The sequence below is a fragment of the Hypanus sabinus genome, chromosome 7 (assembly GCF_030144855.1).
Source record: "Hypanus sabinus isolate sHypSab1 chromosome 7, sHypSab1.hap1, whole genome shotgun sequence".
Classification (NCBI taxonomy): Eukaryota; Metazoa; Chordata; class Chondrichthyes; order Myliobatiformes; family Dasyatidae; genus Hypanus; species Hypanus sabinus.
Window position 1 is genome coordinate 71270198 of NC_082712.1, and position 72089 is coordinate 71342286.

A 72089-nucleotide genomic window follows, 5' to 3' on the forward strand; every position below is an offset into this window, starting at 1 on the left:
ATCCCCTATGCATTTTTTCACAACACCTATCACTTATTACTATTAAACCTTGTTGTATTAAAGTTTAATACCACTCACACACCTTTTTTTCAGAACACTTGCTCTGGTTGAAGACTTCTTTTGCTGAGATCACAAAATCACCCAACAACTCACGTTGGAATTACAAGGTTCCATCAGAAATGTTGGGTTCTGAAACATATATCAAATTTCAACCACAGAAAATAAGGAATATTTTAAAATGTGTTATAGAAGAAGAAAAATATTTATCAAGAAGTTAACTGTCTAAATTTCAAACAAGAGGAAATCTGCAGATGCTGGAAATTCAAACAACAACACACACAAAATGCTGATGGAACACAGCAGGCCAGGCAGCATCTATAAGGAGCATCTCTTTACAGATGCTGCCTGGCCTGCTGTGTTCCACCAGAATTTTGTGTGTTTAACTGTCTAAATTTACTCATTTCAATGGCTTGGTGAAGTTTTCAAAGTCCATTTCCATTATATTAATTCCATTTGCCAATCAATTTAATAAGATTGCCCTTTACTTGTTATTTTTGTTGATAAACTGATTTTCAACAGTTTCAATTATTCTGTATCTAGTTAGCATACCAACACACATAAAAGAAATGTATAAATAAACAAATATTATTTTGCAGTGCTTAATTGCCCTGGTTAACAAAAGATTTCATGTTATGCAAGAAAATTCACTTTCAAATTTTAAACTTAGTGTATTTTTAGGTATTGTAAATGCATTGTCATGATAGCTTCCTCATCAGAGAATGATATATTTTATTGGGTTATTGTAAGGAGGCAGATGAACAGTGAAACGGCTAACTGCATATTCAGACAGTCTTATAGGAATTGGAATGAGCTGATTTTTCCCCAAACTCTTCGTTGATTCTCTTTCCCTCCAATCTTTGTCATCTTCTCATCTGTTTATTCTTTGTGTGGGTTGGGGATGGGGTGGGGGGGAGATGTATGAGTGACAATACACATGAAAGTGCGCATGCAAGATGTAAAATCACTGGACAGGTACAGAAACTGTGGGATAACTGGCATGGAGCTCTCATCTACAATTACCAAACAATAATTTCTCAATATCATCAATTAAAATTGACCCTGCACACAGTTACCTTTTGAAGGTGGTGATTAAGGCTGTAGTATAGACTCATCATCTGCAAAAACATGCCTTCTGTCTTTCTGCTGAGTACCCATTGTCACCGATAGAAGTACGCAGTGTGAGTCAGTGGACTGTTAAGGGTTTGTTATAGCTCAAACTGATAAAATAAATGCTGAACCATATTATGATAATTTTACTGGGATTTCAATGGGTCAAGAGATTATGCAGATGGTAGAGATCCAGAGAACACACACATAATGCTGGAGGAACTCAGTGTCTGTAGAGGAACCTAGTATTCCACCGCCAGGCAGGTATTCTGGTGATCCCAATGGCTGCAGGAAATTTATTACCCGATGCGAGCCGGCATTCCAAGCCCAGACTGGCTGTTTTGGTGATGATGTGCGAAACCTGGTGTACACGGTCAATTTAGATGGACCTCCACTCAGGCTGTTCAATTCTTTATGAGAGCAAGGATACGTGACAGCCAACCATACCAGCATTTAGTGGTGGAGTTCAGGAGGGTTTTGATCTTCCAGCACGGGGTCACGATGTTGCTCACCAACTCTTGGACCAGTACCAAGGCAGAGGAATGGTGAGAGCCTATGCAGTTAAATTCCGTACATTTGCAGTAGAGACGGGCTGGAATGAGAGACCTCTCATCACTGACTTCCAGCATGGACTGAACACAGGGGTCCAGCCTAAAATCACTGCCTGGATTGAGCAGGATAGTCTGGATGACCTGATTAATCTGGCTATTCGAGTTGATGACGAGGTAACTGAGTGGTGCAGGGAACGAATGTTTCAAGCTTCCTATATGCCATCTGGTCACCATCTTTCCTCACCCTCTCTTTCTCTCTCCTTCACCACCCAGTCCTCAGAGGAACCTATGCAAGTGGGACTCATGCTCCTGTCTCGGGAGGAACGTGAAAGGTGCAGGAGAACAGATTCCTGCCTTTATTGTGGTGATCCAGGGCACTTCTGGGTGGCATGTTCTAAGCGTCCAGTAAAAGAGAATACCCATCAGCAGGGAGGTGAACCTTGACGGGTTGGTTCTCTCTTCAGTCAGCTCCCTTGTCGTGGAAATCTCAGATCCATGAACTTAAGTCATTTATCAACTCTGGTGCAGCTGGAATCTCATGGACATCTCTGTAGCTCAAAGATGGGGAGTTCCAACTCAGGAATTAAGAGAAAAGATCAACTTTAAGACACTGGATGTCGACATCTGGGCAAGATCCTTTCCACCCAACCCCTCCAACTGGTGCTCGAAGTCAACCATCAAGAAGAAATATCTTTCTATCTGGTTGAGTTGCCCCAACTGCCACTGATCTCCCCTGGTTATTCCGACATAACCCACGGATTGATTGGTCTCTGAAAATATTCCAGGGGTGGGGCCTTGTCTACCTGTCTGGGTCCAGCTCAAGTTCCATCCCATGAATCCCCTTCTATGTCAGCTAAGGATGTGGACCTGTCTGGGATTCCAGCTGAATAGGCAGATCTCCTTGAGGTTTTCAGGAAAAGAAAGTCCACCATCCTGCCCCCACACCAGCCATACGACTGTACTATAGACCTCCTACCTGGCACTAGTCCTCCCCCGGGGCCCGTTTTTTCCCCCTCTTGTCCTGAAACGGTGGCCATAGATGAATGTATTAAGGAGACATTGAGCATGGGGTTTATCTGTCCGTCAACCTCACCAGCAGGAGCAGACTTCTCTTTTATGAGCAAGAAAGATGGCAGGCTCCATCCCTGCATCGATTATCTGCCCCTGAACAACATCACTGTAAAGAACCGCTACCCTTTTCCCCTGCTGACGTCTGGATTTGAACATCTCCAGAGAGCAAACGTATTTTCCAAAATTAATCTGCGCAATGCTTATGAACTAGTTTGCATAAGAAAAGGGGATGAGTAGAAAACAGCTTTCAACACCTCCAACAGCCACTGTGAGTACCTGATGATGCCTTTTGGTTTGGCCAACGCCCCTACTGTATTCCAGACCTTGGTTAGCGATGTCCTCAGGGACATGTTGAACCAGTTTGTGTTTGTGTATTTAGATGACATGTTTATCTATTCCCACTCTATCTGGAGCACGTCCAGTATGTCTGGAGAGTTCTCAGACAGCTTCTTGAAAAAAACCTTTATGCCAAGCCCGAAAAATGTCAATTCCATAAAGACCAGCTTTCGTTTTTGGGCTATATACTTACACCATCCAGTGTTCAAATGGACCCTAGTAAGGTTCAGGCAGTTGCAGAGTGGCCCAAGCCATCTACAGTCCAACAGGTACAGCACTTCATGGGTTTTGTAAACTTATATCATCCGGAATTTCGGCTCTATCGCGGCTCCTATTAATGTACTCACCAGGAAGACCTTGGCAGGATTCCATTGGACGTACGGTGCTGACCAACCATTTTCAGAACTAAAGTGACGTTTCACGTCTACCCCGCTGCTGCAACACCCAGACCCATCTCAGCCATTCATTGTCAAGGTGGGTACATTGGAGCTGTCCTCTCTCAGCACTTGGCTGCAGATAGTCAGTTGTTACACTTGTACCTTTCTTTCCCGTCGCTTGACTCTGGCTGAGAGGAATCACAATGTGGGAACCAGGAACTTCTGGCTGTCAAGGAGGCCCTGGAGGAATGGTGACACTGGCTGGAGGGGGTAGAACATTCATTCTTGGTCTGAATGGATCACAAGAACCTTTCCTACATTCAGGGCTGCAAAGAAACTCAATTCTTGTCAAGCCTGGCGGACTTTCTTCTTCACACAGTTCAATTTCATCCTCACTTATCATCCCAATGCACTCTCCCAGCAGTTTGACGGATCTGAGGCCAAAGCCATTCCAAAGCCCATTCTTCCTCACTCATGTGTTGTTGCTCCAGTGATCTGGGGAATGAAGCAGAGGTAAGGGCCGCCCAGCAGTTAGCCTCAGGCCCGGAGGGGCGATTGCTCAACTGGCTGTTTGTTCCTGCTTTGGTACATTTCAAGGCGCTGGAATGGGGTCACTTCTCCCGTCTGGCTGGACATCCAGGAATTCAACAGGCCCAGGAGTCTATGTCCCAGGATAGCCACATCTTTGTATCTACCTGACGTACCTGACCTTGGAACGAGACATCATGCCAGTGTCCTGCGGGTCTGTTGTGTCCAGTACTTGTGCGCCATCACCCCTGGTCCCACATTTCAGTAGATTTCATCACTGGCTGCCCCCATCTAATGGAAACACAACCAGTTAGGTCATTGTGGATTGATTTTCCAAGGCTGCCCACTTCATTGACCACCCCAAGCTCCCATAGGCTCATGAATCTGCCACACTCATGGTTCAACATGTGTTCAGGCTCCATGGCTTTCCTCAAGACATAGTGTCTACTTGTGGACCACAGTTCACTTCCCACTTTTGTAAGACTTTCTGCTCTCTTGTAGGAGCCATGGCCTTCCTCCCATCTTGTTTTGACCCCAATTCAATGGCCAGACTGAGAGAGTGAACCAGGAGTTGGAGACAATCCTGCATTGTCTTGCCTCTTCCAACCCCACGTCCTGGAGCTCCCAATTGGTTTGGGTAGAGATCGCCCACAATAACCTCCAGTTACCTTCCACAAGTATGTCTCCCTTTGAATGCCAGAAGGGATTCCAGCCCCCGCTCTTCCCTGATCGGGAGATCTACGTAGGAGTTTCTGCTGCTGAGCAGCTGATCCAGCACAACAAACACACCTGGAGGCAAACCAGGGCTTCTCTGCTGCACGCCCAGAAACAGCATTCCTGGCAGGCTGATCAGCCCTGTCGACAAGTAAGGCCATTCAAGCCAGGCGATGAGGTCTGCGTTGGCATCAAAGGATCTTCCCCTGAAAGTCAAGAGCCAGAAATTGGCACCACCCTACATGGGACCGTTTGTAGTGGAAAAGGCTGTCAACAAAGTGTTGTATAGATTGCGCTTACCAGCATCACTGAAGATCCACCCAGTATTCCATGTTTCCCGGGTCAAACCATTTACTATCTCTCCCCAGGCCCCAGTCACTCTACCTCCCCCTACTCCCCGCCTGGTAACCATATAACCATATAACAATTACAGCACAGAAACAGGCCATCTCGGCCCTTCTAGTCCATGCCGAACGCTTGGTAGATGGTTTCCTTGTCCATACAGTGCGGTGCCTCCTGACATCTCGCCAGTTACGTGATAAGGTCTAGTACCTGGTGGTCTGGGAAGAGTATAGTCCAGAAGAACGTACTTGGATCCCAGCAAAGGCCATCTTGGACAAGTTGCTCATCCTGGACCTCCAGCAGACACAGATCTGTGGCGCCTTAGCAACTAGTGAGGGAGGCCCTGTCATAACCACAGATTCGTCAGCCCAGCAAATATGGCAAATGCACTCATGAATATGCAACGGTCAGCTAACTATTATTTCATTTTGATAGTATTTAACTCCATTCTTTCTGTCATGGTGCTTATCGAGACTTGAACTCGGCACAGCGACGCTTCGTTGCCTGCTTGCATTCTGCCTTGCCTGAGAAATTGGACTGTCCAGTCAACTGACTCTGAAGACTAGCAGTATTCATTTTATATTTGTTTATTCCTTTCAGCCGCACTGTAGGCTTTGTTTTCCATTTGAGAGTTTTAGTTAACAGCCCTGTTTGGCCTAGCATTTATTGTTTTATAAATCTAGCTCTCTTCATATCAAAGTTTGTGAACTATCAACCCACTTCAGTGTCTCTCTCTCTCTGCACTTGGGCCATATCTGAACCCTGGTGACAGAATGGCCATTGTAAATTGTCCTATTATTAGGCTAGGGTTAAACAGGTATGTTGCTGGGCAGTGCAGACCATTGGGCTTGAAAGTGCCTGTGCTGCTCTGTATCTCTAAATAAATAAATAACAATAAAGAAGGTGAACCTGAGTCTGTATTTTAATTTGGGGTTGGACAGTAGCATAGTGATTAGCACAAGGCTTTGCCGTTCCAAAAACCTGTGTTCAATCCTTGCTGTGGCCTGTAAGGAGTTTTTATGTTCTCTCTGCAACCAAGTGGGTTTCCTCCCATTGTCCAAAGAAGTACCTGTTGGCAGTTAATTGGTCAATGTAATTTGTCCTGTTATTAGACAAGAGTTAAATTGCTGGTGGTTGGATGGTGAAACTCTGCTTTGGTGCACTGCACCTTAATAAATAAATTAGCTCCCCCCTTCTGGCCTGTTACATCTTCTCTTCTCCTGATTATCACCTCCACTTTTGCTCATTCTCTTGTGGTCCACTGTTCTCTCCTATCAAAGAAACTTAGATATCTAGGTAATTAATATTTTAATCAGGTTGGATTGGAAAGCCTTCAAATGAATTATCAGTTTTGCTTCAACTCTATAAAACTCCTTACAAAGCTATATATACTTTTGCTAAAGCTTGTACCTTTTGGATATTTGGGGGGCATAGTGGAAGCAAAGAAGGCTATCAAAGCTTGCAGCAGGATCTTGAGCAACTGGAAAAATGGGCAGAAAAATGGCAAGTGGAATTTAATGTAAACAAGTGAGGTGTTGCACTTTGGGAGGGCAAACCAGGTTAGGATTTATATGGTGAGTGGTAGGGCACTGAGGAGTGCAGTAGAACTGTGTGATTTTGGAATACCGGTCAATAATTCCTTGAAAGTGGCATTACAGATAGATAGGGTCATAAGGAGAGCTTTTTGGCACATTGGCTTTCATAAATTATGTACTGAGTACAGAAGTCAGGCAGTATATTGAAGTTGTATAAGTCACTGATGGGATCAAATTCAGAGTATTTGGTGCTGTTTCTGTTATCCATCGAGAGATTGATACAGATACAATTTACAAGGATGTTGCAGGGTCTTGGGGACTGATTTATAGGGAAAGCTGAATAAGTTAAGATTTTATTCCCTGGAGTGTAGGAGAATGAGGGGAGTTTGAGTAAGATTATAGCTTGAGGTCTTGGGCTAATGGTGAAAGGTGAAATGTTTAAAGTGAGTATGAGGAGAAACACTTCCATTCAGAGGGTGGTGAGAGTGTGGAATAACCTGCCTGTGGATGTGGGTTTGATTTCAACATTGAAGGGTAATCTGGATGGGTTACATGGATGGGAGGTATATGAAGAGCTATAGTCTGGGTGCAGGCCAACAGGACTAGGCAGACTAATTGCTTAGCATGGACTAGATAGGGTGAAGGCTGGTTTCTGTGCTGTAGTGTTCTATGACTCTATGACATTAAAAGAAAAGCATCATCCACTGGAGAAAACATTTTCTGTGCTCTTCAAAAATCTCATATATGTAGATTTTGTTGCCATGAGCAGCTGTGGAGGCTAAGTCATTAGGTGCATTTGAGGCAGAGATAGACAGGTTCTTGATTAGCCAGGGCATCAAAGGGTATGGGGGAAAAGGCAGGGGAGTGAAGATGACTGGAAGAATTGGATCAGCCCATGATTGAATGGTGGAGCAGACTCGATGGTCCAAATGGCCTACTTCTGCTCCTATATCTTATTGTCTTATATACCTGACTATGCTCATGATACTCACATATCACTGGACATCACACCATTGGGTATTGTAGTGCTTAGTGCAATTGCTTTACAATGCCAGTGATTACCGATTGGGATATGATTCCTCCCGCTGTCTGTAAGGAGTTTGTACATTCTCCCTGTGACCTCGTAGGTTTCCTCAGGGTGCTCCAATTTCCTTCCACATTCCAAAGACATAGGTGAAAGCTAATGAATTGTGAGTATGCTATATTGGCACTGGAAACATGACAATACCTGTGGGTTGCTCAGCACAATCCTGGTTGATTTGATTTGATGCTAATAACACATTTTATGGTATGTTTCCATGTACATGTGAGAATCTTTGTAATAATTACATTGGTCCATTAATCTCCCTTGCCTTTCAACCTTTTATAGGCATTCCATTTTGTTCCTTCCTTGTCTGTTGCCAATGTTTTCTGTTACCATAGATACGACCTTACCCATTTTGCAATATTTTCTTTTTCTGTTTATTTTTCTTCTATTATTAATAGTTTTATTGTTATAATCCATCACATCATAACATTTTGCTCTATTTGTATGATGAGTTGGCTTTAAACTCCATATGTGAGTAAGCTGGGGTGATCCAAATAGACCTTCAAATGCCGCTTCTCATATTGTTCAACCAGTTTGAGTAATCACTCACTGTCTCATTTCTGCTTCCTTGCGATGTGCATTGTGTCACAATCTTTTCTGCACAAGTGCTCTCACAGGAGATGTGACTCATTGTACGTATTTTTAATCATTTCTTTTGTTTGCTGGAAACAACAGCTTTACCTTGACAAGCAAACAGAAGTCTCTTAGCTATGCTGTGTACTGCATCACTTAGAATTGTATTTTATTATCTAATTTGGGGCAGTAAGACCATAAGACATAGGAGCAGAGCTGTGCCATTCAACTCAACGAGTCTTCTCTGCCATTCCATCATGGCTGATCCCAAATCCCACCCAACCCCATACACCTTCCTTCTTGCCATAAACTTTGATGCCCTGATATTTTGTTTTTGTGCATGATATACAGTATGTTTTGTGGGTTTACTGTGGTCCAGATGAATGTTGTCTGATTGTTGGTTGTTCATACAGGCATGTACAGTCAGATGACAATAAACTCGAACTTAATATACTGTATAAAGCTACAATTGACCTGGTGTCCCTTATCAATGTGCTATTAAAGCATATATAAATTGTAGACTAAATACAAAGTTATTCACCAGATCATTGCACTGGATAGATGGCTAAGAATATGAAGAAGAGTTAATATTGACGCAGCAAGGCATTTAATGAAGGCTTTTAAAAATACAAGAAGTTACCTTTAAAGGGAGCTTCTTCCCGTTTAGCGAGTTAATGCTGAGAAGTTTTCAATTATGAATGGAGACAAAGAGTAGAGTTGTGTGTGTTGTGTGATAGCCAAATAGGAGGGAAGTGGATGATGTTTAGTACAGATCTCACCCTTGTAATCATTAAGCATGATGAAGACAGATGTCTATGTGCATTTGCATACACAGTACTATGCAGAAGTCTTAGGCACCTTAGATTTTTTATATAAATTTTATTTTATATGTTTATTTTTTGTCGTCTGCATTAGTGTCAGTAGAAAAGAGCAATTTTTTTATTTCCAAACATTCATTTTCCAAAAGTAATAAAATGTTGCAGAGAAATTTTTGCATTTCATTCAAAAAGGTAACATATTAAGTAATAGATCACTTTTCTAATAAAAACTTGATATCATTGTAGGTATATAGCCCAGTGTATTATTAAACAAAGATAACAAACAGGATGCTAATAATCAATGTTGTAATAAGCTGAATGAACTAAACTGATTATAACTGAAACAACAAGAGGTGTAGAAAGAATCAAACTAAATGTCAGGGGCAACCAAACTAAAGGGCAGATGTGACAGTTTAGTCAATTCTTAACCCGTGGGAAGAGTGAGCAGAGCATCAAGACACAAGGTAGTCATCCTGCATCAGCAAAGTCTCTCCCAAGCAGAAATATTGTGGCAAACAGGAGTTTCAAGCTGCACTGTCCAAGCTCTTCTGAAGAAGCACAAAGCAATGGGCAAGGCTGAGGAACACCTCAATGGTCAGCATGAAAAGCTCTGCAGCAGATGAGAGATACATCAAATTGATGTCCCTTCTGAATTGGAAGAAGTCCAGTATTGCTAACAGCTGTTCAGAAGTGGTCTTCATGTTGTTGCCAAAAAACCATTCATTCGAAGTGAAAACAGAGTCAAGGGATTTCCTTGCACAGTAAAACACAAGGACTGGGGTGCTGAACAATGGCAGCAAGAGCTCTGGACTGATGAGTTGAAATTTGAACTTTTTGACTCAAACAAGAGGCAGTTTGTCTGTAGAAGAGCTGGAGAGTGCTCTATGGATGAGTGTCTGCAGTCAACAGTGTAGTAGAGAGGAGGTTCCCTGCAGGTTTGTGGCTGCATTTCTGCAAATGGAGTTGGTGATCTGGTCAGAATTAATGAAATTCTCATTGCCGAAAAGTACAAGTAGATACTCATAAAATCATACAATACCATCAGGAAAGTATCTGATTGGTTTCAACTTCATTCTGCAACAGGACAATGACTGCAAACACATGGTCAAGGTCATAAAGAACTAACATCAGTGAAAAGAAGAAGAAGGAGTTCTGCAACAGATGACATGGCTTCCTCAGAGCCCTGAACTCAACATTTTTGAGGCTGTCAGGGATTACCTAGAGAGACAGAAGCAAGCAAGAGCCAAAGTTTGCAGAACTGTGGCAAGTTCTCCAGGGTGCTGGGAACAACCTACCAGCCAATTTTCTTATAATCCTGCAAGACAGTGTACCTAGGAGAATTGATAATGGTATAAGACAATGGGTGGTCACACCAGATATTGATTTGATTTAATTTTTACGGCTTACTGCTCTTTATAGTAGTTTCTTTAATATTTTGAAATTTTTCATTATTTACAAAAATTACTGTAAATTTTTGCAAATTATTGCAAAATGTACATGCTTAGAATATTCTGCCAGAAATGGCAACGTTCCTGTTCACATCTCTGACAAAAACTTGAAGAAAAGCCCTTTTTTGTAAACTATTAAGATTTTTTTTTAACCACAGGAGGTTGCTGAATTTAGGAAACATTTTCTCTTTTAAAATAACAGTAGACAAATACACATGAAGAATCTAACATAAATAAGGAATAACAATGGAGTTGAGGTTTAGATTGCATGTCAGCACAGAGATGAATTGGCATATAAGGATTTCCTGTGTGGTAAACCTCTAAGGCTTCTATGAATGACTCAAACTTTTAGATGGTAATATTACTGAGAAGCACCTTGGGATTGGTGATGGTGAGAGGTTGTGGGGTTGGATGGTAAACCAGAGGGGAAAACTGATGGTTGTCACTAATTTGGTTCAGGCTTAGAAACAAAGTGGTGGCAGATAGTTTCTGGAGGACTGAGGTATGCAACAAAGAACAAAAACACAATACTTCAACTATCACAATAATTAACTGGTGGAAATTTCCACTCATGTAATTCTAGATGTGGAATAAATTGAACCCCAAAAGGACAGCATCTAGAGCAGAGCCTTTATTATGAAATATCCCAATCAGGACAGGCAGAGGTCTTGAGAAAGTAGTAAATAACTTATCATAGTGAGCCCAGAGTAGTTCCCCAGCTGTTTTATATATTGCATTATTTTCTTACCTCAAATTCACTATTTGAAAAACTGTTTTCAGAATGTTCACCTTGCCCATGGTTTCTCTGAATGTTGGCACAACCACTCTCAGTGACATGCCATTTATTAGACAAAGTTCTCCCCAGCAAAATGTTTCAGGTAGATATTTTACCAGCCGCCTTCAACTGAAGACTGACCCTTCTCTCTGAGGATGTCTTGCCACAAAGTCTGCCTACACATTGATCTTTCGATAACCTTTGCTATTTCTGTTCTCATCACTGAGGAAAGCTGAAACATTCTATTAGTTAGAGTCATTCCAGCCCAATGCATTGTTGCAGGAGTGTCTTGAGGAAGTGCTATGTGCCTAAACATATTCAGCTGCTTTACAATAATATCACCTCCATCACTAGGTCAGAAGTGGAAGTTTGCTGAAAGTTGCTCAAAATTCCTTTTTATTTGCAATTCCTCAGCAAGTGAACTATATCAAAACTGTGGGCAGCAAGACTGAGAAAGCATTCAGGCCATTGAGCTATGGAGCACTACAACAGATAAACAGGGCCTTCAGATAATGTCATCCATGCTGAACTGTTATTCTGCCTCATCCTACCACCCGTATATGGACCATAACCCTCTCATTCATGTTCCTCAAAATTCTCTTAAATATTGAAATCAAACCCTCACCCATCACTTCCACTGGCAACTTCTTCCACACTCACACCATACTCTGAGTGAAGAAGCACTTCCTCGGGTTCCTCTTGAATATTTCCACTTTCACTCTTAACCTGTGACCTCTAGTTCTACTCTCATTCAACCCCAGTGTAAAAAGCTTGCTTGCATTAACCCTATGTGTACACCACATAATTTTATGTATACTACCAAACCTTCATTTATTCCCCAAAGCTCCGCGGAATAAAACCAGACCTATTCACTCTTTCCCCATAACACATATCCTCAAATCCATAAGACCATAAAACATATGAGCAACCCATCGAGTCTGCTCCGCCATTCTCTCATGGCTGATCCCAGATCCCACTCTATCACAATACCATCAGGGAGATATTACTCCTCCTTAACAATTGACTTCAACATCTTCCCAACCACCGAGGCCAGATTAGCTGGCCTTTAATTTCCTTTCTTCTGCCTTTCTCCCTTCTCGAAGAGTAGAGTGACATTTGCAATTTTCCAGTCTTTTGGAACCATTCCAGGATCTAGTGATTTTTTAAAGATCATTACTAATGTCTCCACAATCTCTTCAGCCACCCCTTTCAGAAACCTGGGTGTACACCATCTGGTTCAGGTGATCTTTTTACTTTCAATAGTTGGAGCTGATCTTAAAGAGGACCAATTTTGTCTCTTGCTGTCATTTTGCTCTTTATATATCTGTAGAAGCCATGAGATTCTCCTTCATCTTGCCTCTCAGAGCAACCTCGTGCCTTCTTTTAGCCCTCCCAATATCCTTAAGTATTCCTTTACATTTCTTATTCTCCTGCATCTTATTGTTTCCTTGATGTCAGTACCTGCTATTATGGTTTGGCAAATAGAAGACTGAAAATCTTGTTGAATGGTGCCACAACAATAACCTCTCACTCAGTTTTAGCAAAAACAAACAGCTGATTACCAACCACAAGAATTAGAAGCTGGAGGTCCATGAGTCAGTTAGGGGACTGGAGATGAAGTGGGTCTGTAATTTAAGTTATATCACAGGATCTGCCCTGCATCTTCACAAGGAAGACTCAACAGTGTCTCTCCTTTCTTAAAAATTTGCATAGATTTTGCATGTCATCTAAAATTTTGGAAATATCTATAAATGCACAGTGAGGACTGTGACTGATTGTGTCATTACCTGGTATAGAAACACCAATGTCCAGGAATGGAAAATTCTGCAGAACGTGGTAGATACAGCACAGTGCAACACAAGCAAAGCCCTCCCCAGAATTGAGTACATTTACAAAAAGCACTGCCATAAGAAAACAGCATCCTTCATCAAGGATCCCCACCATCTAGGTCATGCTCTCTTCTCACTGCTACCATTGGGTAAGAGGTACAGGAACCTTAGGTCCCACCCCTCTCAAGTTCAGGAAGAGTTACTATGTTACAGCCGTTAGGAACCTGCAACAGCATGGATAATCTCACTTACTTCAACTTTGAATTGATTCCACATCCTTCCGATTCACTTTCAATAAATCTATAACTCATGTTCTCAGCAATATTTATTTATTGATTTATTTTGCACAATCTTTACTCTTTTTCCATACTGGTTATTTGTTAGAATCCACTTGTGTATAGTTTTCATAAATTCTATTGAATTTCTTCACTGTCCTGTAAGAAAATGAATCTCAATGTAGGATGTGATGACATACTGGATATGCAATTTGATAATAAATTTATTTTGAGTTTGATTTTGACCTTTTTCTTCTTTACCAGGAATATCACTTGAAAACCAAGGTTCCCTAAACCTGTTATCCTTGCCTTATAATCTACTAGAAACATACAGTACAAACTTGGTACTCTCAAAATTTCACTTTTGAAGGACTTCTACCTTATCAAGCATTTCTATGCAATTAAACAAACTATTCTAATCTACACTTGCCAGATCCTCCTTGATGCCAACAAAATTGTTTTTTCTTCAATTTAGAATCTCAACTTGAAGACCAGCCCTTTCAAATACTGAGTGGGAGAACACAGTGACTAATGGATTACAGGAAAGTGAAATCTTTTGAGTTATTAACTGATTGTTTTTTTTGACCCAGTATGTTAATGCACCAACAAGAGGGAAGGCCTGTCTAAATTTGATATTCTATAACAATCAGGATAGAATTTTGAGTGTCGAAGTTATTGAGCCTTTAGGAACAAGTGATCATAATATTGTTAGTCTCGAAGTTTTTGGGAGAGTATAGGTATTTCAGTGAAGACCAAAGCCATTGAATTAAATTTCAGGAAGACAACGTTTCTGCAGATGCAGCAATGACTTCAGAAGGTTAACTAGAATGAACTGCTTGACATTGAGTCAATTGAGGAACAATGGTTTTGATTTAATACACACATGGTCAGGAGAAGAAATAAAAATAATAGATCAACTACATAGATGAATAAGGTTGTACATAAAAAGTCATTGAAATATAAGGATTACAGAAAAATAGTAATGATGTTAATAGTAGGGCATATGAAGTTATGCAAGATATAGTCAAGAGGGAAATTCAGATTTCCAAAAAGCAGGTTGAGAAGGATATCGGTGATAGTGTTAAGATTGACTCCAAGGGATTTTTTTCAATACTTTAGTAGTAAAAGAAAAGTCAAGGAGAAAATTATTGTATTATGAATAATAGTGGGGTGATAAATTACTCAGAGAAGGAAATAGCAGACACTCTTAACTCATATTTTGTTAAAGTATTCACCTGTGAATATGTTAACAATATACCAGTAAGTATAGAGAAAAATAAAGTTGTTTTAGCTGAAAAGGCTGAAGGTTATTAAATCTCCAGGGCCACACGACATATCTCCAAGGATACTTAAACAGATCTGTGATCATATATACAGACCCCTAACAGGCATTTTTAAAAAGTCAGTGAAGACTTGTGAAATCCCTGAGGACTGGAAATGGGCTAATATTGTCCCTATATACAAGAATGACTGCACCAAGCCAGGTAACTATAGACCAGTAAGCTTAATGTGTATCATAACTAAGATAATGGAAAGATTAATAAAGAGTAAGATGGAAAAGCAGATGATAAGAACAGGCATGTTAGCAGAAGTATAGCATGGATTGAGAAAAGGGAAATTATGTTTTACTAATATGCTGGTGTTTTATGAAGAGACAACTAAATTTATAATAACAATAGAACAGTTAATATCATTTTCTTGGACTATCAATAGGTTTTTGATAAGGTCCACATAAGAGGTTAATAATCAAATTACAGGAGGTAGAGATTCAGCCTAAGGTGTGCAGATGGGTGAAGAATTGGTTCAGAAACAGAGATCAATGAGTCATGGTGAGAGCAACTTTTTCACATCTAGAAGATGTTAACAGTGGGGTTCTGAGGGATCAGTTTTGGGGCTGCCGATGCTTTGAATTTAAGGTAATGATTTGGATAAGCACGTAACAAATAAAGAAGTAAATTTTGCCAATGACACAAAATTGGGGGGACAGACTGATAACAATCAGGCAGCAGAACCAATGCAGTTAGATCTAAACAAAATCCAGATATGGGAAGATAAATGCAGATGAAATTTAATGTAAGTAAGTGTAAAGTGTTACATATAGGAAGTAGAAATATTAGGTATAAGTATACAATGGATGGGAGGTTCTTGAGTTAGAAACGGCACTGTTTGGGAAGGATTTGAGTGTCCTGGTAGACTCATCACTATCAACATCCAGACAATGCACAGAAGTGATTAGGAAGGCTAATGGAATGTTTGGCTATATAATGCACTCAGTGGAGTTCAAGTCCAGAGTTGTTCTTCTTAAGCTATATAATATGCTTGTGATGCCATTTCTTGAGTACTGTGTACATTTTGGGCTCCATATTTTGTGACAGATACGAAAGCAATGGAGAGAGTTCCAAAAGGTTGACTAGATTCATTCCAGGTATGCGGGGGAAGAGATCTGAAGAAATATTGAAAGTATTAAATCTTTTTAGCCAAGGTATACATCAAATGAGAGCAGTCCTGATAAAAGTATTCAAAATGATTAATGGTGTAAGTAAGGTACTTAAAAATTAATCCATCATTAAGGAAATGGGGCCATAGGTGGAGATTGGTCAATGGAGATTTCAGAAACCATTTCTTTACACAGCAAGTGTGGACACATGGAACAAACTACCATGTTGTGTAGTTGAGAATAGTACCTTAGAGACTTCCAAATCTAAACTCAAAAGTTATTTTAACACACCATGTGAATAGGAATTTGGGAAGCTATTTTGGACCGAATAGCCTGTTCTTATTAAAAACTTTCTAATGCTCTAATGTTCTCCATGACTCTCTTGAAACAAATGGCATTTTGATCATTAGATCCAAAGTGTTGCCCAACACACAGTTTTGTTATCATCCTGACTTGATCTTAACAGGAGATCAGTATCACACTATCTCCAATTGGTACTTCTATACATTGACTTTAGTAACCATATTTGACAACCAAGTCTATTAACGTCTGCAGTGTCATAATTCCACATGCTGATTCATGCTCTAAACTCATACACCTTGCCTAAAATACTCATTGCATTGAAATAGACAGAGTTTGGAACTTTATTCTCACCATGCCTAACCTTTCAATTTCTGTCTTTGTATGTAGACTTAACATTATCTTTTCATTCCCCTTCCAGCTTTTGTCATTGGTACTAATGTGAACCACAACCTCTGACTGCTCATCCTTCTTCTTAAAAACACTATGGACTCGATCTGAGCTGCCTGTGACCCCAGGATCTGGGAAGCAACATGCCATCCAGAAATCTCATTCTTTTTTTCAATATCTGGGAATTTCATATTTCATTTAATTATTTTTACATATGTTGTATGGCTATAGGTCCGTACTTTGTACATACATTTGTTTTTTTTGAATTATCTTAAATTTCTTCTGGCTTCCATAATCACTTTAGTGACCTGGTACGTGTTTATCAGAGTCCGGGCTTGTACCATTAACCACATTGTCCCTGTAACACTGTCCTGTTTCAAAAGTGTCCGTGTGCATTGGAAAATTCTTATCAGTTTTTGTTGTGTTCAGGGTGAGTAGGATGCTGCCAGGGCCAGTGCCGCTGAAAAGCTGTCTCAGCTCTGATCCTACACTGACACCAAGCGATCTGCAAATGATGACTCTGCTTCACGCTGTCCCACTTTATGCTGACGAGATTTCTGTTTCCAATTTTTTCAATTTATTCTTTCTTTCTCCTTCAACAGTCAACAAGTGTCCTTCTTCGAGTGAGGAGTGCAGAGTGAAGTGCACTAGCAGGCAGCCACAACACAATGGACTTTGCCTTGAAAATGTATTTCACTGAAACATCCAAGAATGTTGCTTCTGCTACAACATATTGAGCATGCAGAATTGTGATGTATTTCTTGGCATCCATCCAGACTAATATACTTTGTAGTAAAAAACAATCAAATCATAAACTTGACAAAAGGTATTTAATACCAGGAACATGAATCATTTCCTGAACTGTGAAAAGTAATATGACATCCAGCTGAAACCTTTTCAAATAAAGACAATAAACTAGATCCTTTTTCAAAAACAAACAAGAGAAAATCTGCAGATGCTGGAAATCCAAGCAACACACACAAAATGCTGGAGGAATTCAAAAGACCAGACAGCATCTATGGAAAAAAAAAGTCAACGTTTTAGGCCGAGACCCTTCGACAGGTCTAAAGAAAAAAGATGAATAGTAGATTTAAAAGGTGGGAGGAGGGGAGAGAAAAACAAAGTGATAGGTGAAACCTGGAAGGGAAGGGATGAAGTAAAGAGCTGGGAAGTTGATTGGTGAAAAAGGTACAAGGCTGGAGAAGCAGGAGTCTGAAAGGAGAAGACAGAAGGTCATGGAAGAAAGAAAAGGGGGAGGAGCACCAGACGGAGGTGCTGGGCAGGTAAGGAGATAAGGTGAGAGAGGAAAAAAGGGATGGGTAGTGGTGAAGGAATGTGGGGAGGCATTGCCGGAAGTTTGAGAAATCGATGTTCATGCCATCATCTGCCAGAAGAAGTGGGATCTCCTGGTGATCACCATTTTAATTCTACTTCCCATTCCCATTCCAATATGTAAATCCATGGCCTCCTCTACTACCTCAATGAAGCCACACTCAGGTTGGAGGAACAACACCTTATATTCCATTTGGGTAGCCTCAAACCTGATGGCATGAACACCGATTTCTCGAAATTCTCGCAATGCCTCCCCAATCCCACCTTCACCATTACACAGAAAATTAAGGTATTCCCCAATGTGGTTAAGAGCCCAAAACAAAGGGCTGTGTAATGATAAGTTCAAGGATGCTTACATCAGAAAACAACATTCTTTTTCAACTGTTGTTTCCTCAGAATTTTTTTTTGTTTATGATAGACCGCTTGAAGCTGAACACAAATATAATCTCAGACTACTTGTTTCACATAGGAATATGGAGAAATAAGACACTAACTTTTATTGAATATAATGTGTTTAAGTGCATTATAGTACTGAGTTGTTGCAATAGATCAACTAACCTAAAATTATCTTGTTGGTGATTTTCATTTGTACTCAGTGTCTGAGGCTTCTCTCCGAAGGTCCAATAATAATCAGCCAGCATCGATGGCTTCCAGTTGCCCTGATATCATTTTCTTCATGACTGTAATATCCTGGTGAAATCTTTCACCTTGCTTGTCACTGACAGTGCCAAGGTTTGCAGAGAAGTCTAAATGGGAATGCATGCAGAAAATAAATCTTTAGCGACATGCTGCACTTCATGGTTTTGCATGTTTGAAGCATGTTGTCAACAAGTTTGGTACTCTGTGGTTGCCAAGAAAATTTTCATCAACATCCTTGAATGCCTTCCATGCAACTTCCCCCGGTCCCACAAGTTTTCAAAGTGTCGGTCATTGATGATCCATTTGATTTATGGACCAACAAATGGCTTCTTTAATCTTGGCATGAAATATTTTGGGAAACATCAAATTTTGAAATCCTTCATGGATTTTTTGTGCCCAGTGACAACAGATTCCATCCTTCCGGTCTTGAACCCAGTAATTCTGCTTTGGCCTTTGACAAAACCCATGACTCTGAACAGTTTATTTAACTCAGATTGCATTATATCAGATGAGGTACACTGGACATAAAGCATTCAAAATCTGGATCAGTATCAGTGTTATTTTCCAATCCTAGCTCATGCATCATGGCCGTTTGGTCTGCCTCTCTAGACTCCATGTCCTGTTTTTCCACAACCTGTCTTGGTATGCAGCATCCACCCTGCCTGGAAAGATGGAAAACTTTTCAGCTTACTTTGTGGGCAACATTTTAATTGACTTGATGATTCTTTTATTATTAAAGAATACATAAATTGAATTGAATTGACTTTATTTCTTACAACCTTCACCTACAAGAGGAGTAAAAATTTTTACATTACATCTCTATGTGAATGCACAACGTGCAAATTATAATAATTTGTAATAAATAGTATGTACAGTAATATATATAACAAAACAGTCAATATAACTTAGAAATACAAATGTGTCAGCATGAATTAATCAGTCTGATGGCCTGGTGGAAGAAACTGTTCCAGAGCCTGTTGGCCCCTGGTTTTAATGCTACCATTTTCTGGAAGGAAGCAGCTAGAACAGTTTGTGGTTAAGGTGACTTGGGCCCCAATGATCTTTCCGGCCCTTTTTATGCACCTATTGCTGTAAATAGTGTGAAGTTCACATCCACAGATGTGCTGGGCTGTCCACACCACTCTCTGCAGTGTCCTGTGATTGAGGGAAGTATAGTTCGCACAGCAGGCAGTGATACAGCCAGACAGAATGCTGTTACAACCTTGAGATTTGCTTGCTCACAAGTAGCCACAAAGCAAGAAACCCAAAAGAACCCAATTAAAGAAAAAAAAGAATAAAAATAAAAATAAAAAAGGAACACTAGATGCCAAAGAGAAAGAAAAAAATATAAATCATGCAGGCAATTGAAACGAGCAATAGCATTCTGAAACAAAATTGAGTCCTCAGATCCAAATCCCAGAGCATCCCAGAGAAGGCCCAAAGCCTCGCTTATCAGTTCATCAGATTAACGGCATAGAACCCAACATCTGTGGCAGTCTTTGTAGCCTCAGTTCCATGGATATGACCATCATGAAGAACAAGTGAAATCGGCTCTTGTCCTGACCGACAGTCTGTCTCTTCAGTCTGTCTGGGCCGGTATTTAATTGACCCAACAATGGAACAACGAAAGGCATCCTGAAGAGAGGAGTGAAGATTGTGGAGACATGGTGAAATCGGCTTTCACCTCCAATCTGAGCCGGACGTGAAAGTGTCTAAACTGCGCATTGTACCTCACAGTAGAACCTAGGGACTGCTGCTGTGAAAGGCCCTGGGCCTAGATCATGCCACCCAGCAACTCATTCAGGACCCAGTTTCCCTCAGCCAACATGAAGTCACTCTCAAGCTCTTCAGATCAGCTTGGCTCTCAGTGCAAACCAACCTCTCACCCAGGCCAGGTGAACAAGCATTGGAACTTCTCTGCCCGGACCCCAACTCCTTTCAGCACTCAGAGCAACCCAAACTCACACCCAGGCCAACTGCACATGCATTGGAACTCCATCTGCAACGATTCTGCAACACATCATCTTGACTCATCCCCTAAACTCACCTTACCATTCCTCACCTATCACTGTTTACAGTGATAATTTAACACAATTTGCCACAGAAAAAGTATTTTTAGTGATGTTTTTAGTTGTATTTTATCTATTGAATGAAACGGTCACACACGATTAGTAGCACCATCTTAACCAGAAGCACTCTCTATCTGTCTCCATCTCTGGAGACAAACTGTCAACTACCATCTTTTATAAACCTACTTATTCCTATGGTTATCTTGATTATACTTCTTCCCACGCTATCTCCTGTAAAAATGCTATTCCACTTTCTCCATTTCTTCCCTCTGCCGCATCTGTTCCCAAGATACGGTTTTCCATTCCTGGACATAAGAGATGTCCTTCTTCTTTAAGGAATGGGGTTTCCTTCCTTCCACTATTGAAGCTACCCTCACTCATGTCTCCTCCATGTCCCATACATCTGCACTCACCCCATCTTCCAGCCACCGTAATAGTGATAGAATCTATCTTGTCCTTATCTACCTTCCCATCAGCCTCTGCATCCAAAACATTATCCTCTGAAAGTTCCGCCATCTCCAGAGGGGTCGTACCACTATACTTACTTTTACCTCCCCCTCCCACTTTCCGCAGGGACCGCTTGCTCCACCATCCCCTTGTCCATTTGTCCCTCCCCACTAATCTCCCTCCAGGCACTTATCCCTGCAAACTGCCCAGACACCTCCCTTCATGGCCCCAAACAGTCCTTCCAGGTGAGGCAACTCTTCACCTGTGAATTTGTGCCTGATGCTCCTGATGTGGTCTCTTTTACACTGGTGAGACCCATTGTAAATTGGGGAACTGCTTTGTCGAACACCTCCATACCATCCACTACAAGGAGACTTCCCAGTGGCCAAATATTTTAACTCTCACTCCCATTCCAATGTGTTGATCCATGGTCTCTTCTTATGCCAAGATGAGGCCACCCTCAGGGTGGAAGAGCAACACCATATATTCCATCTGGGTACCCTCCAACCTGATGGCATGGATATCAGTTTATCCTTCTGATGAACAAATTTCCTCCCTTCTATTCCCTACTCTTACCTTTCACTTCTTCGCACCTGCCTATATTTCCCCTTGGGTCCTTCTCCTTCTGTCTCTCCAATTGTCCACTCTCCAGATTCTTTCTTCTTATCAGATTCATTCTTCTCCAGCCCTTTACCATTCCTACCCACCTGGCTTCACCTATCACCTTCCAGCTATCCTTTCCCTCACCTTTTTGTTCCAGCATCTTCTCCCTTGCTCCTCTGTCCTGAAGAGGGGTCTTGGTCCAAAATACTGACTGTTTACTCTTTTCCAAAGATGCTGCCTGGGCTGTGAAGTTCCTCCAACACTTTTGATGTGTTGCTTTGGACTTCCAGCATCTGCAGACTTCTTCCTGTTTAAATAAAATTTGACAAAACTTCTACTCAGCTTACTAAAGTCTTCACAAAAAAAACTTCAAAAATGAATCTGCAGGTTGAAGAGGCTGTCTGTAGATTCAGTTCCCAAATAACACTTGCCCAAGGACACTATTCACATCATCTATTCTCTCTACTAAGGTAATGCAGTTTCAGTGTCTATCATAGGTCTGTACCGTAGGAACAACTTTAGGTACTGAGAAGGTCAGAGCTCCTCACCACCACAACTCTTCAGTAGAAACCGATGACATGGGAGAAATTGAGCTAACTAGGATTGTATGTATGGTCTTTCAGGAAGTAACTTAGGCAGGGAAGTGTATTGCAACCAGCTGCATTCATTTGTACTATTTTAAAAAAGATGGTGCAAGGGAAGGATAGGCCTTGTTTATGAAGTAACTATAGACAAGGCTAATCAACCTGTGAGAATGAGTCTGAAACCATGGTGAGCTGCATTTGGAATGAGAGCTTGAGCTAATTGTGGTCTTTTATATTACAGAAGTATTAGAGTTACTTAATGAAATAAAAGTTCAAATGCATCCTGAGTTGTATTGTTTCACAAATCTTGGCTGGTTTTACACAAGAGCTGCTACAGATTCTGGAAATCTAGAGCATTACACACAGAGGAGCTCAGTGGGTCAGGCAGCATGTAAGGATGGGAAGAAACAGTCAACATTTTGGGCTGAGACCCTTCTTCAGGATTCATCAGAAGGTGAAGAACTTTTTTAGACACTAAGGCATACCATCTTTAATTACCAACAAAGTTAACTTTAGACTACACATGAATTAGAATATGATACACCCCATAATATAGTTACAATCATATTGCAAAATCAACAGAAGTATCTATCTCAAATGCAGAATACATACAGTATATACACCCGATTGCTAAAGAAATGGAATATTCTGCTGTGTATGGTGGGGAGGCAGCTTAAAGGCAACTGGATCTCAGTTAAGGACCCATTATGAGAATATACCATTGAAGTGTGCACATTCAGCGTAGCAGCAAAATGACAAGGCAATGTTTGTGTGTCTGTAAGTGTGTGTGTTTGTGTGTAAGGTATGTGTTTACCAAGTGCTCTCCGTAACAATCACTTTATTCCAAATTTTCCATAAAACAACTTATTCCAGTGTCAGAGAAGAGGTATACTAAATAATTTATCTTCAGGTAAAGTCCAAGGAAAGAGAAACATAATTTGAATGAATCAAGCTGAAATATTAACTATCTCTCCTTCCCCAGATGCTTCTGAGCTGCTGAGCGTTACTACTGTTTTCTGGCTTTGCTTTAGATTTCTAGCATCTGCCGATGTTCTTTGAGTTTCAGTACCATGTGTTATCCAATTTCCAATGAACTCTCATTGGATATAGGAAACACAAGAGAACTGTAGATGCTGGAACCCAGAGCAACGAACAAAGCAGCATTTGTGAGGGAGAAAGCAATCGTTAATGTTTCAGGTCAAACACTGCATCAGGATTGGAGAGGGGCCTAAGCCAGTATAAAGAGAAGAAGGGAAGTAGTGAGCAGTGCCCAGAGTGATTATACAGCAGGAACCTAATAAAATGGCTAATGAGTACATGTTTGTTGTCTTCTGCTGCCGTAGTACATCCAGTTCAAGTTTCAACATGTTGTGTTCTCAGAGATGCCCTTCTGCACACCACTGTTGTAACATGTGTTAATTGCGTTACTGTCACTTTCCTGTAAACATGAACCAGTCCACCATTCTCCGCTGTCATTAACAAGGCAGTTTGTCCACAGAGCTGCCTCTCACTGGATGTTTTTTTCTTTGCACTATTCTATGTAAACTCTTGAGACTGTTGTGCATTAAAATTCTGGGAAATCAGCAGTTTCTAAGATACTCAAACTACTCCATCTATGGAGTTACTGTAGTATTATGACAAGGACCATTAGGATGGGAAACAACTTTTTCCCATAGGCAGTGGGACAACTGAACTCCATGTCACCCCCAAGGCCTTATCACATATGAAGCATGGGTGGAGTTGTACTGATAACTTTTTAACTTGTGTTGTAAATACACCTTGTGCTAATTATCACTCTTCTGGAATATATTTTATTATATGTTAATTTTTGAGGTAATATTACTTTATGTGTTGTATGTGAATTATATGTACTGTGCTATGCACATTGGTCCAGAGGAATGTTATTTTGTTTGTCGGTATACGTGGATACAGTTGAATAACAATAAACTTGAACTTGAAATCTGGTTGCTGCCACATGGTTGGCTGATTAGATATTTGCGTTCATGTGCAGGTGTACAGGTATACCTAATAAAGTGGCCACTGAGTGTATAGTGTGTATAATACTGGGCAATAAAATTCATAAATAATTATTTTAATTATTAACAGATTTTTACTGACCAAGTATGTCCAAAGTCATTGGAGACAGATTAAATTACAGAGTAGCCATAACTTTAGGAAATGACAGATTAGGCCCAAAGTGCTGAGTAGCCTACACCAGTTACTTAGTTCCTCCTTCCTATTCACTAAAGATAGCATGTTATGTGGGTTTGAAGCTGGATGTTATGCACAGGAGTATCAGATATTCTGTGTCCCAAAGTTTAGAACAATGACTCAGTCTCCTGGAATATATTGGCATGGGTGGGTGTTAGATAATAGGGGAGGAGTGGGTGGGCGTAGTTGTGTGAGGATAACTGTGATGGGATGACAGTAAAACGTTCACCAAGGCCAAATGATGATTAATCATTTCTATCAGAACTCTGTGGCAGCACTGGTGCTGTGAATTTAAACATTTTCCAACTGCAAACTTGACAACACAAGTGTTTGGTTGCTCTTGGTTCTATGCTGTTTTGCAAAAGCACTACTCATGACAGTGTTCCAGAAATAACTGACAGTGCTTTTGCTTTAAGCATGATATAACAGGCAGCCATTGTTGAACCCACTTTACAATTTAGTAATGTATACAATGGAAGTACATTTCCAAGGACTGAGGCTCTGCAAACCACCAGGAATGAAGAAAATTAAGCTGGCTTCTTGCAGTTAAATGGGATTGCCATCTAAATTAGATGCTGGAGCAATACATAGGCTAAAGATATGGGCCAACAAGGCTTTCAGGATTGATGTGTATTTAATATTTCAGTAATATTTGGGTAAATTTATAAATATATTATTAAATTAAACATTGATGTTTACATAATTAATTTTGGATTATATGTAGCAGTACATGAATGGCATATGTCATCATATGGATCAATAAAGTATGTCTGTCTGTCTGTCTGTCACACCACCAGGTTATATGTGTGTACCTCATTTTAACCAATAACAAAACTTATATGTTCTCTTGAGCTCATGAGTTTTTCTTTCAATTACTTTTAAGTATTGGAGTTACAAAGCATAATAGTGTTGATGAGTAAGTTTTAAATAAACCTGATACAACTACCTACCTGTTGAAGTCTAGTGAGATGTTTGAATTTTTATATAGTGTGAAGCAAGGTGTTCAATTTTTTTAAAATGGCAGAAGGCAGACAAATTCAAGGGTTCATAAGCAGTAAGTAATGTGTGATAATAATCATAAATGAAAAAAAATGAACAGAAATGGCTGGCTATATTATAAAGATAGATGCATTTAATTGCAAAAGGGATAACTGGCTGTTGCATAGTGAGTGAATTGGACAGTATTTTGAAACAAATGAAATAGCCAATGAGAAACAAGTACCAGTTTTGCTGAGTACATTGGGTAGAGGAGCATGCAGTTTGGTTAGGAGTTTGACTTCTCCAACCAAACCAACTGAAATGAACTTGGCTGATATTGTGAAAGTAATGCAAGGACATTTAGAATCAAAACCATTGTAGTGTTCACGCACAGGTGTAAAACAGGTGTAAGAACTAAACACCAAGTATAAACCAGTCAAAGAGGCGCAGTCCCAGTAAGATTAACCATTTACTGTTCACTCTTCCACATTAACGTATGGTGAAAACTGTTGATAAAACAATACAAAATATATACAGTATTTGTTTCCTTCTTGGCATCACATTTACATCATAAATACTTGCAAAAGTAAAACTACAACAACTATATTACATTAAAGTGCAACATACAGTCAGAATCTACCTACGCCATCAATTGGCTTTAAATACACTTCAACACAAACTATCCGCAATTCTTTAAATAACAAAGAATATAAACTTTATCAACCGTTATTACTTTTAACAGAATCAGCGTTAATATTTTTACTTCAACATATTGATTATCTTATGAACTTACGGCGTTGCTTCTATGATTTTTCTAGTGTGTAGAAAGAAAACTTTTCTCGCACTGATCCTGCACACACATAAGCCCCCTCCTTCCCGTTTCTCCAAACCGGTATTTTCCCACAAGACGCAGCGAAACATCATCACATGCCACGATATATCACAGACAACGAATTTACTTTTAACAACCTTAACTTTAACTAGAGAATGATTACAAATGAATTACTAAAGTGAAAATATAATAAACTAAATGAATGATTTAAGGCAACACAACCATTGTTGATTGAAGAATGATTTAGGTTCCACAAACAGAATCAAAAAGAAGGGGAGTCCAAATCAGCTTACATGGCAGAACTGAAGAGATTATCTGAGCATTCTTCTTCATTAATGGACTTATGTTGTACTGAGAAATAATTTAGTTTATGAAATCTTACAGCAAAGCATTCAAAACCTCTCCTAACTGAAGCACAACTTGCATTTTAAAAAGCAGTTGAAATTGCTGTATCAATGAAAATGACAGACAAAAATCCAGTTGAGCTGCTGTCTGGAATGAAAGTAAGCATGAACATAATTGCAACAACTGAACAGAAACTGGCCTGGCTGAACAGATTTTGTTACCATTGTGGTACGGGCTCACATACACCAGACCAGTGCAGGTTTGAAGATGAAACTTGCAGAAAATGTAACAAAATAGGACACATACAAAGAGCATATTGGGCATACAAAAATACATGGATTGTACAGGGAAGAGAAAACAATTAAAAATTAAGAAGCAGTTTCAGAAAGAGCACTAATTTGCATAATGTTACTTGAAAAATATGTTCATGATGAGAGGACTGTCAGGGTGTGTGCTGTGAATTACTGAACCTAGGTGTGGAAGAACAGCAGACTTTATCACAGTGAGTGCTAGCAACAACTGAATCCAGGTGAAAAGCAGTGGCAGACTATCATGCTTGGCGCTGGCAATAGTTGATTTATAATATAAAACTAACAATACACAAGCAATATAGCTTTACCAGAAGTGAGCAGCAAATTAATTAAAATGCATCTCAAAGATACTGAGACGTGCAGATATCCAACTAAAAACTTACGCTGGAGAAAAGGAAACTCCTATGTGAATGGCTTTCCCTGAATGATGCCTGGGAGCACAGGAGGTGTATCTGTTTGGATTAGCTGGAGGAATCAGTGGTAGCAGAATTTTGCATTCACAACGGCCATAGGATTGACTTCAATGGCACAAAACTACTGTTCCGTATCAATAGCTTTTGAGACCGCTCGGTAAAGGAAGCCATTGAAATAAAAATGGAGAAAGAAAATTTGAACAAAGCCAAAGTTCTCACTCTAAGTAAAAACTGGAATTCAATAGTGAACGAAGTAGGACAGCGGAAACCTGATTGGATGAGGATTAACCAGTCAGGAGGGACAGAGGAAGTGGGTATAAGTGTCATCCTTGATGAAGATGGCAGAGTTTGTCATCAAAACATTAAGATCAATAGCTGTACCCAGCTAGAAGCCCAAGAAGAATTTATTCACTCAGCAAGGGCTTTATCACTAAAATAGGCTTACCTTTGGATTAGCATATGTACCTGCACTTTGGCAGAAAGCTTTGGACCAGGTGCTGCAAGGCTGTCGAGGAATTCAGTGTTACCTGGCTGACATCATTGCTCCTGGTGGGATGAAAAGGAACATTTTCAAAATCTCAAGACAATGCTAAAAATATTAGAGGATTATATGCTCAGAGCACATTACAATGAGTGTAAGCTCCCAAGCATCATTCACTGTGGTTACACCATTGATGCCCAAGGAATACACAAGTGTGATGAGAAAATTTAAGCAGTGGCCCCAAGTGGCCCAAGGCCAATAGACATGTCACAATTGTGGTCCTGCTTAGGATTTGTCAATTACTATAATAATTTCCTGCCAAGCCTGGCAACTGTGCTCCAGCCCTTGAATTCATTACTTTTGTTCAGGAAGAAATGGCAATGGACAAAGCAGTGTGAGGTGGCTTTCCAAAAGGTAAGGGAAATGGTGACATCAGACACTGTACTCACACATTCTGATCGACCTCACCAATGAAATGTCTCACCCTTTGGTACTGATGCTGTCATGTCACAAATTGTTATGAATGATGGAAATGAAAACCCCATAGCCCTTGCATCATGCTCCATTACTGCTGCACAGAAAAAATATGCACAGATTAACAGAGAGGCCTTGAGTCTGGTTTGGAGTGTAAAATGTTTCAGTTTGTATGGGAGAGAGTTTACCCTCATTACTGTTCATCAACCATAAGTGTCCATTTTCAGACCACAGAAATGTATTTCACTAACAGCAGCAGCACAAATACAGAGATGGGCTCTGTTTTTTGGAGGATACAATTATAAGATCAAATTCAAGAGGACAACTAATCTTGGAAATACTGTTGGATTGAGCTGTTTACCCTTGGAAAAGGAAATATCTGAAATATTTAAAAAAAGGGGACCCTCCTGTTGATGCCTTCATCCCTATACAAATCAAAAGTCTTCCTATTACTGTAGAAATGATCCAACAAGTAATCAGGAAAGACTTCACACCATCTCAAGTCTATATATCAACTCAAGATAGCTGGAAAGGGCAGCAGAAATTCTATTTCCCTTATTTTTACCAGCACCAGGATGAACTTGCCCTGAATGGGATCTGCTTATGTAGGGATTGAGAGTTGTCGTACCAAGTGTTAGAGGAGCTACAAACTGGACATCTAGGTGTGGTCCAAATGAAAGCGTTGGCTCGAAACTTTGCCTGTAGCCTGGGATGGATCAGCTGATCAAGCAGCTTGCCATGTTCAGGATTCCAACAAGTCATGAACAAATGTGTCTAAGGGCTGCCAGTACCACTTCCTACTGTCCCAGAATCAACTCCTACAACCACCAGAGAGATGGCCATAGAATCCGGAATTGTTTTACAGCCACATCTCTCACCTTTCCTTTGTCAGGAAAGGTGTCATCTCACAAGAATAAGAAATCCTCCACAGCAATTATATCTTTAAGCCTGAATGGGACAACTTAAAATACCTGGCTTGTGGATGTCTGTATAGTAATTGCAATATTAAATGTGTATATATAAATTAAGATGCATTCTATATTGAGTTGGAATTTCTAGCTAATCAGGTAGGGGTATTGTGTATTTAATACTTCAGTAATATTTGAGTAAACATTCTTTGTTGTTTACCTAATATATCTAAAAATATGTGAATGGCATACATTATCATGCCACTACGTTATATATGTGCACCTCACTTAAAGGAAAAACAAAATGTACACATTCTCCCAGGCTCCCAATTACCTTGATGTTTTAGAGTTTCAAAACATAGCAAGGACCCTGCTGGGAGATTGGGAAGCTGAACAAGTAGGTGTAATAAATGAATTAAATCAATGATTTTGATATGAAGAAAAGAATGTGCAAAACAGAGATCTGTGCTACTTTTTGTTTTGCTTAGTTTTAATTCAACTGCATACTGTTAATCATTGAGCACTTTGTGTAGAGCAGGAATGGGGAGCCAATAAAGTTAAACCAAATTATGTTTTATTTATAAAAATGATTTGGGCAATTGTTTGGATGATTCAGTTGCTGGACCAGTTTGAAAAGGTCAGGGTGCCAGGACCAGAGTCAAGGGACCAGCGGGTTCTGCCTGGTTCTGCTCATTGTTCCACTATGTTTATTCAGCTCTGAAAATAACTGAGGTGGTGGCCTTCTTCAGCTGTAGTGATGCCTGGCTTTGTGCCTTCATAAACATTTCAGTTCTGAATGCTATTTGCTTACTTCTATTGTTTTTCACAATTTTTTTCTCTTGGCACATTGGTGCATGTGCCAATTCTAATTCAAGTATTTGTTTCAATACTTGTTAAATTTCGTCCGGATTCCTCTTCCTTAGATCTCATTCATGGCTCTTACCCCTCAATCTAAAATATGCTGACTGATTTTATCTACTGTACATCGGAGAATTATTTTGTACTACCAACCCCATCTATCACTCTCATAATTTTATATACCTCTACCAGGATTCCCTCAGACTTCGCCAGTCCAAGGAAAATAAAAACAGTTTATCCAGACTCTATCAAGAGAAAATCTGCAGATGTTGGAAATCCAAGCACCAGTCCTTACAGGTGAGGTGACATTTCAGCTGTGAGACTGTTGGTGCTTCCCATGCGGCCTCCTGTATATCAGTGAGACCCAACATAGATTGGGAGACTGTTTTGCAGAGCACTTACACTCCATCCGCCAGAAAAAGTGGGATCTCCTGGCGGCCACCCATTTTAATTCCACTTCCATTCCCATTCCACATGTCAGTCTATGGCAGGGGTAGGCAACCTTTACCACTGAAAGAGCCATTTGGACCTGTTCCCCACAGAAAAGAAAACACTGGGAGCCACAAAACCCGTTTGACATTTAAAATGAAATAACACTGTATACAATGTTTTTTTGCCTTTATGCTATGTATAAACAAACTATAATGTGTTGCATTTATGAAATCGATGAACTCCTGCAGAGAAAACAAAATTACATTTCTGCATGCAACAAAAAAATTTTGAACTCTGAAAAAAAAGACGTTGGGTTGAAGGTTACTTTTAAGTAAAATATTCAATGTCTATTTGAGTCCTTCTTGTATTTATGAAAAACACTGAACTTAAATTGTCCGCCAGCAGCAAACCAAAAATAACGTCAGCCAGCTGTCAACCTGAAAAATAAAACGACTATTTCACTGAACAATGAAAACATATGAATATACATAAAATAATAGGCAATTAAAATATTTATCATACTTGGTTAATGGGATTTCTGCTCCTGGACCTCAGCGCACAGCGTCTGCACATCAGGGCTGTATGACGTCACCTTCATCTTTACACAGGATCGCAAGCTGTCATCTGTGAGGCGTGTGCGATGTTTGTTTTTAATAAAGTTCATGTTGGAGAACACCTGCTCACATACATATGTGGATCCAAAGATTGACAGGACTCCAAGCGCATACTTCTTAATGTTTACATAAGTGTCGAGGATAGCATTCCATGTTTCAAACACAAGTTTGTCCGGTTTGGGGAGGTTTTCAATATCACTCCATTTGTGATTCTGAGCAAGAACGGCCTTCTGACGGGCAACATCTTCAACGTCTGCTGTCAAGCGTCTAAACTTGGACACCCATATGTCTTTGTCGGCTATGTCGGCCAGTTCCATCTCAAGATCAGGTTGACTCACACCTGCCAATGCAGTCGTATTCAGTAGGGATGGATCGATGCTTAGGGGAGTGACCGGGAAGGATAATGCTTTTTTTACCTCTCTGAACTAAGAGAAGCATTTCCTAAACGATGTTTGCATTGCGATGATTGCAGAATGTAAATACTCCGAATTTATCATGTCGTGAGCTTGTTTGAACTCTCTCAAATTGGGGAAGTGAGACAATGTGCCTTTCTGCAAATCTCTGGCAAGCACTGTCAACTTGCGCTCGAATGCCAAAACGTCCTCCAACATGTGCAGGGCTGTGCGTCCTTTCCCCTGAAGAGCTGTGGTCAGCGTGTTCAGGTGCGCTGTCATGTCTACCATGAAGTGTAGCTTTTACAGGCACTCTGGCTGTTCCAGCTCAGGAAAGGTGAGACCTTTGCTGCCCAGGAAAGTTTTCACTTCTTCCAGACACGCGACAAAGCATTTCAGCACCTCCCCTCTGGACAGCCACCAGACTTTGTTGTGCAGCAGGAGATCAGAATATGTGCTTTCCAGCTCATCCAGTAACAAACGGAATTGACAGTGATTTAAACGTTTTGCCGTTATTTTATTGACAATCTGAATGACAACATCCATTACTTCTGTGCATTCCAGAGGAAATGTTTGAGTGCACAGTGCCTCTTGGTGCAAGATGCAGTGAAAAGTCAGCAGCTTTCTGTCCAGCGACTTCTGCAGTAAAGCCACAAATCCCTTGTGCACTCCTGTCATACTTGGTGCCCCATCAGTAGCTACTGACACCAGGTGTGTGGTCTTTATTACTTTGGCTCTTAAACAATTCAAGACAGCCTCACAGATGTCCTCCACCCGTGTTTGGCCTTTTAGAGGTATCAACTCCATCATTTCTTCCTGTGGCCCGGCAGAGTTTACATACTGGCAGAACAGCGCTATTTGTTCAATATCACCTTTCTTTTTAGACTTGTCACAGGCAATCGAGTAGGCCACAGCTGAATTGATGTCTTTAATTTACTGTCTTGTGATGTCTTCTGCCATTTTTATGGTTCTGTCTTTGACAGTCTTTGCAGAGAGGGGCATATCCCTGATTTTCTGTACAATTTCACTCTTGTTTTTAAAGTCCATGAATAGATGTTCTGAAATCTTAATGAAAGATTCTTTTATATATTCACCATCTGTAAACTGCTTCCCGTGCCTGACTACTTCCTGAGCGGCAACAAAACTAGCAGATGTCGTTGATTTTCCAGACACTTCTTGAAATGATTTTTGTCAGATCAACCTTCCGCATCAGTTCCAAAACAGCTTTTTTTCTCCCATCTCCAGACGGATATTTTTGAGCAAATGCTTCGTGTTTATTCTGGAAATGTCTTGCGACTTTTGTCTTTTTGTTGTTTGCTAGTTGCTCATTGCATATTAAGCATACCGGTAAACCAGTCTCGTCAACAGTGAAAGCAAATGAGTCTGCCCACGAATCATTAAACGTTCTGTTTTCTTCAGTCACATTTCTTATTTTAGAATTCTCCATAGTTAGCCTACCTTGGATCAAAAAAATTAAAGAAATCGCGCACTGGCGGGTGTCAGGCATTGGCAGTGGTGATGTATATTAATAGCGACAAAAAACACGTTTTATTTAGATTGTACAAGATCACCATAATCTTCAAATTTAGAATTACATTTCAAAAACTAACAAATTAACATAAAATACATTTCAATTAAATACTCATCATTTATTTTCCAAAGCCACAGGGAGCCACAGCACAGAGATGAAAGATACGCATGCGGCTCCAGAGCCGCGGGTTGCCGACCCCTGGTCTATGGTCTCTTCGACTGCTGCAATGAGGCCACACTCAGGTTGGAGGAGCAACACCTTATATTCTATCTGGGTAGCCTCCAACCTGTTGCCATAAATATCAATTTCTTGAACTTCTGGTAGTACCCCCCCACCCATCTTCACCATTCCCCATTCCTATTTCCCTCTCTCACTTTATCTCCTTACTTGTCTATCACTTCCCTCTGCTGCTCCTCCCCCTTCCCTTTCTTCCATAGCCTTCTGTCCTCTCCTATGAGATTCCCCCTTCTCCAGACCCTTATCATTTTCACCAATTGACTTCTCAGCTCTTCACCCTCCTCCCAGTTTCACTCATCATCCACAATCTTGAATTTCTTCCTCCTCTCTCCCCACCTTCTTACCTTGACTTGTCATCGTTTTTCTCCAGTCCCGATGAAGGGTCTCGTCCCAAAACATCGACTGTTTACCCTTTTTCATAGATGCAGCCTTTTGTGGTCTGCCGAGTTCCTCTAGCACTTTGTGTGCATTGCTATTCTGTCCCTCTTCATAACTAAAGCACTCCATCGAAGCCAAGATGGATTTTCACTCAGTAAGGGAATGAAGAGTGATGGGAAGGGAATGGGAAAGAGGACAGCAAAAATAGATCAGTCACAGAGGGCAAAGTAGAATTGAGGGGTCTTACACCAAGAAGCAATGCAAAGAGAGCAGTTAGTGTTATGCCATAATTGTTAAACTTGGATCAGCTAATATTGTATGCATTATACCTCCCCCAGCTTTCCTTGACTTATTACTCTTATCATTTCCATCTGTCTATTACCCTTCCTCACTTATCCTTTACCAGCACTTGCTCCACACCTTCCCTTTTTACATTCACTATCTTCCCACTGCTTTTCAGTTCAGATGAAAGGTCTCAGTCTGTCCATTTCCCTTGACAGATGCTGCCTGAATTATTGAATTCCTCCGGCATTCCTCCAGCATGTTGTTCCATTTTCCAGCAGCTGATGTCTCCTGTGTGTCTATTGCAGAGAATGCCATGCATTCTGAAAAATGATTTGTATGGTCATTGACTGTTTTGTACGGTAGAACAATTGCTTAACCTCTAAAGTCCTGATAATGGATCTCAGCCTGAAACATCCAGTGTTTATTCCTCTCCATAGATGCTGCCTGACCTGTTGAGTTCCACTAGCATTTTGTGTGTGTTTGCTCTGGATATCCAGCATCTGCAGAATCTCCTGTGATTACACTTTTTTATACACAGCTGAAAGTGAGTTTCAGTTGAAAAATATTTTGGCATTCAACATCATTTCTTCACCTAGGGTATTTTTTCTCTCTGTGTTTATTAACTACAGGAAGGATCATAGCAACGTTTAAATAATGTAAGTGGTAATTCACAGACAATTTAAAACAGATGACATTAGCACCAGAACTAAACAAAGTGCCATTACAGCTACACAACTGAATTTGTAATGGATTACCCTAGAGGATCAATGGAAAAGAAAGGTTCAAAATAGACGGAGAATGCCAATTAATTCAGCATATAAGTGCCTACTGATGCTTCCTTAGCTGGGGAGAATGATTAACAACAAAAGATCAAATGGATTAATGGCAATATTATGTCAAAGTGGAGCCGTGAAGTCAATCCAAATTCTTACTAAATTCAAGAAGAAAAGACACTATAAAAGAATCAGGCTGATTAGCAAATGCAACAGGCCTTATAAGAAAGCTCCGACATATCATTAAAATTCATTTGAGAGAAAGTGCTGCATGATAATGTATGGTAAGAAGACTCACTTAATTTTAATTAGTTTCTATTCTTTTTTGAACCAGTAACCTACAGTACACAAACATGATAAATATCCTAATGTGTATGAGAAATGCCAAGCATTACCCCATTTTTTCTCTCTAATAAGAATAGGCTTTTCAATTTATAGATCTGATAAAAGGAGATTCCACTTAACATCAGTTCTGAAGCAGTTATGGATTACTCCCACCTTGTTTCCCAAGTCTGGATGCATGTTAAATATAAACTGCCTTAATGGTAGGTGCACCTTGAGCCAAGAGAGAGAAAAGGTATTATTTTGTGTTATAGTCTCTCCCTTTCTCTCTACCTTTAATTAATCAGTCTAAAAGCAAAGGCTTAGGACATGAATGATTCATAGAACATAGAACATAGCACTGGACAGGCCATTCAGCCCATGATGTCATGGAAAACTACAGCACAGCAGCAAATCCTTTGGTACATCTCGTCTGTGCCTGACTATTTAAATGGCCTAATCCCATTGGCATGCACCTGAACCACAGCCCATCCTACTTCTCCCATCCAGGAACCTATTCAAACTTCTATTAAATGTTAAAATCTAAATTGTATCAACAACTTGCAATGGCAGCTCATCGCCGACTCTCACCACCCTGAGTGAAGAAGTTTCCCCTCACATTCCTGTTAAACATTTCACATTTAACTCATGAATCTACTTGCAGTCTCAGTGCAAAAAGCCTGCTTGCATTTACCCTATCTATACCCCTCATAATCTCCCCTCAATCTTCTATATTCTACCGAATAAAGTTCTAGACTATTCAATCTTTCTTTATAACTCAGGTCCTGGAAACACCCTTGTTAAATTTTCTCTGTACACTTTCAGTCTTATTTACAACTTTCCTCTAGGTTGGTGACCAAAACTGCACAAAACCTCACCAATGTCTTATAGAACTTCAACACAATATCCCAACTCCTGTACTCAGTACTTCGATCTTTGAAGGCCAATGTGCTGAAAGCTTTCTTTATGATCCTATCTACCTGTGACATCACTTCCAATGAATTCTGGACATATTCCCAAGATGCCTCTGTTCTACAGCACTCCTCAGAGCCTTTCCACTCACTGTGTAAAACCTGCCCTGATTGGTCCTCCTGAAGTGCAACACCTCACACTTGTCTGCATTAAATCCCATTTGCATTTTTTTCAGCTAATTTTTCCAGCTGATGCAGATCCCGCTACAAGCTTTGATAGTCTTCCTCACTGTTCTCCGCACACCCAGTCTTGGTGTTATCTGCATATTTGCTGATCCAGTTAACCACATTATCATCCAGATCGTTGAGATAGATGACAAACAATAACAGACCCAGCACCGATCCCTGCAGCACTTCACTAGTCACAGGCCTCCAATCCTGTGCTGATCCTGATGCCAACTTATACAAAATGCTCTCTTCCTGTGTGTCATCCACATCCCACTATTCCCTTCACATGCATGTGTTTATCTAAAAGTCTCTTAAACACCCCCACACTGCCTGCTTCCACGGGCAGACTGCAAAGCAGTTTAGAGCAACCTGACAGTGAAATCTCTTTCAGGCACCCACACCTCTCTGCATGTCTCCTCAGGTTGCTTATAAAGTTCCCCTCTCTAAACTTAAAATCATGTCCTCTGAAGTTTGACACTTCCACCCTGGGGAAAAGATTCTCACTGTCCAACTTATCTCTGCCTCTCATAATTAAAAAAAAACTTCCATCAGGTGTCCACTCAGCCTTTGACACTCTAGGGAGAACAACCCAAGCTTGTCCAAACTTTTCTTGTAGCTCATACTATCTAATCAAGGCAAAATCTTGACAAACCATTTTCACGCTACCTCCAATATTTCTCACCCTTCTTATATTTCACTCCATTCCAACTGTGATCTGACTAAAGTTTTATAGAGCCGCAGCACAACTTCCTTGCTCTTATATTCAGCAGCCCAATTAACAAAGGCATGTCCTATGCCTTCTTTATCACTGTTTTCACTTGCATAATTACTTTTAATGAACTATGGACCTGATACACCAAGATCCTTCTGTACCTCAATGCTGTTACAGGTCTAACATTCCTTCCATTTGACCTCCCAGAGTGCAGCATCTCACACTTGCCGAGATTAATCACGTCTGCCACTTCTCTGCCTATTCCAGTACCTGATTGGTAACCTGGTGATTTGGCAGGACCTTGGTGATATAGCAGAGCACTTACCTTAGGAAGAGACGCTCAATTGCAATCAAAATGTTTGGACAGTAGGTACAGGTGATGACCTTTACCTCCTCCCACTTTCTTTGTGGAAGAAAGTCTTACACCAAGATACATCATCTGAGACAGAAGGAATATTCGAGGGCCCCATCAATATTATGGAGAAGAGTACGACAATGAGTAAGTGCCAAATGAGGCCCACCTCATCCTTCACCCTCTAAATATACAAAGCTACGGGGCCAATCCCAATTATCCATTCCTTCCCCTACAGCTCAGGGGAAACAGAATGTAAAGAAAGGGAAAGCTATGTTAATGTAATAAAAAACTGCACAGGAGAATACCAACAACAATTCTATTCAAAATGTTCTATCTGACAAATAGGATACTGGCATACCTACTCTTGTTTTTCCATACACCAAAATTCAGAGTTTTGGCAAAATCCGTCCCTGCTGTTTTGATGCAGCAATAGTCATTACAACAAATACTGCAGTGATTGATTCATAAAAGAATAAATCTTGCATATATCTGGCCAATGGTTTCAGGTCACACTCACTTCTTGAAGGTGACAGACAGTGGCTATGTAACTAATATTAAAAAAATCTCAGCTCCATCGTACAAAAGTTAATTTTCTAGATGTGATAATTACCAATCAGGGATGTGGCTTAATCCCTGTACTTAGACAAAAAGTTGCTCAAGTAGGACATTCAAACACTCTAAAATTATCTCTAGGCTTATTGAATTATGCTAGAGCTTTCATACCTGAATATGCTCAATTCCTAGAAGCATTATGCAACAGATGTAAACTGTAAAAGTACAAAGCTTTTTGTTTTTCTCCCAGAAGATATGAGGCACTAGAGAAATTGCAGTTCAGTAAGCAACAAAGCTCCTGACATGAGACCTAACAAAATCTCTTGTTCTGCAAATTTGTGTTTCTCCAAAAAGTGCATTGCCATCTGTTATAATGAGAAAGAAGAAACACAAGCCCAGATATGTTGTGCCTCATATAAATTCACTCCAGCAAACAGAAATTTACTGCCTTAGAACAACGTCTTACTGTGGTATTCCAAACACTTATTGGATTAAGACCACTGTAAGGCGACAAACCAGTTATTACACAAACAGAGTTTGTGGTTTTGAAAAATAATGGTAAATTACTAACAAATGAACATAGCGCTGCCATAATTAGATAAGGAAAATGGCAAACACTTACACAAAATGCTACCTTAAAGTGGGAATATATTCCCGAGAGCAATGACTTACAATCCTTACCTGTCATGAAAGATGTGGAACCATCTTCTCTATGACCCAATATAGCACAACATCCTTTAGAGCACTATTCCCAAATATGGTACTGTGATGGATCAGCAATGGAAATCCAGAAATATGGATCCACTCAATTATAATCCCTGCTCTTGATTATAAAACAAAGTCTTTTATCAGAAGCTGCATTTGAACCACTTTAGTACCAAGTGTATCCTTTAAGGAATCACACAGCTCAATTTGTAGAGGCTAAAGCACCAGAATTATGTCTAAACAAGTGAATACAACAGAACCAGTCTTGATATGTACTGACTTGAATTATAATAGGAATACAGTAGAAAGAGATCTACCTATCTGGTCAGCTACCAAAAGAACAGACAGATGTAAACTATATCCACATTTGTCCATATGGAAGAATATTTATGAGTTATCACTGGCTAGACCATTAGAACAAGTATTGCACATCCCAGCACATGCTACAGGTGACTTGCACACCTATGGTAATAGATTAACCGATGAACAATCAAAACAAGTTGATGGGTGGACCTTACTATGGTAAGGGAGGCCAGAGTTCAATGGTTCAATGGTTCTATTTAATATCAGAGAATGTATTCAACATACAACTTGAAATTCTTACTCTCTGCAGACATGCACAAAACAGAAAAACCCCAAAGAATGAATGACAGAAGAAAATTAGAACCCCAAAGACCCCCCCCCCATGCACAAGCAGCAGCAAATCATCAACCCTCCCCTTCCCCTTCCCTCCTTGTTTCAGCAGAGAGCATCTGCACTCCCCCCCACCCCCCACACCGCACACCATGCAAGCTTCGTCAAAGCCCTCAAAGAGATCATGATCTAGAGTCCATCAAAATCCCAAACTGTGTGAACTCCTGCAGGCTGTCTGGAGACATCAAACATGTTTGGCCACTCGGCGAGCTCTGAGTACGCGAACCCACCACTGTGAAGAACAGCAGTTTGAATGTAGATGTAGATCACAGACTCCAGCAGGACCAGAGCCACCTTGAGAAGGAAAGAAGAGAACTTAGGGAGAAGAGTTTAAACTCTTTTGCAGATGAAGTCGAAGAAGTCTCTATCTGGTGCCATCTTTAGCTCCTCCTTATGGTAGTAACTAAGTAATAAATGAAAAATAACTCAGATCATATTATAGGAATTGTTCTAACTACTACTAAACTCAATTCTAAAGAAGTCCAACATGATACAGATAAAAAAAACTGTTGGTAAAGGGAAGTTTTGGGTATGCTGCCCTAAAAAAGTGTAAGAAGCAAATACATCCTTCCCCAGAAGCGGGAAGCACTAATTTGAGAAGCCTACCAAGGTTTTGGACACAATCATTGGGGTGGACAAGACACTCATGCAAAATTATCTATGCTGTACTGGTGGCCTTACGAGTTGACTGACTGGAAGCAATTCATTGCAAATTTTAAAGTATGTCTGATCCATAATAAAGGAACAGTGCCAAGACCATCTCCAATAAGACAAACAAAACTAACCGCACCAATGCAGGTGTGGTAAATTGATTATGTAAGGCCATTCCAACATTCCCAAGGCAACCCACCACTACTTTAAATTGAGTTGGCTTTTTTTTTGCACTTTTTCCTTAACGATTAGAATTATTGCTTTTACCATGCTCTTTTTTTGTTAAGACATTGAAGACTGCAAGTATGGAAGATTTACCCCTGTTTTTTGTATTATGGTTCCACTCCTAAGACTCTGTTAACTCTTATACCTGACCTGTGCTGTTATAGGTTATCTCTCATCTGAGTGATTACTTTGTTGTTCTCTACCTCATACTCACCTCTTCGCCTCTTCTTCTGCTTCATCCTTAACCCTGGAAGTGTGAAGAACAGGGGCTGTGCTCCTCTCCTTTCCCAAAACCTGATCACTAATGCAATGTACAGGTATACATGTTTCTGGCCTCATCTTGAGGGGGTTTGTGATGTGCCTGTTCAGAATAAATACAATCCCACAGAAAGATGAGTTGATAAACATTTTTTTCACTTATCTGTTTGGAGGTTGCAAATTTAGTTTTTAACTTAAGTTAAATTTATAGAATATGGTTCTTAAGATTTTATATAATGTGCTTTGTTTATTGTTAATGATGGTGTTATACTATTATGGTTTAAACCTTTTATTTTAAGACCATCTCTCTTACTATATTATGTCTGTTTGTTATACTTAACATAAAAGACTTATCAGAAGGAGAAAGATGCCTACCCCTGAGGAATGCTATATTGTATTCCTGATAAACTTTTTACCTATTCTGTTGTGATTTCTTTGGATACAGACATGTAATCCTAAAGCCTCCAAGAGCTCTTCAAAGCACTAGGTAAAGCTATTTGACTGTGTTTCAATTACTATTTGGATACAAGAATGTATTGCACATGTGGTACTCTTACATGTGGTGTCAAAGTGGCTGTTGTGATACATCTAGTGTGGTAGTGTAGTGGGTAGAGCTTGTCACTCTCACTTTCAGCGTCCTCCACTAGTGAGCAGTCTTGTGAAAAGGTGAGTTAGATGTGTAATTCTCTCCCTGCCAGTATGTAGCCTCTCCAACAGCAAGCCTCATGTAGTGCCTCCTCACCAGTGACACTCAGAAACTGAACTTCTTTCAGACTCAGGTTGAACTATAGAGGATGGAGAGGAGGTCTGGACCCCGCACACGTAACACACAGATCAACCTGCATGTGGATATGCACTGGTGCTCGTGAACCAGATGTCCACCTATGGGCCTTGTGGGCAACCTTGGGAGGGATGACGGCTATGTGAGTAAACCCAGACAGCAAATCCGGAGTGGAGTCCCTAAGGCGGCTAGATATCATTGACCATCCTTCCAGCAGCTCCTGCAGTCAGGCTGGTGCCAAGCCTTTTGCATCATAAGCTTTCCGTTGGACTACACTGGCGAATCTGAGAGGAGGAGCTTAACAACTGGGTATCTCAGGATCACCATACCTTTCACCCAGGCTTGTGACGATGATAATCATCACCCACTTTACTTCGAGACAGATGGATACCAACCAACCAACTCCTACAATGCAACAAATAGGGCCACAAGGCATACCAAAACAGCTATTCATGTTATACTTAATGTTACTGCAACAAGCTGTGTATTTGGTTGATAAACTCCTGTGGTCAGACAGAACAGACTGAGTAGCCTCGCTCATTTAGTTTTCTAGGAAAATATAGAAGTTGGGAAGAAGTGTGAATTCTTCTCATTTAGGTGCAATCCTTTACAAGGTAAAGGGGGAAGACCTGGACAATTATTTAGAAACTCCAGAATCACAAAAATGAGAAGAGACTTATGCAAGTGTTTTGGTAGTACCAGAATTGTTGTTCACCCCTGAAGAAGTGGGATATAACCAATCCCTATGTGCTTACATTCTTTTCTGTGAACTTAGATTTAGAGACAGAATCCTCAACAGAAGAACTGTACTCTTCCTTATTTTTGTAAACACTTCACCTTATACTGCATTTACATGATCATATTGTGAAGTCGTGTAGCTAATGGATATAATTTTCTATAATTAAAATGTGAGATTAGAAATCCTGAGGCAAAAGAAGGTAGCAATACATGATCAGTAATTTCCTTATGAGACTTGTATTCTGGAAACCTGAGTAAAGTTTTACACCACATAGAAAGCAATGTGAACACTAATGTGAATGAGATTAACTCATTCAATATATTGAGAGACATTGTCAGCTGACCAGATGAGCTAACAGTGATGGTGACAGTGATTTGAACTTGCATTAAGGAACTGGCAAGAACTGTTTATGGAGAAGAAGACTTTAAGGATGGACAAATATAGACTTAATAATATGGACCTTGATGTGTTGTTGTCAAGTCTTGATGGAAGAATATGATGGTGACACTCTTTTGAGGTTTAGGAAATTTGTGCAGCTGAGATTGAGAAAATGAATACTCTAAAGAGAAAATAACAGAAAAGCCTACATTGGGAAATACTCAGTGAGTTCCTTGAGAATCAGATCAAAGAGATTAGAAAAGAGCCTTTGTGGCACCAGTAACCTACTGGAACTAATGGAGAAATGATAGTCTGTTCCCAAGAGGAGACTTGGCTGGAGTCTTGATCTCGAAGCTGATCACGGGAGGAAGAGGCTGGGTTAGAAATCTTCACTTAGTGAGAAGGGCCTATTATGGATATTCACTGTCCTGCGACAGGTGGCCACACAGCAGCAGCCACTTGAAAGATTAAAAACAGACGTAAGTAAACTTCCAACTAACAGTTTGTTCAGTTGAAAATGGAAGCCTGTATTTAGTTCATAAAATGTAAATGGAAAACAGTAATCAGTTTGAACTTATATGAAGCACTGCTCTGGAACAGCATTGCAACCATGCTTTGTACAAAGCAGAGATTTTCACTACACCTGCTTTATTATTGCTCAAGAGTAAAAGTATATGTCAACAGGTTGCTTAATTTGGGTTGTTTGAAACAGACAAGTTCTTAAGTTGCTTAGTTCAAGGAAGCTTGTAAAACAGATGGATAATATCATTTAGCATATCAATAACTGATGTGTTTATAGTTGGAAGTTTTAAGTGCTCAAGGAAGTTAGCTTCTACAGCATTTACAGTCTTAGTTGAAATCTATATCTCCACAGAGCTTTTAGACTGTGTTAAAAGGGTATCTGAGGAAAGGTAGTATAGTGTGGTCACCCGAATGGGAGAAAAAGGGTATAAATGTAGAGGACAGTTCATGCTTATTAGGATCAAGAATGAATGCAGAAGAAACTTGAATCCATTCTAGTGAACTAGAATCCATTCCTGACGAAGGGTCTCGGCCCGAAATGTCAACAGCGCTTCTCCCTATTGATGTTGCCTAGTCTGCTGTGTTCCACCAGCATTTTGTGTGTGTTGTTGTTTGAATCCATTCCTCTGTTTTTTGTTTCCGTGATGGATGATTTGTTTGCATGCATCCTGGTATGATTTTTTAATCTATTTGAATTGTACCTGTGCTTTAGAGATCCTTTAGCCTTTGTGTTTTATGTTTAAGAAAAGCTTTATGTTTAGGAAATGATTTGTGTTTTAGGAAATAGTTTGTGTTTTAGAATTTTTTAGTAATTTGGAAATGTTGAAGATCGAGATCCTCGGAGTTTTAAATGGGTTTTAAGAATATTATGTGGATTTAAATGTGTATCACTGTAAATAAATGAACTGTGTTTTAAATGACTTTGCTAGCTGGAGGTATTCTCTGCTTGGCAGGAAGGGTGGAACAATAGTGAGTATTGGCAACTAAAACTCGCCACAGAGAATAACTACCCAGTCTCTGAAGATTGGGTAGTTACAATGTTATCTCCTTTTAGTGAGGGTACTCCTGGCTATTTATATCCAATAAGATCTTTTTCTGAGTTTAGAACTTTGCAGTCAGCAAACCGAACACCATCACAAGTCAACTTTGAACTTTCTTATCAATATTTGTCTATCTATTAATGTCTTCATGCATAAAGTTTCAATTATATAATTGAAGCCTTCAATAAGTAATATTACAGCAGTGATAACCTCAAAATAATTGATTGGAAATGACTATCAGACTTTCCAGGTGCATAGAAAGCAGAGATACAGAAAATCATTTTTTACTAGCGGGATTATGTTTTTACAGATGTACATGCACAATGATCAACAACATAATGCTCATCAATCTAAAGCATTTGATTCAGAAACAATGGCAGTTGGGAATTTTAAAGTTAAGTTAAAGTTTAAAAAAAATCTAACTCAGTTATGTTATCTTTGAAACTGCTGCACTGTTGTAAGATCCATCCAATTTGCTTATGACTTTCAGAGAAGAAAATACATTATACTTACTTACCCAGCCTTCATGCATCTCCAGACTCACCAATGAGGTTGTCTCTTCATTTCTGAGTAAATTACGCAAAGACGATATATGCCACCATTGGCAGAAATGTCCACATCTACTTCCAAGTACACCTTTTCCTACTAATCTTGGAACTCATTTGCACTTCACTTCCAAACATTACATGGACATAACTTCACTCAACATCACTTGCCCCATCTTTGAGATGTTCCCATAGACTATGGACTCACTTTCAAGGACTTTTCATCTCATGTTCTTGATATTTATTGTTTATTTATTTATTATCATTATTTCTTTCTTTTTGTATTTGCACAGTTTGTTGTCTTTTGCACACTGGTTTTACACGCAAGTTGGTGTGGTCTTTCATTGATTCTATTATGGTTATTTTTCAATTATAGATTTATTATGTCAAAAGAAAATGATTCTTAGGGTTGTATATAGTGACATATATACACTTTGATAATAAATATACTTTGAAATTGAACAATCATGCAAATACCAATTGTGGTGAACTACATATACCTGTCTAGACACGCCCCCTGCTGACTGCTCCTGTGGCTCCTCCCATTGACCCCTGTATAAAGGCGATTGAGGCCTGAGCCCAGCCCTCAGTCTCCAGGATGTAGTATGGTGGTCAACTACTGCTTGTTCTTTCTTCCAGTCAATAAAAGCTGATATCTCGCCTTTACGTCTCAGAGTGAGTTATTGATGGTGCATCACCAATATTCTTTATCATGTCTTCAACCTCATCTTTTCTACCCTGTTGCTTATTCATCCTTCTGGTATACTCTTTATCTCACTTCTCTAAAGACAGAGAACACAAACACAAAGCAGACAGTTTGCAATCCTTCTGTGCTGCAGTCGTTTGTCGACCAGATTTCCGTTGCAAGCAGCAAGATCCGGTTATCCTTTCCTCTGTGCTCACCGAGCCACAAGAATTAAGCAATATTCTTGATCAAAAAATTCCTGAAATAGTTTTTAAACTTTGTTAGGATTTCCTTCCTCTCTACTACCCCCTAACCATCTCTGGTCCTATAATAACATTTCTTAGGTAATTCAATTCCACCTCCTTCATTATCCTAATTTAAAGTGATAAATACATGTTCTCAGGGCACACACAATGATACATATGCAGGCATTTTAATGAACAAGTCTTCAAATTGAAACAGTGTTTCTTTCACAGATGCTGCTTGATGTGTGAGTATTTTCTGTTTTATTTTTGAACTAGTTTAGATATTTCACTGCAGAAGTCATTATTTTCTTGTCCAGAAGCATTTTTACCTTTTTTGCTTAATTACTGTCTTCCATTTGTTGACAAGTTGGTTATTTCTATTTACCAATTTGATTTCACTATAGATATTCAAGAAGGAGTTGAAAATTTCCCTTTGGGATTAGAGACAGCAGGAATATAGGGAGAAAACTGGAATAGATCTTGAATTTGGAAGAACGAGAAAAATACTCCAGGCTAGATGAGCCAAATGACCTACTCCTGTACATACTGTAGGTTTCAAACTATACTTTCATTGTTCTTTGACAAGAACATTCCTTCCATCACCTGTTACACTACTATTAAGAATATCTGCCAATCCATCCCTCAACCACATTTTGGGAAATCTGACTATCTGGCTGCCCTCCTTCTACCTGCATATAGGTAGACACTAAACAGCAAGGCACCCAAAGTAAAGACAACGAAGAGGAGGTCATGTGAAGCAGAGGAGTGACAATGGGACTGCTTCAAGTCAATGGACTCATCAGAGGACTTGAACAAACATTGTAAGTGTGTATCCACAAAATCATTTAGAGTTTTACCCAATCAGAAGACCTGGATGAACCAAGAGATTCAAAATCTGCTGAGGGCTAGATTGGTGGCATTTAGAACAAGAGTTACAGAAAAGCACAAGATTTCAATCAAATTCTGATTCATTCATTTATCACACATACATTGAAATATACAGTAAATGTGTTGTTTATGTTAGCAAGCAACACAACCTGAGGATGTGGCAGGGGCAGCACACTGTCATGCCAACATTGCATGTCCATAAGCTCATTCAGAAAAACACAAGTAACGACAACAGCAACAGCAAAACAAGCCCTTTCCCATTCCCAAACAATACCGCCCAGTCCATCACATGCTATGCCTTCCCCACATGGAGCAGGGCCACATAGAAGCACCATCCATCATCAAAGACCCCCACCATCCAGGCCATGCACTCCTTCGTGGTACTAAAATGTTCAGAAAAAGATTATACCCTCCAACCATCAAGGTCCTGAAACAGTGAGTGCCACGGTAGCAGTTGGTGCGATGCGATTTCAGCTTGGGGCCTCGGAGTTCAGAGTTCAATCCCAGCATACTCTTTAAGGAGTCGATACATGTCCTTCCTGAAGAATGCATGGGATTTCTCCAAGTGCTTCAGTTTCCTCCCACTATCCAAAGGCATAGCAGGTAAGTTAAATGGTCATTGTAAATTGTCCCATGATTAGGTGAGTGCTAAACTGGAGGTTTACTCAGGTTGCCGAGGCAGCATGGCTTGAAGGCTCAGAAGGGCCTATTCTGCACTGCATTTCTAAATAAATAAATAACACTGATTACTATTACTCTGAACAGATTCTGCAGCCTACACACTCAGACTTTACAACTCATGTTCCCAGTATTATTTTTTTATTTACACAGTTAGTGTTCTTTCGCACATTGTTTTGTCGCTCTTTGAAGATTTATGTATACTTACTGCCTGCTTCATCTACTAACACTGAAGGCAGCAATGAAGGTCCTCCAACTGCCTGTCCTTGGCCATTCAGATGTAGAAGGATTCTTCATTGCTGTTTCCTTAACAATTTTGTTTTACCATTCCGACAGCCCGATCAGCGGCAATAGCAGGCCACAGTGACCAGGTTTCTCGTAGGTCGGTTACACTTGTTTAAAGAGAGAGTTTAGCGGGCATTCAGGCTCATTTCAATGGCCCACTCAGCAGCAGGAGCAGGCCACAGTGACCAGGTTTCTCGCAGGTCGGTTACACTTGTTTAAAGAGAGAGTTTAGCGGGCATTCAGGCTGATTTCAATGGCCCACTCAGCAGCAGGAGCAGGCCACAGTGACCAGGTTTCTCGTAGGTCGGTTACACTTGTTTAAAGAGAGAGTTTAGCGGGCATTCAGGCTGATTTCAATGGCCCACTCAGCAGCAGGAGCAGGCCACAGTGACCAGGTTTCTCGTAGGTCGGTTACACTTGTTTAAAGAGAGAGTTTAGCGGGCATTCAGGCTCATTTCAATGGCCCACTCAGCAGCAGGAGCAGGCCACAGTGACCAGGTTTCTCGTAGGTCGATTACACTTGTTTAAAGAGAGAGTTTAGCGGGCATTCAGGCTCATTTCAATGGCCCACTCAGCAGCAGGAGCAGGCCACAGTGACCAGGTTTCTCGTAGGTCGGTTACACTTGTTTAAAGAGAGAGTTTAGCGGGCATTCAGGCTGATTTCAATGGCCCACTCAGCAGCAGGAGCAGGCCACAGTGACCAGGTTTCTCGTAGGTCGGTTACACTTGTTTAAAGAGAGAGTTTAGCGGGCATTCAGGCTCATTTCAATGGCCCACTCAGCAGCAGGAGCAGGCCACAGTGACCAGGTTTCTCGTAGGTCAGTTACACTTGTTTAAAGAGAGAGTTTAGCGGGCATTCAGGCTGATTTCAATGGCCCACTCAGCAGCAGGAGCAGGCCACAGTGACCAGGTTTCTCGTAGGTCGGTTACACTTGTTTAAAGAGAGAGTTTAGCGGGCATTCAGGCTGATTTCAATGGCCCACTCAGCAGCAATAGCAGGCCACAGTGACCAGGTTTCTCGTAGGTCGGTTACACTTGTTTAAAGAGAGAGTTTAGCGGGCATTCAGGCTGATTTCAATGGCCCACTCAGCAGCAGGAGCAGGCCACAGTGACCAGGTTTCTCGCAGGTCGGTTACACTTGTTTAAAGAGAGAGTTTAGCGGGCATTCAGGCTCATTTCAATGGCCCACTCAGCAGCAGGAGCAGGCCACAGTGACCAGGTTTCTCGCAGGCCAGCGATGCTTGTTTAAAAGTATAGGAAGGACAAGCTGGGCGACCATAGTCAGGACAGCCACTGTTGGGAGTAGGCCACTGGTGAGAATAGGAGCATCAGGCTTTGACTCAAAGGAGGTTTTGGCTCAAAAGAGATATTATTTCTGAGTTAGCTTCTATAAGTTTCCCTTTTTTTTCCCTCTGACTGTACCTATTGTAGTAAATGACTGTTGTGTGTTCTTCATGCCAGATGTTAGAGTCCTGGGAGATCCAGAGTCTCCCAGGGAACTACATCTGCATGGAGTGCATCCGGCTGCCAATCCTTGGATGCTGTGCTAGAGATCTAAAGCAGCAGCTGGATGACCTTTGGCTTGGGCGGGAGAGTGAGTAGACCATCAATCAGAGTTACGGGAAAATAGTAACCCTGAAGCTGCAGGAGGCAAGTAACTTGGTGACTGTTGGGGGAAATGGAAATGTGAATAGACAGTTAATGCAGAGAACCCCTGAACCCTTTCCCCTCAAAAATAAATATACTGTTGCGGGGGATGACCTCCCAGGGGTATGCCATGGAGATCAGGATAATGGCGCAGAGCATAGATCCATGGTCCCAAAGGGAAGGGGGGAGAAGAGGTAAGCAGTAGTGATAGGGGACGCAATAGTGAGGGGAACAGACAAGAGTTGCTGAGGACGTGAACGAAACACACGAATGGTATGTTATCTCCCTGGTGTCCGGGTCAGGGAGGTCTCAGATCATGTCCACAATATTTTGGAGAGGGAGGGAGAGCAGCCAGATGTCTTGGTACATATTGGTACCAATGATGTATGGAGGATGAACAAAAAGGTCCTGAAAAGTGAATTTAGAGAACTTGGTAGAAAGCTAAGAAGTAGCACCTCCCAGATAGCAATTTCTGGATTACTACCTATGCCATGCACCAGTGAGGATAGAAACAGGATAACTTGGCAGATAAATGCATGGTGGAGAAGCTGATGCAGAGGGCATGGCTTCATGTTATTGGATCATTCGGTTCTCTTCTGAACCCAAGGGGAACTAATATTCCTGCAGGCATGTTTGTTAGAGCTGTTGGGGAATGTTTAAACTAACTTGGCAGGGGTTGGGAACCAGAATGAAGGGATAGGTGGTGATAAAAAAGCAAAGATAGTGTGCAGTCAGACTGTCAAGAAGGGTAGGCAGATGACAGGACAAAATTGCAACCATCAGGGTGAGTATTAGTGCAATCAACATATACAATCAAGCTGGAGGAACTCAGCAGGTTGGGCAGCATCCATGGAAATGAGCAGTCAACGTTTCAGGCTGAGACCCTTCATCAGGACTGAAGAAGGAGGGGGCAGGGGCCCCATAAGGAAGGTGGGGGGAGGGTGGGAAGGAGAAGGCTGGTAAGTGCCAGGTGAAAAACCTATCAAAGGAAAGATCAAGGTGTGGGGGAAGGGAAGCAGAGAGGGGATAGTCAGGAAAGGTGAAGAAGGAATGTAAGGGGAAAGCACTATGGGTGGTAGAAGAAGGCGGAATCATGAGAGAGGTGATAGGCTGCCGGAAGAGGAAGCAGAGTGAAAGTGGGATGGTGGAAAGGAGAGGGAGGGAATTACCGGAAGCTGGTGAATTTGATGTTCATACCAAGGGGCTGGAGACTACCCAGAGAATATATCAGGTATTGCTCCTGCAACCTGAGTTTGGCCTCACCATTGCAATAGAGGAGGCCGTGTATGGACATATCCAAATGGGAATGTGAAGCAGAGTTGAAGTGGGTGGCAACTGGAAAATCCTGTCTGTTGTCGTGGACAGAGCGGAGGTGCTCAACGAAGCGGTCCCCCAATCTGCGTCGCATCTCACCGATGTAGAGGAGGCCACAGCAGGAGCACCGGATGCAGTAGATTACCCCACCAGACTCAGAAGTGAAGTGTTGCCTCACCTGGAAGGACTGTTTGGGGCCCTGAACGGTGGTAAGAGGGTTGTAGGGACAGGTGTAGCACTTAATAGTATGAGTGCATTAGGGATACAGAATCAAAAAGGGTAGCAAATACAGTACTCAGTTTTATATCTCAATGCATGGACTATAAGAAATTAGGTGGATGATCTTGTGCCACTCTAACAGATGTTAGGTATGATGTTGTGGACATCACTGAATTGTGGCTGAAGGACGGTTGTAGTTGGGAGCTAAATGTTCAAGGTTACACATTGCATCGGAAGGATAGGAAAGTAGGCAGTAGGAGTGACATTGCTCTGGTCCTAAATAATGGCATCAAATCAGTAGAAAGATGTGACATAGGATCAGAAGATGTGAATCCTTGTGGTTTGAGTAAAGAAATTGCAAGGGTAAAAGGACCCTAATGGAAGTTGTATACACGTCTCCCAACAGTAGCTGGGATGTGGTCCACAAATTACACAGGAAATAAAAAAGGCATGTCAAAAGTCAGTGTTATAATAGTCATGGGAGATTTCAACATGCAGGTCGATTGGGAAAATCAGGTTCGATATGCTCAAGAGAGTCAGTTTGTTGAAAGCTTATGAGATGGCCTTTTAGAGCAGTTTATTGTTGAGTCTACTAGGGATCAGCTATACTAGACTGGGTGTTATCTAATGAACTGGAGGTAATCAGGGAGCTTAGGGTAATAGAAGCCTTAGGAACCAGTGATTACAATATGATTGAGTTGAAATTTGATAGGAGAAAGTAAAGTCTGACATGGTAGTATTTCAGTGGAGTAAAGGAAGTTATAGTGATTTGAGAGAGGAGATGGCCAAAGTAAATTGGAATGAGATGCTGGCAGGGATGACCGCAGAGCAGCAATAATGTGAGTTTCTGAGCAAAAGGAGGAAGGTACAGGATAGATGTATTCCAGAAGTGAAGAAATAACTTAAATAGCAAAATAATACAACTGTGGCTGATGAGGTAAGTCAAAGCTAATGTAAAAGCAAACAAGAGGGCATACAACAAAGGAAGCATTAGTGGGAAGACACAGGATTGGGAAGCTTTTAAAATTCTACAGAGAGCACTGAAAGAATCATCAGGAGGTAAAAGGTGAACTATGAAAGCAAGCTGGCAAACAATATCACCATGGATAGTAAAAGCTTTCTCAAGAAAGTAAAAAAATAAAAGAGAGATGAGAGTGATAATAGGACCACTAAAAAACGAGGCCAGTGAAAAAATACCGGGAATAAGGAGATGGCAGATGAACTAAATGAGTATTTTGCATCAGTCTTCACTGTGGAAGACACTAGCAGGGTGCCCAGTGTTGAAGGGTGTGACGGAAGACAAGTGAGCACAGTTACCTTTACAAGGGAGAAGGTGCTCAAAATGCTAAAAGATCTATGGGTCCATAGGTCACCATGACCAGATTGACTGCATCATAGGGTTCTGAATGAAGTAGCAGTAGAGATTGATGAGGCATTAATAATCTTTCAAGATCATTGTACTCTGTCATTCCACTCTTTAAGAAAGGAAGAAGACAGCAGAATAGAAGTCATAGACCAGTTAGCCTGTTATCAGTGTTTGGGAAGATGTTAGAGTCAATTGTTAAGGATGAGATTATGGAGTACTTGAAGACACAGAACAAGATAGGACAAAGTCAGCACTTTTTCCTTAAGGGAAAAACTTGCCTAACAAACTGGTTAGAATTCTTTGAGGAGATTGGAATTAGGACAGATAAAGGGGATGTTGTGTGTGTTGTATATTTGGACTTCCAGAAGGCTTTTGACAAGGTGTCACACATGAGCCTGCTTTATAAGTTAAGAGCCCATCGTATTACAGAAAAGTTACTGGCATGGTTAGAGCATTGCCTGATTAGAAAGAGGCAAAGAGTGGGAATAAAAGGATCCATTTTTGGTTGGCTGCCAGTGACTAGTGGTGTTCCACAGGGGTCGGTGTTGAAACTGCTTCTTTTTATGCTGTATATCAATGATTTATTGATGGAATAGGTGGCTTTGTTGCCAAGTTTGCAGATGATTTGAAGATTGATGCAGGGGCAGGTAGTGTTGAGGAAACAGGTAGGCTGTAGAAGGATTTAGACAGATTAGGGAATGGACAAGAGAGTAGCAAGTGAAATAAAATGTTGGAAATTGCATGGTTATGCATTTTGGTAGTAGAAATAAATGTGCAAACTATTTTCTAAATTGGGGAGAAAATCCAAAAATGGGAGATGCAAAGGGATTTAGGAGTCCTTGTGCAGAACACACCACTTGCAGGTAGAGTCAGCAGTGAGGAGGGAAAATGCAATGTTGGCATTCATCTCAAGAGGTCCACAATGAAAAAACAGGGATGTGATGCTAAGGTTTTATAAGGCACGGTTGAGGCCTTACCTTGAGTATAGTGAAAAGTTTTGGGCTCCTTATCTCAGAATAGTTGTGTTGGCATTGGAAAGGGCTCAGAGGAGGTTCACAAGGATGATCTCAGGGATGAAAAGGTTATCATACGAGGAACGTTTGATAGCTCTGAGTTTGTACTCACCGGAATTTAGAAGGGCAAAGGGGTATCTCATTGATATTTTTTGTATGTTGAAAGGCCTGGACAGAGTGGATAGGAAAGGATGTTTCCCATGGTAGGGGAGCCAAGGACAAGAGGGCACATCATCAGGATAGAGGGTTAAAACAGATATTTTTTAAAACAGAGATGCAGAAAATTTTCTTTAGACAGAGGGTAGTGAATTTGTGGAATTTGTTACCAGAGGCAGCTGTGGAGACCAGGTTGCTGGGTATACTTAAGGCAGAAATTGATAGGTTCTTGATTGGACATGGCATCAAAGGATAGGGGGACAAGGCTGGGGAGAGGGGCTGAGGAGGGGAGAATAGGATCAGTTATGATTGAATGGTGGAACAGACTCGATGGGCCACATGGCCTAATTCTGCTCCTGTGTATTATGGCCTTATTCAGGGTTGTTAGCCCTGAGTTGAACCCCCAAACCTGAAGGACCAGGGTTTATGTATAGATTTTCATAAATTCTATTAGATACCTTTTTCCCTGTAAATGCCTTCAAGAAAATCAATCTCAGTATAGTACCTGGCATCATACATACTTAGATAATAAAAGTGCTTTGAACTTCAACTTTGTAATTCGTTTAATGTTCTGCTGTGTCACTTTAAGCCAATCCACAGAGTGATGACAAGAGAGCTTTGCAGTAGGAACAATGTGCAGATGCAAAACTCTCAAAATATCATAGACTTGTGCATTCATCTTTAAAAAAAATGACCTTTAAAAGATTAATTATGAATGTGCTATTTGCTATGAAGACAGAACCGCATGATATCGAACATGCCTGACATAATGACCGCAAGATCTTTTCAATCTGTCCAGTTAATCTTCTAACACGGTTAAAAATACAAAGGTCAAAAGAAAGTTCAGAGCAGATACGTCACACTTGGAAATAGGAATCTGATATAAGAAGTGCAGACAAGTAAACAGAAGGTGCTTGTATTTGACATTGTTTCAGTTTAATATTGGCTTGCAGTGTTTTTTACATGTTTTTCCACTCACCATGCGTAGCTGGCTAAGATTTCATGCAGTCACTGTTGCTATATTTTTTTCTGCTGTTTCACATGTGCTGGAAACAATTTTACCTACCTCCAGTTTCAAGACTCAGCTTTTCCTCTTCCCACCTGCTTCATGGCTTCTTAGGCTCACACTAATTGGTGACTACTGGCTGCTGGCTGATAAAACAAGAGAAACTTAAATGCTTTGTTAATCACTCTTTTTGTGGTAAACAATCATCGCAGGCAATAGTCTGGAACTTCCCTTTGAACTTGAAAACAATTTGATGTGGTAGAGCCAAGGCAAGGTGAGGCAGCTGACAGCAAGGGAGACACAAATTTCAATTGATTTAAGCACCAGGCCAATTTGGAAAGGTCGGGCACTGCTGGTGGACTCCAGACCCCAGAGCGTATCAAAGTGACAAAACCTGATGTTTTCACGATGATTTAAATGCCAGGCTGAATTGGAAATGTCGGGTACATGTTGAATTAAGGTGGCGGCGTCCAGGGCCCAGAGTATATCAAAATGATTGAACCCAATGTTTGGATGTCAATGTAGGCGCTGGGCCAGATTGAAAAGTTCGGGATGTTGGTACCTGAGCCGAGGGATGGCCATTTCAGCTCGCTATTCCACGATGTTTACTTGGCTCTGCACTGAACTAAGGGTCTGTGTGGACTTCAGTTCAGAATACTACTTCTTTGTGGTTATTGTTTCCAATGTCTGTTTTTTCTCTTGTTTTTCCCCGCACTTTGGGGTGTTTGACAGTCTTTTTTTATGAGTTCCTTTGGGTTTCTTTGTTTCATGGCTGCCTGTTAGAAGATGAATATTAAGGTTGTATAATGTATACATACTTTGATAATAAATGTACTTTGAGCTTTGAACCTATTTAGTTATCCTCTTATAATCCTTAGGAAGAAACAAACAATTCCAGGTCAAAATGGATCACCATTTACAACCAAGAAATATAAATTTCCATTTCCACTGAGAATCATACTCCATATTTATGAAAATATGGCATCAAGATTTTCCTACTCTCCTCTCTATTTCAATAATAGCAAAAATAATAATTTGTCAGTAATATCCTTAATGTAGTGGAAAATGTGTTATTAATAGGTTTATACTAGTTTTATTAATATATAATACTACTATATGACATTATTGGTAAATAACTGTGTATTATCAACAAGATATAATAAAGCATTGATTAAATGACTTCCTGAGTAATGCTAGAATCGTATGCCTGTCAAAATGTTATTAGTGTTGCTGTTCTTCAATACATTATAGGCTCTAACAGAGCATAAAAATAGATCATAATGTGGTTCATCCTTTGCTTCCAATGCAGATCAACAAGTAAGTAGTTTTCCTCACAATACATATTTAGTTTCCTTTATTGAGTAAAGCACAAACCGAAATGTCAAGTGGAAAAGAAACATTGAGCCGTTAGGCACATGACAAGAACTCTCTGTGGAGCACTGTTTCCAAAGGCACTGCCATAGAAAACATGAAGGTGAATCGTTGCAGCAATGCCCTGTTGAGATGTAAGCTCAGTGAACTACTATATCCCACGGTTGAAAACTCTGACCCTTCTTTTCCCTACCCATTACTCTTCCATGATGCAGAACATTTGGGCAGCCAAGTTTCAAATGGGAGGAAAGCAAGCTTTAAATGTGCCTCTCCTTTGACTGTCAGCTTAGCACTAGAACTAACTGTGAAAAGCGTGATTTGCAGAATGACACCAAGACAATCTCAAATAGTTTGACTTGAAATCTAGCATTTCCCATAAGTGGTAGAGGTCAAAACTTGTTTAGATATTTTAGCTTTACACTTCTAATTCTTGTCATTATATTTATTGAGTAAAATGCCTTGGGCTATCACCTCAGATAAGTACTGAACATGGAAGGCCAATGTGATCTGCAATGCCTTTTTCGGTCCTTCAGAAGATCAACGAGACATTATTTGTTGAAACTCCTAACTGTTCAGTGCTAAGTATAGTGCTCAGAGTATCTTTCAAAATTCCGAATAACTGATTTTTTTTTCTGCCCTAAGGAATAAAAGGACAACCTTCACCTTCCATAATCAACATCTGTTTTGAGTATATTCAATTCCTGGACATATACAGATCTGTCGACTAGAGCTTTACAAAAGTACATTTGTTTTCAGGAAAGAACACTGGAATGTAGCAAACAATTGTAAAAAAAAATCATAGCAGCAGTTTCCATAAAGCAATCACTATTGATCTTGCAAATATTTCATACAAATGAGAAAATGCTAGAAAACTCAGCATGTCAAGCCGCGGCTGAGAAGAGGAAGACAGATTTAATTCTGCAGGTGATGATCTTATTGATGGATAGTATATGATGATCTTAAATAAATCTAATGGACCTCATTTGGCATTGTTACTGCCCAAACAATAGAACATAAGAGCATAAGACCAGGGAGAAGAATTAGGCCATTTGGCCCATCAATCTACTCCACCATCATGGCTGATTTATTATCCCTCTCAATCCCATTCCCCTGCCTTCTGATAATCAACACGGACACACCTGAAGGATGTGAGCTGAGCCCACTGCTCCACTCGTTCTACGCCCATGACTATGTGGCAAGGCACAGCTCAAACAGCATCTATAACTTTCCTGATGGCACAACTGTTGCTAGCAGAATTTCGGATGATGGTATACAGAAGCAATATAGATCACCTGGTTGAGTGATGACACAGCAACAACTTAGCACTAAATATTAGTAAGACCAAAGAATTGATTTTGGACTTCAAAAAGTGTAAGATGAGCGAACACACACCAGTCCTCCTTGAAGGATCAGAAGTGGAAAGGGTGAGCAATTTAAAGTTCGAAAGTGTGAACATCTCTGATGATCTATCCTGGGCCCAACATAAAGTGTAGGCATAGTTACAAAGACGAGGCTGTATTTCATTAGAAGTTTGAGAAAGTTTTCTATCTCACCAAAGAAACTCACAAATTGTTACAGATTGCTGTGAAGAGCATTCTAATTGGCTGTATGGCCATTTAGCATGGGTGGGGGGGAGTGCACTGCACAAGATTGAAATAAGCTGCACAAAATTGTAAACTCAGTCAGCTCCATCATGGGCACTAGTCCCCTACAAATCCAGGATATCTTCAAAGAGCAATGCCTCAATAAGGCGGCAACCATCATTAAGGACCCAATCAACCAGGATGTGGTCTCTTCTCATTGCTACCATCAAGAAGGAGGTACAGGAACCTAAAGGCATACATTCGTTGATCAGGAATAGCTTCTTCTCCTCTGCCATCAGATTTCTGAATGGACATTTGAACCCATGAACACTACCTTAACACCTTTTTCTCTTTTTGCAGTACTTATTTAATTTAACTTTTAAAAATATAGTTCAACAATTCAATAGTTCCATTTAATATCAGAAAATGAGTAACATTATACAACCTGAAATTCTTGTTCTTCACAAAAATCCACGAAAACGGAAGTTAACCCCAAAAAATGAGTGAGAGCAAAAACATTAGAACCCTTGCTCCCGCTCCCAAACACAAACAGAAGCAAAGCATCAACCCTCACGTCCCCCACATCAGCTAGAAAGCATCAGCACCCTCCACCCACCAAGATCTGCAGTGGAGAAAAAACAATTTGACATACCACAGGCCCTCTGCCTCTTCCTAATAAAGGGGCAGTGGGGTGTTGAACAGTGAGAGGGGAGACTAACAAGACAAAAAAAAAACAGTTGCTGACTTGCTTTTTTTTCCCTGGGTTTTACAACTCAAGAACCAGCAACAAACTCCCAAATCAATGGGGGGGGGAAGAGGGGGTGGGGGGAGAGGGGAGAGAGGGGGAGAGAGGGGGTGAGGGGGGAGAGGGAGGGGGAGGGAGAGAGAGGGGGAAAGAGAGGGGGAGAGACAGGGGGAGAGATGGGGAGAGAGGGGAGAGAGGGGAGGAGAGATGGGGAGAGAGGAGGAGAGACAGGGGAAGAGGGGGGAGAGAGAAGGGGGAGAGAGATGGGGAGAGATGGGGAGAGGGGAGAGAGAGGGAGAGGGGGGAGAGGGAGAGGGGGAGGGGAGAGAGGGGGAGAGAGAGAGAGGGGAGAGAGAGGGGGAGAGACGGGGAGAGACGGGGAGAGAGAGGAGGATAGAGGGAGAGAGGAGGAGAGACAGGGGAGGAGAGGGGGAAAGAGGGGGAGAGAGGGGAAAGAAAGGGGGAGAGACAGGGGGAGAGAGGGGGAGAGAGAGGGGGAGAGAGATGGGGAGAGACGGGGAGAGAGAGGGGAGAGAGAGGGAGAGAGACAGGGGGAGAGAGGGGGAGAGACGGGGGAGAGAGAGGGGGGAGAGAGATGGGGAGAGACGGGGAGAGAGAGGGGGAGAGACGGGGAGAGAGAGGGGAGAGAGAGGGGAGAGAGAGGGAGAGAGAGGGGGAGAGAGGGGGAGAGAGGGGGAAAGAGAGGGGAAAGAGAGGGGGAGAGACAGGGGGAGAGAGGGGGAAAGAGAGGGGGAGAGGGGAAAGAGAGGGGGAGAGACAGGGGGAGAGAGGGGGAGAGATGGGGGAGAGAGGGAGAGAGAGGGGGGAGAGGGGAAAGAGAGGGGAAAGAGAGGGAGAGAGACAGGGGGAGAGAGGGGGAAAGAGAGGGGGAGAGGGGAAAGAGAGGGGGAGAGACAGGGGGAGAGAGGGGGAGAGATGGGGGAGAGAGGGAGAGAGAGGGGGGGAGAGGGGAAAGAGAGGGGGAGAGAGAGTGGGGGGTGAGGGGGAGAGGGAGATTGATTCATGTACCTAACACTCCGACAGCTGATCCGGTGTTCTGGATATTCCACTTTCTGGTGCGACACTTTAGTCAGCGGCACCAACATTGACTCGGCTCATCCTCAGGGCCACAAAGCCTCGGAACTTCGAAGGCACACTTATCTTCTGGGGCTCATCAGTGCCAGTTGGTGAGCCCCAAGAGCGTAACTAACATCACAAAGTACAGAAGTCTGAGTGAAGCTACGGGTTAAGATCTTTGACAGAACCCCATCCATCTTGAAAAGGAAATAGAGACCAGTAAAGGTAGAAATTAAGCTGTTTCCACAGACAAGAAGCCACTGTCTAATGCCATCACAGCTTTGCCTGATGTATATATACTTCTGATTATAATTTAATGTTTATTATTATGTATCACATGTACTGCTGCTGCATAACAGATTTCATGACATATACCAGTGATTGAATGAAAGTCATAGAAAAATATAGCAAAGAATGAGGTCCTTAAGCCCATCTGTGCCGAACTGTTTAAACTGCCTGTTTCCATTGACCTGCAACAAGACTATAGCCTTCCATCCCCATACCATCCATGTACCAATCTAAACTCGTCTTAAACGTTGAAATCGAGTTTGCACTGACAGCTCATTCCACACTCTTATGATCCCCTGAGCAAAGAAATTTTCCCTCATGTTCCCCTTACACCTTTCACCTTTCATTCTTAACCTACTTCTAGTTGTAGTCCCACCCAACCTCAGTGGCAAAAGCCTGCTAGCATTTACTCCTATAATCACCCCCTATAATTTTGTATATCTCTCTGAAATCTCCCCTCAATTTTCTATGTTCCAAAGGAGAAAAGTCCTAACATATTTAATCTTTCCTTATAAGATCCTCTGGTCCTCTAGCTCCAGTAATATCCTTGTAAATTTTCTCTGTACTCTTCCAACCTTATTTGCATCTTTCCTGTAGATAGGTGACCAAAACTACATGGAATACTTCAAGTAAACACATAGTACACTGCAGATGCTGTGGTCAAATCAACACGTACAAACAAGCTGGATCAACTCAGCAGCTCGGGCAGCATCTGTTGAAACGAGCAGTCAACGTTTTGGTCCGAGGCCCTTCGTCAGGACTGAAGAAGGAGGGGGCAGGGGCCCTATAAAGAAGGTGGGGGGGGAGGGAGATGGTACCACGTGAAAAACCAATCAGAGGAAAGATCAAGGGGTGGAGGAGGGGAAGCAGGGAGGGGATAGGCAGGAGAGGTGAAGAAGAAATGAAAGGGGAAAGCACTATGGGTAGTAGAAGAAGGCAGAATCATGAGAGAGGTGATAGGCAGCTGGAAGAGGAGGCAGAGTGAAAGTAGGATGGTGGAAGGGAGAGGGAGGGAATTACTGGAAGTTGGAGAATTCAATGTTCATACCAAGGGGCTGGAGGCTACCCAGACGGTATATGAGGTGTTGCTCCTCCAACCTGAGTTTGGCCTCATCATGGCAGTAGAGGAGGCCATGTATGGACATATCTGAATGGGAATGTGAAGCAGAGTTGAAGTGGGTGGCAACTGGGAGATCCTGTCTGTCGTGGTGGACGAAGCAGAGGTGCTCAATGAAGCGGTTCCCCCATCTGTGTCGAATCTCGCCGATGTAGAGGAGGCCGCACCGGGAGCACCGGATGCAATAGATTACCCCAACAGACTCACAAGTGAAGTGTTGTTTCACCTGGAAGGACTGTTTGGGGCCCTGAGTGGTGGTAAGAGAGGAGGTGTAGGGACAGGTGTAGCACTTACGCTTGCAGGGATCAGTAAAAGGTGGGAGATCTGTGGGGAGGGATGCATAGACCAGGCAGTCATGGAGGGAACAGAGGTAAACTACCTTGATTATACCTCTTCCCACCCAACTGGTTTGTACATGCAATACTTCAAATTTGGCTTCACCAATGTCTCATACAATTTCAACATAGCATCCCATCTCCTGTACACAATATTTTGATTTATGAAGGCCAATGTGCCAAAAGCTTTCTGTTTTATATGAACGTCCCTGCCCACAATAGGAATCATCTCTACATCTATTCTAACCAGACCTTGGAGCGTAGAAAAATGAGGGGGATTTGATAGAAGTTTACAACGTTATGAGGGGTATAGACAGAGTAAATGCAAGTAGGCTCTTTCCACTTAGATTAGGAGAGATAAATACGGGAGGACATGGCTTTAGGGTGAAAGAGGAAAAGGTTAGGGAGAACATTAGGGGGAACTTCACTCAGAGAGTGGTGGAAGTGTAGAACGAGCTGCCATCGAGCTGGTAAATGCGGGCTCACTCTTAAGTTTTAAGAATAAATTGGATAGTTACATGGATGGGAGAGGTCTGAAGGGTTATGGACTGGGTGTAGGTCAATGGGACAAGCGGAATAAAGTTTTGGCACAGATTAGAAGGGCTGAATGGTCTGTTTTCTGTGCTGTTGTGTTCTATGGTTCTTTCAACTTACCCCCCCCCCCACCCCCATTATCCCATTCTTCTAAACTCCAGCAAGTACAGGTCCAGAGTCATCAAAAGCTCATTATATGTTAACTCTTTCATTTCTGGGATCATTCAGGTGCACCTCCACTAAATTCTCTCCAGTGCCTTCACATCTTTTGATAGATAAGTGGCCCAAACTGCTCACAATACCCCAAGTGTAGTCTGACCAATGCCTTATAAAGTCTCGGCATTATATCTTTGCTTTTGTATTCTCGTCCTCTTGAAATGAATACTAGCATTACATTTGCATTTCTTACCATTGTCTCACCCTGCAAGTTAGGGAATTTTACACAAGGTCTCCCAAATCACTCTGCATCTCTGAATTTTGAATTTTTTGCTCCATTAACAATATAGTCTATTATTCCTTTTGCCAAAATGCATGATTATGCATCTCCCTACATTGCATTCCACCTGCCACTTCTTTGCCCATTCTTCCAATCTACGTTCTTCTGCAGACATCCTGCTTCCTCAACATGATCTGCCCTTCTATCTGTCATCATATCATCCACAAACTTTGGCCACAAAGTCATTAATTACTTGAACCAAATCAGTGACATACAACTTGAAAAAAGTGGTCCCAACGCAAATTCCTGTGACACACTTCTAGTCACCAGCAACTAAGCAGAACAGGCCCCCTTTACTCCCAATCTGCCTCCGACCTGTCAGCCAATCTTTTATCCATTTTAATACATTTCCCATAATACCATCGGTTCTTATTTTGTTAAGCAGCCTCCTGTGCAGTAAGTCAAGGGACTTCTGAAAATTCAAAGAATTTCAACATACATGTCAGGAAAGATTTCACCTTAGAAAACCATGTTGACTTTGCCCTATTTTATCAGTAAGTGCTATTAAGCTGGAATTTGTCTATATTGAGTCTCATAGCAATGCTTCAATAATCTGACAAAGCTCTTCCTGGAGTATTGTATACTAATCTGTTCTCACTAAAGGAAGAAAAACCCCTTCCTCGAGGAAGAACAGTGGAGGCTTACTTACCCAGCTTCTACATAGGAGGTTCTGCTTTGACAAAAGGTTAGTTAGATGAAACTTTCTGCCCCTGGAGTTAGGAAGAAAGCAAAGTGGGCCTAAGGGAGTTTTGAGGGCCTTGGCAGGACAGATATTCAGGTGGTTTCCTGGCTTCAAGTCTAAAACTGAAGGTCACAATTTCAGAATGTAAGATGAGATGAAAAGTATTCATGAATGAATCTATTCATCTGTATTCTAAAAGGATGTAGATATTTATAAAGTGAATGGATTCAAGACAAAATAAGTGTTCTTTGAATAATAAATGCATCAAGGGATAGAGGAATGGGATGGAAAATTGGAAGAGATATAAATGGTATAATACAATCATTTTGACTTGCCAAGTAAGTTAAAGAGTTGTTGACCTGCTATGTTTCTATTTTATTTTGTACTGTGGTCTCTTAAAGCCTAATAGTATCATTTTTAGCACAAAGACAAAAAGCCTAGTGGAAGTGCCAAAAAATTAGATGAAAGTGCACAAGGGAAAGTATTAGATTTCATCCAATAAAGAAAAAATTCAATGCCAAATCTGGCAGTGTTGCACTCAAAAATGGAATGTCTTTTAGAATAATTGAAACGTCCTCACATAAATACAAGAATTTGTGATAGAGGAACCAGAAAATTTGCAAACACTAAAACAGAAATACAACTAATACACTCTCCTTGGGCTTCTAGCCAGGTACATGATCCCTGATGAAGATGGCAAAGTTTGTCATCAAAGTCACAGTTATAATTGACACCTATACTGGCTGGAAGCCCAAGAAGAGTTTTTTCATCATACACTCTGGGAAAGCACTAGATACTTTTGTAGAATTTAATTGCACTAGAAGACGCTCCCTTAGATGTTACATTGCCTATTTTCTGAAGGGCTTAGATGCAAGTTTGGACAGGAAAATGGACTTTGCATGAACAGGGAAGTGGGAATTATTAAACTGGTTTAAAGAGTAATCCCAAGCATAATTGACCAAATAACCTCTTTCATAGCTATATTGTTCCGCTATTACATGAGCACAAGATAAGGCTCCAGAGGATAATCAGCAAAGCAATAATATAGCTTGCAATTTAAACCTCTCATGAACAGTCTGAATAACAAATCTGTTACCATAGCAACAATGATTCATAGAAGATTATGGCACAGACACCAACCATTTGTTTCATGAAATGTGCCAATCCATTCTTTTCATAGGACTTCCATTTTCTTTGAATTTCATCCAGTATCATCAACATTTTCTTTAATTTAATAAAAATATACTGTAAAGCCAGTTGGGTACAGCAAGAATGAATGAAGTACTGAGCAACATTCTACAGTGGCTTTTCTGAAGCTGCCAAAATTAAAACACTTGGGTCTTCTCTGCTGCATGATGATAGACTGTATTCCCAAGACTTATGTAGATGTTACAACACAGAAACAATCTATTTGGTCTCCATAGGCCTCTGCAAGTAGTTACCATTGCACAAAAAATCCTTCCCATCCTAATACAACTCACACATTCAGCATAAGCTCCCATATTTTTTACCCCTCACCTTCCCAATTTGTGTTCAATGAAGAGAGGCTTCAGTCAGAGAAATCAAAGAAAAGAGAAGCTCAAGGTTACGAGTTTTTTCTTCCCTTCTTTAAATCTGCTCATCCAGGACAGTAGAGATGCCAGGCAGGATACTGGAATGTTCCTCTTGCAGGATGTGGGAAGGAAAGGAGACCTCCAGTGTCCCTGACAATTCCAGTGTCCCTAACAATTACAAGTTCAAGAAGTGCATCCATCTGCAGGTTCCAGCAAACTGCATTAAGGAGCTGGAGCTGGAGCTGGAGCTGGATGAACTCTGGATCATTTGGGAGGCTGACGGAGTGATAGATAGGACATTTAGAGAGGTAGTTACACCCAAGATGCAAGACACAGGAAACTGGGTGGCAGTCAGAAAGGGGAAAGGGGTGAAGGAGCCAGTGCAGAGTACTCCTGGGGCCATCCCCCTCAACAACAGGTATATCACTTTTAATACTGTTGGAGGGATGACCTAACAGAGGAAAGTCAAAGTGGTTGGGCCTCTGCCAGCGAGTCTGCCTCTGTGACTCAGAAAAGGAGGAGGAAGAAGAAGCACATTGTGGTGATAGGAGATACATTAATTAGGGGATCAGATAGGAGGTTCTGTGGTGAGAACAAGATTCCCAAATGGTATGTTGCCTTCGAGGTGTCAGGGTCCAGGATACCTCAGACCTAGTCCTCAGCATTCCTAAATGGGAGGGTGAACAGCCAGAAGTCGTGGTCCGTGTAGGTACTAGTGATATGGATAGGATGAGCGACGAGGTTCTGCGTAGGGAGTTCAGGGAATTAGGTGCTAAATTTAAGGGCGGGCTTTCCAGGGTTATGATCTCAGGACTGGTACCCATGACAAATGCTAGTGAGGAAGATTATACAGTTTAATATGTGGCTAAGAAGTTGGTGTTTATTGGGAGAACATAAGGCTTTTAGATATTGAACTATTTTCCAGGGAAGGTGAGAACTGTGCTCCTGAACTCGAGAGGGACTAATATCCCAGCAGGAAGGTTTGTTAATGCTGCACAGTGAGGTTTAGACTAGAGCCAGAACAGTTAGTAAAGAGCTTATGGAGGCAGATGTTGGTAAGACAAAGTTAAGAATCAAAAAGTTGATCTTGGAGTGTCCTGAGCTGTGTATATTTTAATACAAGAAGCATCTTAGAAAAGGCAGATAATAGTGCCAGAGATGAGGTAGCTGGTTTACAAACAGAGGCAATTTTCAATGAGAAGAGGCTATTGATAGGGCAGAATTGCGGGCAACAGGATGAACTGCAATGCAAAAGACGGAGAAAATAAAAAAGGGCGAATACAAGACTGAAGGTCTTGTATTTGAATATACGCAGTATACAGAGTAAGGTAGGTGAACTTGGAGCACAGTTGTAGATTAGCAGGTATGATGTCATAGGCATCACTGAAACATGGCTGAAAAAACTTAATGTCCAAGGATACACATTGAATTGAAAGGACAAGCAGGAAGGAAAAGGGCTCAGTGATGCGCTTTTGGTAAAAAATGAATTCAAATCATTAGAAAAAGGTAAAATAGGGTTGGAAGATGTTGAATCATTGTGGATAGAGCTAAGGAACTGCAAGGGTAAAAATACCCTGAAGGGAATTGTATACTGACCTCTAACAGTAGTAAGGATGTGGCCTAGAATTACGATGGGAGATAGAAAATGTATGCCAAATGGGCAATGTTACAATAGTCATGAGGGACTTAATTATGCAGTTAGATTGGGAAAATCAGGTTGGTGCTAGATTTCAGGAGGGAAATTTTCTAGAGTGCTTACAAGATGTCTTTTTAGAGCATCTCATGGTTGAGCCCACTAGGGAATCAGCTATTCTGAACTTGGTGCTGTGCAATGAACCAGAATGAATTTGAGAGCTTAAGACAAAAGAACTCTTAGGGGATAGTGATCACCTTGAAATTTGAGAAGGAGAAGCTAAAGTCAGATGTATCAGTATTACTGTGGTGTAAAGGGAATTGCCAAGGCATGAGAGAGGAGTTGGCCAGAATTAAGTGGAAAAGAACACTGTCAGGGATGATGGCAGAACAGCAATGGCTGGAGTTTCTGGAAGCAATTGGAAGACACAGGATATGTACATCTCAAAGAGGAAGAAGTTTTCCAAAGGCAAGATGACACAACCATGGCTAACAAGAGAAGTCAAAGCCAACACAAAAGCTAAAGTGATGGTTTATGATAGAGCAAAGGTTAATTGGAAGTTAGAGGATTGGGAAGCTTTTAAAAAACAACAGAAGGCATCTAAAAGGTATTTAATAAAGTAAAGATGGAATACAAATGAAAGCTAGCTAGTAATATTAAAGAGGATACTAAAAGTTTCTACGGACATATGAAGTGTAAAAGAGAGGCGAGAGTCGATATTGAACTGCTGGAGAATGGTGCTGGAGTGACAGCAATGAGGAACAATGAAACAGCGGTGAACTGAATAGGTATTTTCCATCAGTCTTTATTGTGTAGGAAATTAGCAGTGTTGGGGAAGTTCCAGGTGTCATTGGTCATGATGTATATGAAGTTACCATAATTAGAGAGAAGGTTCTTAGGAAAATAAAAGGTCTGAAGGCAGGTAAGTCACCTGGACTAGATGGTGTACACCCAGGGATCTGAAAGAGGTGGCTGAAGAGATCGTAGAGACATTAGTAATGATCTTTCAAGAATCACTAGATTCTGGAATGGTTCAGGAAGACTGGAAAATTGCAAATGGAACTCCACTCCTCAAGAAGGGAGAGAGGCAGAAAAAAGGAAATTATAGGCCAATTAGTCTGATCTCAGAGGTTGAGAAGATGTTGGAGTTGATTATTAAGGATGAGGTCTCAGGGTACTTGGAGGCACTTGTTAAAGTAGGCCGTAGTTAGCATGGTTTCTTCAATGGAAAATTTTGCCTGACAAATCTGTTGGAATTTCTTGAATGAGTCACAAGTAGGATTTAAAAAAAGGAGCATCGGTTGATGCTGTATACTTGGATTTTCAGAAGACCTTTGACAAGACACCAAACATGATGCTGCTTAACGAGCTATGAGCCCATGGTATTACAGGAAAGATTGTGACATAGATAAATCAGTGACTGATTGGTAGGAGGCCAAAAGTGGTAATCAAGGGAGACTTTTCTGGCTGGCTGCCCATGACTAGTGGTGTTCCACAGGGGTCTATGCTGGGACCAATTTTTTGTGTTATATGTCAATGATTTGTATCATGGAATTGATGGCTTTGTTGCATAGTTTGCAGATGATATGAAGTTAGGAGGGGGGCAGGTTGTTTTGAGGAAGTAGAAAGGCTGCACAATTATGTAGACTAGGAGGACGGGCAAAGAAATGACAGATGGAACACATTCTTAAAAAGTGTATGGTCATGTACTTATGATAGAAGAAATGAAAGAGTTGACTGTTTTCTAAATGGGGAGAAAATACAAAAAAAACTGAGGTGCAAAGGGACTTGAAAGTCCTTGTGCAGAATTCCCTAAAGGTGAATTTGCAGGTTAAGTCTGCGGCGTGGAAGGCAAATACAATGCTAGCATTCATTTTAAGAGGTTTAGAATATAAAAGCAAGAATGTAGTGTTGAGAACTTATAAAGCACTGATGAGACCTCACTTGGAGTATTGTGATCAATTTTGGGCCCTTAGAAAGGATATGCTGAAATGGGAGAGGGTTGAAAGGAGGTTCAAGAAAATTGGATCAGCCCATGATGACTGGAACCATTTAACTAGAAATGTCAAAACAACAGATACAATATATTTCAACTTCTAATGCTAACATCTGCTGCAAAAAAAACTGTCTGAGAAGACTTAACACTCACCAAAGGCAAGTAACACTCCTTGAACACAAATACACCAATCTTAGAAGAAGCAGTCTATTGAACTGTGCTGAGCTCAGATTGTACTGCAGTAGTTTAAGGTCTATCACTGGACTGGGTTAAATGTTCAGTGAAAATTCTTCCTCGAATATAAGTTCTAAGTGCAAATTGGAACAAAATTTCAGAAGTTAGACTATATTGTACAGATATGACCAAGAATAATTGTTATAGTCCCATAACTTCATAAATACCTTTGTAAATTTAAAGTCTGCTTTATATTTTAAATGTATAATTTTTCACAAAAACCTCTAATTCTACGTGTTCTCTACAGTGAGTTAGGTGACTATGAGTGCGACCCTTTCCCATACCAGTCTGAAGCCAGAAGTTGCCTTGTGATTGACAGATGAACAGTCTTATCAAGCTTCTGGAAGCGAGAGAAGCTTAATTCTACATCACTGAGAAATCTGAGGGCCAAGTTGGGACTGAATTATGAAAGGACAAATATATCTTCAGCTTAACAGTAAGCCATTCACTAGCTTTTAATAGGAAGATATGGTCTCTAGGGCTAACATTATATCTGCTTATCCCAGACAGCAGTCAATATCCCATTAATGGCACCAATCATTTATCATCAGTATTGATATCAATTACAAAGCTTGCACCTTATTGAGAGGAAAAGACATTGATTCTTGACTGGCTCTGCCTGGTCGACTAGTTAATGGCTAATCTTTATCATGCAAGTGATAAGGCTCTCCAATTTTTTTTACACACTTGTCTGGCAAATATCTATGAAAATAATTTCAAGTTATTCTAATGGTCTTTACATTGAAGAACACTATCCCTGTTTGGTCGCCACTCAGTAAGAATTATTTTGCAGTAGAAAATTATGGGGATCAGTTCAACTCATGGTACTGTTCATTTCTGGTCAGGCCTCATTTTACAACCAAAGTTATCACAGTCTAAGCACGTCTGAGGCAGTTCTTTGGACTTCAGTCAATACAAATCCGATAGATCATTTGTGTCCTGATGGTTGGTTAAGGGACCCTCCTATCTCTGTAAATGAGGCAGGACATGTTATTGCAAATGACATTGGTGGTGGTAACAGTAATTAATACCCAAACATACACCATTAGAAGTTGACTCAATTCTTTTGATCCTCATGAGCTTATTGCTTTCAAGTAAGCCTGTAAGCTTGCGCCTCTTCACTGTGTTCATATATGGGAGAGGCCTTTTGAGAGGATGGAGTTTTCTCAAATGTCCTATAAAATTTTCTGTGTCCTGTTGCAGGGTTTCATCTGAAAGTGTCAACAATGGTTTTCGTTCGACTGATACTGCTTGACCAGATGAGTTCTTCCAGCAGATTGTTTGTTGCTCTAGATTCTAGCATCTGCAGTCTCTTGTGTCTCCCATAAAATTTAACTGTGGGATGCTTTTCAGTGTTGATCCTGCTCACACACAACCTGAGTGACAAGAGTAGTAGATGTTTACCCCGACCATCTAGCAATGACGTAAAGGCAAATTCCTCAAGAATTCAGTCCTTCACGCCCGCATTCAGATATTAGATTTACTAAAGTCCTTGATTTTGTTGTCCTTTCATATATGCCCATCCCTCCACAACTGGTTGTTTGAATGGCCTAACTCAGGTTTACGGGCATATTGTCAAAGATGAATCGACCCGATGCAATAGCGCGTTACCACAAATTCAATAAAACCATAAAACAAGTGATACTTCATCAAACTTCACTTTTTATTCATAGCATGCTATGGGAGAAGTTGCAGACTGATCTCCCAAAGAAACAGTCCGGACACTGCCCACCCAAACACAATTCCACACAATTTATTACATTGATCATTACAGGAAACATTATAATTACGTGAGTTAATACAGTTTTAGAATAGTTTCGATCACATGCTAAGAGACAAATAGATGTGAAATCATTATCGGTTAGTTATAATTATTTCTGCCAAGACTAGCCTAGATACAATTTAACTTCCTCATATTGGCACCTCCCCCTGACACTTCCCCCTTTTCTCGAACGTTATGTCCCATATTTAGTTATGGCTTAAGATGCCCCTTCAATCATACCACACCCATATTTAGTTATGCTTAGCACCTTTAGAGAACAATGTCTAATGCATCACCTGTTGCCAGGTAGAGTTTCTTTCTCACTGCCCAGTAACATAAGGTACTTTAAGACAATTGATCATAAGCTAATCATACCCCTTAATCCATTCCCCCATTTACCTATCCCTCTACCTAAATTTACCTTTCCCTTCATCAATACTACACCAAACTCTCTCTTATCAGAGCCATCAGAATCTAAATCAGGTTTATTATCACAGGCATGTCATGAAATCAGTACAATTATCTCCATCTGTAACCTTTTTGTTTTGTCATTATTTGTGTTCTGTGTAGTTCTGCTGAGCATTGTGTTGTGCTATGTTGTGCCAGAACGTATGGCGACATTTGAGGATTGAACCCAGCATGGTCTCGGGTGTGTTGGTTGTGAACAGAAATGACACATCTCATTGTATGATTCAATGTATATGTGATAAATAAATTTGAATTCAAATCTACATTAGATTCTCATCACCTCTGCCATCTGGCTTTGATACATTCATTCTGGTTCATTACCAACTCTACTGAACCAAGGACATGGGACAATAAATATTTTTGGAAATGTTGCTTCCTCAGAATTTTTTTGTTTATGATAGACTACTTGAAGCTAAACACACAAATATAATTTCAGACAACTTAGGAATTAGACACATATTAGACTATATTAGACACATAGGCATTTGGAGAAACAAAAATTTAACTTTTATTGAATATAATGCATTTAATTGCATAACAGTGCTGACACTTTACAATAGTCCAGCTAAGCTATAAAAAGTTTTGTTGATGATTTTCATTTCTACTCAGTGTCTGAGGCTTCTTGCTTGAGCGTCCAACAATAATTATCTAGCATTGATCGATTCCAGTTTCCAAGATAGTGTTTCTCCATGACTACAATGTCTTGGTGAAATCTTTCAACATGTTCGTCACTGACAGTGCCAAGATTTGCAGGCAAGAAGTCTAACAGGGAATGCAGAAAAATGAATCTTTAATGACATGTTCTACTTTATGGGTTTGTATGCTTGAAACATTTTGTCAACCAGCTGCATGTAGCTTGATGCTCTGTAGTTGCCAAGAAAATTTTCAATAACACCCTTGAATGTCTTTCATGTGACTTTCTCCAGTTGCACCGGATATTCCTCGAATGGCCTGTCATTGATGACCAGTTTGATTTCTGGACAAACAAAAATGTCTTCATTAATCTTGGCATCAGTTATTCTGACTGGAATTATGAATTGAAATAACAAACACAGGCAATTTCAAAAATACATGCACGATAGGGAAATTTCTTGACAAGTTTCAGGGACAACAGCCCAAAATCCATAAGATTCACTCAAAAGTATTCAGGAAGCTAATCTTTCCTGTCTAGTAATACTTGCTTTGGCTTCCCCCAATTCATAGAGAGCCCCTAAATAGGAGATCTTTTGAAATACAAATTTTCTAATACTTGATATAATGCTTTGGTGATTAAACAATGTAAAGGCCCAGATTTTCACTAACAAAGATGAAAATAAGTGATCTAAAAAGCACGGAACAATTGGATAGGCTGAGATTGTCTCCCTGGAGTGAAGGAAGCTGAGGGTGTCCTAATAAGTTTATAATATTATGAAGGTAAAAGTTAAGGTCATAGTCCCCACCATTTTCCCCAAAGTAAGGGAGTCTAAAATTGGAGGGCATATAATTAAAGTCAGAGGGGAAACATTTAAAGGGAATTTGAAAGGCAAGTTTTTCACACAAAGGGTAAGTGGAGCAAGTTGCTAGAGGAGGTGGTAGAGGCAGCAACAATTACAATATTTCAAAGACATAAAGGCAGCAATATTGATCGGAACAGCTTAGAGAGATATGGTCTAAATACTGTTAAATGGAATTAGTGTAGATAAGTATTCCAGTCAGCATGGGCGAGTTGGGTCCAAGGGCCCATTTCTGTGCTGTATAATTCAATGAATCTATGAAGCTAAACTCCTCACAATGTCACAACATTCTTTTATGTCACAGGCTTCTTTCTGTTTACTGTTAGCTGCCCCTACTGTCCAAAAGTGTGTGATATCATCCAACTGACAGTGCTTGGACATACTAACCAATTCTCATGGAAAGCACCCCAACAAAGGATAATAAAGTTAATATTTACAACACTTCACTAAGTCTCAAGAGGAATGAAGAAGAAACAGAAGGTTAAATTAGAAGCCAGACGATCATGTTTACACCTTTTCAAATTCAAAAGGAAGCTGTGTTCATTATTTTAAAGCTTACTTTGTTTTGACATATTTATATTCTAAGTTGGAAGGGAATAGGGCCAATTTTGGAGGCTTTGGGTGGGAACTTACAGATGTTGATTGAATGAAGCTTTTCAGGATGTCTGGCAGAGGGGAGGGGGTTTAAAAGTGTATTCTCAAGACTTCAGTAACAGTATGTTCATGTTAGGATGAAGAACAAGGCTAACAAATTTAGGGAACCTTGGCTGACTAGAGATATAGAGTTCTAGTCAAGAAAAGGAAGTAGGCAGCTGGGATGAAGCAAATATCGGGATGCGTAATAGAGGTGTTGGGAAACACACTGAAGAGGGAAGCAGGAAGGCAAAATGGGGCAGGTGATGGGTCGAGCAGACAAGGTTAGCA

The 72089-nt window shown here is 40.8% G+C and overlaps 1 long non-coding RNA gene across 2 annotated transcripts; it reads right to left on the minus strand.

The window, feature by feature from the left end:
- Positions 1 to 18490: 18490 nt before the first annotated feature.
- LOC132396344 (uncharacterized) lies at positions 18491 to 54083 on the minus strand. Of its 2 annotated transcripts, none has more exons than XR_009512958.1 (3): positions 53859 to 54083; positions 27763 to 27863; positions 18491 to 19186 (listed from the first exon to the last, which is right to left on the minus strand). It is a non-coding gene; the product is annotated as an uncharacterized LOC132396344 (long non-coding RNA). The 2 variants fall into 2 exon arrangements; XR_009512957.1 differs by lacking the exons at positions 18491 to 19186; positions 27763 to 27863 and adding exons at positions 39333 to 39451; positions 40248 to 40394.
- Between the last annotated feature and the right edge of the window lie 18006 nt (positions 54084 to 72089).